This window comes from Anolis sagrei, chromosome 11 (genome assembly GCF_037176765.1).
Source record: "Anolis sagrei isolate rAnoSag1 chromosome 11, rAnoSag1.mat, whole genome shotgun sequence".
Lineage (NCBI taxonomy): Eukaryota > Metazoa > Chordata > Lepidosauria > Squamata > Dactyloidae > Anolis > Anolis sagrei.
Genome location: NC_090031.1, coordinates 27479106 through 27549862, shown reverse-complemented (window position 1 = coordinate 27549862; position 70757 = coordinate 27479106). Strand labels below are relative to the sequence as shown.

Genomic DNA, 70757 nt, shown 5'->3' with positions numbered 1-70757 from the left:
TATTAGTATTATATATTACTACAGTGTTCCTTCGCTACTTTGTGGTTCGCTTTTTGCAGACTCACTGTTTCATGGGTTTTTGCCTGGTAACGATGGAGTGTAGAAGGGGGTTTCATCCTCCCCTCTGCCTCACCCTTGGAATGTGATATATATATATATATATATATATATATATATATATATATATATATATATAAATTTATACACACACGCGCGCCGTTCCTGCCACGCGTTGCCTATGGCCCAATCTGTGAAAATGTGTTTTGTGTGTGTATATATTTGTGTATATGTGTATTTATGTGGTTATGTGCATGTGTTGTAATGTGTTTTTGAATTTTTGGCTTTTAAGTCTCTTCCTCTGTGTTTTTCACTGTTTTTATGAGTGATGGTCACTCATTGGCCTAATAGGTGTATTGTGTCCAAATTTGGTGTCAATTCACCCAGTGGTTTTTGAGTTATGTTAATCCCACAAATGAACATTACATATATATATATAGAGAGAGAGAGAGAGAGAGAGAGAGAATCCCTACTTCGCGGATTTTCACTTTTCACGGGTGGCCCTGGAACATAATACCTGTGATAAGTGAGGGAACACTGTATATTGTACTACAGTACTATACTGAAATATTATTAGTAACATTACATGTAATATATCATATATAATTATTATATGAATATATTGTATTATTAGTATTATATTGTATTACAATATCATGATCAATATTATATGTACATACAATATATTATACAACCTCTGAGGATGCCTGCCATAGATGTGGGTGAAACGTCAGGAGAGAATGCTTCTGGAACATGGCCAGACAGCAACTCATAGCAACTCAGTGATTCTGGCCATAAAAACCTTCGACAATACATAGAACGCATACAGTTGAAACATTTTCTTTTGTGTAATTTCTTAGACAGTCATAAGACTGGTTTGCTTCCTCTTGACTAAACCTCATGCAGCCTTGGTGGAGTGTTTGGACTTGTTGCTGTTGGTACAGTATCATTAATATTATGTTGACATTGTTGGGGTTCATACCTCAAATATACATGGGCCAGGCCTCCCAGCACTGAAGTAATAGGATTTGGGGTTGAGACACTCAAACTGCTCTTCTTCAGAGCCAAAACAGATAACAAATCATGCAGCACAACCTTCAGAAACAAGGATAGCAAAAACTCTGTATCGCATATCAGGGGAAAAAAAGATTCTCCTTCATCTGAAAAAAAGTAAATGAACTGGAATGGAACATTGTGTCCCAGACTGCCATGCCTACACAGTAACACATTGCAACTAATTATCTCACCGATGGTGGAAATGAGCATAGCAAACAAAACACTCTTAGAAAGTTCTGCAGTGGATGGCATTGCCTACTTAATAGAGTATTTGACACAAAAGGAGTGGCAATTCCATAACCTATTGGAAATAACTGCACAATAACCTTATTGAAAAGATAACAATGATGTCACGTCAGTTTGGCAAATGTGAATCTCCATAAACATGTGGAGACCACCTTTTGAAAACCAGTAGTCAAGAAAATCATGACCGGATCTGTAGCTTTCTAGCGAAATAAATTACCTCACAAAAAAAGTTGGAAGGCTTTGATTCAAAAGCATGCATTAGGGAACGCAACAAAATTCCAACTGCCAGTTTATTTTGAAGTCAACTCCTTGAACAAGTGAGATTCATAAGCATTCATGTAATGGCACACAGGTAACTCAGCTGTTAAACTGAAGAACCCTGTCTTTAAACTGCGAAGGATAAAGACATGCCACTAGAAATAAATATTTGGTTAGCAGAGGATGGCTGTTTCATTGAAGTTGAAGTTGCCAAAAAGATATACATTCCCTTGAAACCTTTTAGTCAAAATATGCACTCAAGAGACAAAAACAAAGTAGTATTCTTTAAAAAGAACATTTCAAACTTCTTATATATGTGTGTGTGTGTGTGTATTCAGCATCCAGGCAGATTTCTTATAATCCAGTTATAGATAGGATTTGTAGTTTCCCTGTGTTGTGAACACAGGACTTCACTCTTAATATCAACAGTCCATAGTCCAAACTGTATAAGTGTACTCACTGAAGTCTGAAAGTCATACTTCTCCACTGAAGTCCAAACAGCAACATACATGCACCCACCTTCACTGAGGTCTGATGCAAACGGTATACAAAAATTGAGTCCTGAGTCGGCACATGTTCAGTATTTATTTATTTGTCGTGTCAGAGCAACATGCTCAGTACAATCACGTCTATAACTCCTGCCACACTTAATCAAAATATACATACAATATAGATTAACAATTATACACATTTACAAACAGTTAGTGCAAGCTTGGAAGGTTGCTATTTCCAACAGGCCTCACTTAAGAACAGGTTTGCTCTCTCTGTGTCATTACGTTTGCAATTTTGGTCAAGATGCTCAGATGCTAAACACTGGGATGGCATTGAAGGGGGGCACCTGGGGGCACAGTACCACCTGACCAATCCTTTCCCGAGAGCAAGCCCATTATGATTCTTGATGGATGGCTCTGTCGGATGACTCTTCTTACTTGCCCTCAGGCCAAGGCTGGTTATGAGAGCAAATATTTAAAGATGGACAGTTCAGCCAGACACACAGGTTCCCCCTTGAGTGATCCAGAGGCCATGTAATCGCTCTTAACCACTGAAACAGAGGGCCTTCCCCAAAAGGGGTTTCTGATCCTGAGGTGTCCCTCTACACCGAAGCAGCAAATAAACAGGAAACGTCTCCGAGATATTACTCCGCCTGTTTTCAGACCCTAAAAATACTCTCTGATAAGAGCCATTGTTCCTCTCGGGATGGCTTCCTGTGGCCCAAATTATGTTTTTCCTTCAGAGCCTTTCCAGGACATTGTCTCCCTTGTCCTTACCTGATTATCCTGGCGATGAGCAGCGCCGGAGGCAAAGGTCACAATGGGATAATGGGAGAGCCTTCGCTGGAAGTGGATTTCCAGGGCAAAGTCCAGCTTTTCTGCATGGAGAAGGAGGGAAGGGATCCGTGTGAATGCAGCAGCAGGGAATCTGTTCCCTCCCCACATTACAGATAGCGACTCAGCCCCAAATGAAAAGGTGCTGGGTTTCGTTTAACTTCTATAGACATAAAAGTCTATGAGGGGTTTTTTTTGGGGGGGGGGGTCCTCTTCCAACTCTATGAGCCTAATCTATATAAATAAAATTTTAATGTTCATTTGTAGGATTAACATAACTGAAAAACCCTTGGACAAATTGACACCAAATTTGGACATGTTTGGGAAACAAGTGACCATCACTCATAAAAACACTGAAAAACACAGCAGAAGACCCTTAAAAAGGCTATAAACAAAAATTACATTACAATGCATACGAAAAACCACATATATATACACAAACACACATACAGTGTTCCCTCGCTACTTCGCGATTCGCTTTTAGCGGACTCGCTGTTTCATGGGTTTTTGAAAATATTAATAAAAATATTAAATATTAAATATTTTCGTCCAGTGGAAGCCAGTCCTGTCCTCCCTTTTGGCCCATGGCCATGTGCTCTGTATCTTGGAAACTGGTTGATAGTTGTATCATATGGCATGAGCTAGAGATCATGACAAAGACAGCCAGTTCTCTCACATCAGAAGCGACTTGCAGTTTCTCAAATCACTCCTGACACACACACACAAAACCCTTGTTTTCTGGGGGAAGGGGGATCTAGTCTTTCATGTCTCCTTTCCTCCTGGTGGCGCAGTGGGTTAAACCACTGAGCTGCTGAACTTGCTGACCGAAAGTAATAATATAATATTAATATTTGTAATAATAATATAATAATATATATTATAATACTAACTATCCCCTGCCACGCATTGCTGTGGCCCACATGGGGGTTCTGTGTGGGAGGTTTGGCCCAATTCTATCATTGTTGGGGTTCAGAATGCTCTGTGATTGTAGGTGAACTATAAATCCCAGCAACTACAACTCCCAAATGCAAAGATTCTATTTCCCCCAAACTCCACCAGTGTCCACATTTGGGCATATTGAGTATTCGTGTAAAGTTTGGTCCAGATCCATCATTGTTTGACTCCACAGTGATCTCTGGATGTAGGAGAACTACAACTCCAAAACCAAAGGACACTGCCCACCAAACCTTTCCAGTATTTTCTGTTGCTCATGGGAGAACTATGTGCCAAGTTTGGTTCAATTCCATTGTTGGTGGGGTTCAGAATGCTCTTTGATTGTAGGTGTACTATACATCCCAGCAACTACAACTCCCAAATGACAAATTTGTTTTTTGTTTTTTGAGTGAAGGACATACATTGGGTCGTTAGGTGTCTTGTGTCCAAATTTGGTGTTAATTTGTCCAGTGGTTTTTGAGTTCTGTTAATCCCACAAACAAACATTACATTTTATTTATACAAATATAAAATAATAAATAATACAATAATAATAATATTATAATAAAATAGTATAACAATACATTAATAATAAAATAATATAATAAAATAATAATATAATATTAATATGTTGACCGAAAGTTTGCAGGTTCGAATCCAGGGAGAGGCATGAGCTCCAGGTAAAAACATGCAAACGTGAGTAGATCAATAGGTACCACTTCGGTGGGACGGTAACAGCGCTCCATGAAGTCATGCTAGCCACATGACCTTGGAGGTGTCTATGGACAACGCCAGCTCTTCAGCTTAGAAACTGAGATGAGCACCAACTGCAGAGTCGGATACGATTGGACTTAATGTCAGGGGGAAACCTCTCCCTTAACCTTTTTCATTAGACTTAGCAAAAGGGCAGGAGGCCATCATTTTTAGAAAAGCCACCTTCCCTACTTCTTCTCCTTCATCCATTGACCGAGGGCCGTGGGGTTGAGGATCACTGGATGAATTGCACTCATGTGATGCAAAGTTCACCGATTGCAAGCTGGTTTTGTCAGCAAAAGGAGCAGCTGCCAGCTGGGACAAGGATTGGGAGAAGTTTCGTTTTGAGAAATCCTTTTTATCAGCTTCTCTGGAAAGGAATCCTGACTTGCCACCCCCTTCCTCCCGCAAAATGAGTTCTTAAACAGCACAACGTCATGGCAAACAAAACATAAACCAGTTATATTTGGGGGAATGTTTATCTCAGGGGAAAATATTTGGGCAGCTGCAACATGCCCTCCTCTCCCACCGTTCTCCGTGGCTCGATTCCTTAGCTTGACTGTATTGCAGCAATGTCATCTTGGCTGCAACAGGAATTAATGACACTGAACTTTATTTTTCATAAGCATAGCATATCTGAACTCCCTCAACGATAGAATTGAACCCAACTTGACATACAGAACTCCCATGGCCAACACAAAATACTGGAAGTTTTTGGTGGGCATTGACCTTGAGTGTTGGAGTTGTAGTTCACTTACATCCAGAGAGCACTGTGGACTCAAACGATGATAAATCTGGACCAAACTTGGCATGAATACTCAACTTGCTCAAATGTGAACACTGGTGGAGTTGAGTGAAAATAGGCCTTTACATTTTGGAGTTGGTACTTGCTGGGATTTATAGTTCACCTACAATCAAAGAACATTCTGAATCCCACCAACGATAGAATTGGGCCAAACTTCCCATACAGAATCCTCATGACCAACAGAAAATACTGTGTTTTCTGATGGTCTTTGGCAACCCTCCTGATACCCCCTTATGACCCCCATTCAGGGGTCCCGACCTCCAGGTTGAGAAATGCTGCTCTAGGTGACTATAAATAGATTTTTGGAACTCGATTCCATCAGGAGCTCACCTACTTCATTATTACTACTACTATTATTCTGCTTTTCTCTCTCTCTCAAAAAAAGACTCAAAGTGGCTAATGGTAAAACCGGTACAATTAAATTTTAAACCTGAAAAACACACAAAATGAACATAGAATTAACTATTAAAGATCTTAAAAATAAACATTATTAATGGGTTGCTGTGAGTTTTCCGGGCTGTCTGACCATGTTCCAGAAGTATTCTCTCCTGACGTTTCGCCCACATCTATGGCAGGCATCCTCAGAGGCTGAGGGGTTTGTTGGAAACTAGGCAAGTGAGGTTTATATATCTATGGAATGTCTAGGGTGAAGGAAAGAACTCTTGTCTGCTTGAGGCAGGTGTGAATGTTGCAAATGGTTACCCTGATTAGCATTTAATGGCCCTGTAACTTCAATGTCTGGCATGGAGGAATCCTTTGTTGGGAGGTGCTAGCTGGCCCTGATTGATTCTTATTTGGAATTCTCCTGCTTTTTGGGTGTTGCTCTTTAGTCACTTGCCTAGTTTCCAACAGATCCCTCAACCAATGTATTGCTGAAGTCTTTCATGGCTGGAATCTCTGGGTTGCTGTCTGGCCAAGTTCCAGAAGCATTCTCTCCTGACATTTTGCCTCCATCTATGGCAGATATCCTCAGAGGTTGTGAGGTCTGTTGGAAACTAGGAAAATGGGGTTTATATATCTGTGGAAAGTCCAGGGTGGGAGAAAGAACTCTTGTCTGTTGGAGGTAGTTGTGAATGTTGATATTGGCCATCATGATTAACATTTAATAGCCTAACAGTTTTCAAGGTGTGGCGTCTTATTGCCCAGGGGAATCCTTTGTTGGAAGGTGATTAGCTGACATTGTTTTTGATTCTTGAGTGTTGTTTTTTATTTACTGTTTACTGTTCTGATTTTAGAGTTTTTTAATACTGGCAGCCAGATCCCTCAACCTCTGAGGATGACTGCCATAGAGGTGGGGATGAAATGTCAGGAGAGAATGCTTCTGGAACATGGCCATACAGCCTGGAAAGGTCACAGCAACCCAGTGATTCCGGCCATGAAAGCCTTCGACAAAACATGATTCTTGTTACCTTGCCTTTTCTCTTAAAAAATGGACTCAGAGTGACATCTTACAGCAAAACCAACACATTTCAACACCCCCCTCCCCAAAAAAAAACATAGTAAAGGTTGTCCCCCGACATTAAGTCCAGGCGTGTTCAATTCTGGGGTTGGAGCTCATCTCCATTTCTAAGCGAAAGAGCCGGCGTTGTCTGTAGACACCTCCAAGGTCATGTGGCCGGCATGACTGTATGGAGCATAATTATTTTATTATTATTATTTTCATGTCAAAAAAACATACAGACATGAAAATAAAATAAAATATTAATAGTATTAAAAAAATAAACTGCTTCCAATAAACACTTAAAACCAATTAATTCAGGTTCTTCTGCTCAGCGTTTCAAGCGGAGTAGCACCTCAACGTCTCCTAAGGTTTGCTCATTAGGAAAGGGGGCACATAACTCGGCAGAGAAAGGCAGCCTCTGAGACCTAACAGACAAAAGGCCCAAAGAACGGGATACAAGATCCCAAGGTAAAGAGAGCCTCTCTCTCTATTCCCAGCTATTTTCTCAGGAAAATGAGAGAGGCCAAGGACAAAGCCTTGTGCCAGAAGTGCTCAATGTGTGTCCAGTTCGCCAGCCTCCCTTGGGTCTCGGAGAAGAAACAACGGAGGTAAGAGCAATGTGCAAACAACACATAAATTAAAGAGTTCCTGGAACTGTCTGGAGGCACGACTAATATGCCAAAACGAAGGGGAAGCCAGAGAGAGAAGGTGTTATTGTGGCTCCTTCCCGAAAGGTTGCCAGTGCTGCCTGGAGCTAGGCGGCTCCAGAGGGACAGTGGGAGCAAGAGTCCCAGGATGCCGGAGCTGAGGGCCACTTCTCTCCCCACGGGAGACACCGTCCGCCTGGTGGGCCAAGACCGCAGAGGGTCCAAAGCCGTAAGCCTGTGTGAATAGTTCAGTTGAGGGGTCAACGGCCATTGTGGGGATGAAAACAAACTGGGAGTTGGACACAGGCACCTACGGGTGTAGGCAAGGAGGCTCCAAGGGGAGAATCCTGCTTTGGTGCTAGATCTTTTTGCGTCTATGGCTGTACATAGGCACAAAGGCTGGGAGGCTCCATGGGGATGTTGACAATAAGTGTGGGAGGCTCCATGGGGACATTAGCCATAAGTGTGGGAGGCTCCATGGGGACATTGGCGATAAGTGTGGGAGGCTGGGAAGGCCCCATGGGGACGTTGGCCATAAGTGTGGGAGGCTCCATGGGGACATTAGCCATAACTGTGAGAGGCTGGGAGGCCCATGGGAACGTTGGCCATAAGTGTGAGAGGCTGGGAGGCTCCATGGGGACATTAGCCATAAGTGTGGGAGGCTGGGAGGCTCCATGGGGACATTGGTGATAAGTGTGAGAGGCTAGGAGACCCCATGGGGACGTTGGCCATAAGTGTGGGAGGCTGGGAAGCTCCACGGGGACGTTGGCTGTAAGTGTGGGAGGCTGGTAGGCTCCATGGGGACGTTGGCCGTTAGTGTTAGAGGCTCCACGGGGACGTTGGCCATAAGTGTGGGAGGCTCCATGGGGACGTTGGCCATAAATGTGGGAGGCCCCATGGGGACATTGGCCATAAGTGTGGGAGGCTGGGAGGCTCCATGGGGACGTTGGTCATAAGTGTCTATGGGTGGTCATAGGCACATAGGCATTGCAGGAAATGCGGTCGCAGCCATTGACTCTCTTGTGCCATCATTGCCCTGGCAGATTTGTGGGAAGTTAGCATTGTCAGTGGTTCCCCGCCTGTGGCTCCCCAGATGTTTTGGCCTTCAACTCCTGGAAATCCCAACAGCTGGCAAACTGGCTGGGATTTCTGGGAGTTGTAAACCAAAACACCTGGAAACTCACAGGTTGAGAACCACTGCGGCATACATGGTAGAGGTAGTCAGGCAACTCCAGAGGAAAAACCCAAGATGCCAAGCCAATTACCCTATTTATATAATGCTCACTTTTTTTTTTTTTTTGCTAAATTACATTCCCAAAAATAGGGTGCGCATTAGTGCATTAGCAATATGGTAATCTTCGTGCTGAGCCAAAACAAAAGGGAAAGCTACTTCAGGAGCACATGGAGCTCCTATTCCCCCCCCCCACCCCCATTTAGATTCGATGGCACATTAGACTTGAGTAAATACGAGTAATTAATTAAAAGACTAAGTGAGCGAGAAACATTAGCCTTCATGGCTCCCGAGTGTTTGCATTTCCAAACAGGAAAATGCAAACGAAACAAGGAGTGGGGGCAAAAGGCCTCCTGAATGCTATGGGAGAGGCAGAGTGTCTCCTTGTCTTTAGGATTCCCTGATAGAAAGTATGAAGCAGTTGCGTTGGACTGTGATATTGGCCTTCTTAATGGGCAAGGGGCCTACAAGCTGAAGTAGCAGCTAATGTGTTTTACTAGAGAATTCTTTTGTGATCTTTGCTTTGGAGAATGAGACACACATCAGTTGAGCCTAGTTTTAAAAAGTACTCCAAGCATTGTGTGAGGTCTAACATTGTGCTGTACGTTTAATACATGTGGTTTCCATGTTATGATCAAGACACGCGTGTTGTTATGTTGAATTCCTAAGTCGGAACAAGTACATTTTTAAGTGTAACTCCAGATATATATACACATATACACACATATGTATGGAGTTACACTTAAGGTAAAGGTTTCCTCTGACATTAAGTCTTGTCATGTCCGACTCTAGGGTGATGCTCATCTCCGTTTCTAAGCCGAAGAGCCAGCATTGTCCGCAGACACCTCCAAGGTCATGTGGCCAGCAAGACAGCATGGAGTCCCGTTACCTTCCCATTGGAGTGGTACCTATTGATCTACTCACATTTGTATGCTTTCGAACTGCTAGGTTGGCAGAAGCTGGGGCTAACAGTGGGAGCTCACACTGCTCCCTGGATTCAAACCACCAACCATTAGGTCAGCAAAGTTCAGCAGCACAGCGGCTTAACCTGCTGCGCCACTGGGGGGCTCCATGGATATTTGGATAGCATAGGGAAGGGTTAACACCTTTGTAGTGCTCGTTTTGCTGTCTGCACCCTTGTTCAGAAGATTTCACCTCACTTTCTGTTCCTGTGCTCATTGGATTTTGAAAATTTTGGCTTGTGGAAACAAGGACTGGTGATAAAGCTTCAGTAGAGACACCTTTTTCCCATGTTAACTCCAAGACTGAATTTCCTTCCTGAGGGGTAGATCCCTCTCACTTCCTGTTGTCCCACCCGTTCTTAACTATGAGTTGTTTGCAAGCCAGATGTTTGTACCTCGGGAATGGTCTATACTTCCATTTTCCTTCAGAGGCACTCTCAGTTGCAACAGGGCACCTTTCTGTCAAGTGGCAGGTGCTTCCTTGGGCCCACCATAATAACTCTTCCAAGACCGAATTTCCTTTCTGAGGGGTTGATTCCTCTTGCATCCTGTTGTCCCACCTGTTCTTAACTATGAGTTGCTGGTAAGTCAGATGTTTGTAACTTAATGGTCTGCACTTCTCTTTTCCTTCAAACATACTCAGTTACAACAGGACACATTTCTGTCAAGTGGCAGGTACTTCCTTGGACCTGCCATTTGCCCATTTAAGTGCAATGTAGAGATTCCATGGCCTTTGCTAATGACACGCAACATGTTGTATGTGATTAATCCTCTGGATATGCGTGCAACAGGTCAGCTTTCCCATGTTACTTTCCATCACATCTCCGAAACACAGAAGGCATGTACTCCAAGACATGCACAGACAATGCTAACTTCCCACAGAGACTGTTTGTGTTGCCTGTCAAACAATCGCCTCCCTAGGTTGGCTCATTGAAGGAGCCGGGAAGGAAGCATGTCTGCTGTGATGACAGGCGCTGTTGAGAGAGTGGCATCCGAGAGAACAGAAGCTGTGAAATAAAAAACCTTTAAGCATGATAACATCCGAGAAAAAAAAGAGAAAAAAGGATAACCCACCTGCAAAGAGGGCGAGGCCTTTGAACCGAAGGCAAAGAAACCTCCAAGTAGGCCTGCCTGGGAAGGCCCAATGGCAGGGAAGGGAAGACAAGACAGCCCTCCTGGAGCCTCTCAGAGCAGAGGCTTCCTCGCCTCAAAGGCCCTGGGTCTCTTTGATGCCCTTTTATCCACAGAGACAGCCCTGTCTTCTGGGACCCCCTCAGAGAAAGACCCCTTCCTTCTGCCTTCACATCCCCTAGAGAAAACCCTTTACTCTGCCTTTTCACTCAAGGACAGACCCCTTTCTTCTGCTCTTGTTTTCCTTCCGAGAGCCCTTCCTTCTGCCTTCACTTCTCCTTTCTCCCCTTAGATAGAATGCCCATTCTTCTGGGGCTTCTTTTCCTCAGAGACCCCTTTATTCTGCCTTTCTTTCCCTCAGAGAGAGCCTTTTTACTCTGTCTTTTCCCTGAGAATGTTTTACTCGATCTTTTCCCTCAGAGAGAACCTTTTACTCTGTCTTTTCCCTGAGTGTTTTACTCTTGTCTTTTCCCCGAGAGGCTTTTACTCTTATCTTTTCCCTGAGAGAGAGGCTTTTACTCTGTCTTTTCCCCAAGAGAGCCTTTTACTCTATATTTTCCCTAAGAGAGAGCCTTTAACTCTCTCTTACCTCAGCAAAAAACTTTTACTCTGTCTTTTCTGAGAGAGAGCCTTTTACTCTGTCTTTTCCCCCGAGAGGCGTTTACTCTATCTTTTCCCTCAGATAGTCTTTTACTGTCTTTTCCCTCAGAGAGCCTTTTACTCTGTCTTTTCCCTCAGCGAGAACCTTTTACTCTATCTTTTCCCTCAGAGAGAGTATTTTACTCTGTCTTTTCCCTCAGTAAGAAACTTTTCCTGTCTTTTCCTTCTTCTTCTGGTTTCTTCTGGATTGAGAGAACCAGCCGTCTGCGAAGACGTTGCCCAGGGGACGCCGGATATCTTGCAATCCTGCGAGGAGGCTTCTCTCATGTCCCCCCTGTCTTTTCCTGAGAGAGAGCCTTTCACTCTCTTTTCCCTCAGAGAGAACCTTTTACTCTTGTCTTTTCCCTGAGAGTCTTTTACTCTGTATTTTTCCTCAGAGAGAACCTTTTACGCTGTCTTTTCCCTCAGAATGAACCTTTTACTCTGTCTTCCCCCACAGGGAGAACCTTTTACTTAGTCTTTACTGTCAGAGAGGCTTTTATTCTGTCTTTTCCCTCAGAGAGAGAGAGAGAGAGAGAGAGAAACAGAGAGACCCCTTCTGTCTTCAATTCTCCTCAGAGAGAGCTCTTTCTTCTTCCTTTCTCCCTCAGAGAGGGGAAGCCCTTTCTTCTGGGACCCCCTTTCCCCTTCCTTCTGCCTTCACTTCCCTTTGGAGAAAGCCCATTCTTCTCCCTTTTCCCTTCAGGGAGAGCCTGAGAGGAAGTGACCTTCCTTGGGCCTTCACTTCTCCCCAGAGGGAGACCCCTCTATTCTGCCTTTTTCCCCTCAGAGAGAGAGAGAGAGAGAGAGAGAGAGACCCCTTCTTTCGGCCTTCCCCTCTCCTCAGAGAGAGAAAGATACCTCTCTCTTCTCCCTTTTCCCCTCAGAGAGAGAACTTTTCTCTGAGAGAGAGAGAGAGAGAGAGACCCTTCCCTTCCCTCCTCCCCTTGCTCGCCCTCCTTTTCCCCTCAGGAGCCCCCCTCGCCCTGAACCCTTTTCCCGCCCAAATTGGGCCCTTCGGTGGGCGTGGCCTGGGCGGGTGGCATTCGGCCCCCTCCCCTGCCCTCCCTCAACCACGCATGCGCACCCCGGCCCCTGCCTGCCTGGCCCCGCCCGCCCTCTCTCTCTCTCGCCCCGACCGAAAAGAGGACTGAAAGAAGGAAAGAGAAGGAAAGAAGGAAGGGCGGCTGGGGAGAAAGGAGGAAGAGGAGGAAGAGAAAGAGGAGGAGGAGGAGGAGAAGGTAGGCCAGGGCGTGCCTCTCAGCATGGGCGGGGGTGTGTGTGTGTCTGGGGGGGGGGGCTCTTTGGGGCCTGGCCACTCCACCTGGGCACCACCAGGCCACTCCACCTTCACCCCCACTTCCTGCCACAGAGCGCACCCTGCCAGTCATAATAGGCATTCCTATAGGCAACTCCATAGTATGGGATATTCAGCCTGTTGTGAATCAGAACCCTTCCATAATAATGATAATAATAATATAATATAATAGTAATAATATAATAATATGATAGTAGTAATAATATAATAAATAAAATAAAATATAATGTATTAATATATGAAGAAATAATATAACATTAATACAATAACATAATATAATAGTAATAATAATATAGTTTTAACAATAATAAAAGAATAATAAATAAAATAACACAATATATAATAAAATAACGATATAATAATATAAGATGATGTATTGATATATTAATAAATAATATAATATTAATACAATAATATAATAGTAATAATAATATAATAAAATAATGATAATAATAAAAATAATGTATTAATATATTAATATAGTATTAATATAATAACATAATATGATAGTAATCATATAATATTAATATGATAGTAATAATAATATAATAGTAATAATATAATAATAAATAAAACAATACAATAACAATAATATAATAAAATAATATAACAATATGCTTATTTTTTTATTTATCGTGTCATCAGCAACTATTGTATTACAATTCTAACAGAGCAAAACAAATACACAGATTAAAAAGAAAAAGGAAGAAAAAAAAACACAGATTTTGCAAATTTGGTATTTGGTTAAATGTCCTTTGACCAGTATCTGGCCACTTGGAGTGCCTCTGGGGTTGCCGCAAGGAGGTCCTCCATCGTGCATGTAGCAGGGCTCAGGGTGCATTGCAGCAGGTGGTCAGTGGTTTGTTCTTCTCCGCACTCGCATGCCGAGGATTCCACCCTGTAGCCCCATTTCTTAAGATTGGCTCTGCATCTCGTGGTGCCAGAGCGCAGTCTGTTCAGCGCCTTCCAAGTCGCCCAGTCTTCTGAGTGCCCAGGGGGGAGTCTCTCATCTAGTATCACCCATGGATTGAGGTGCTGGGTTTGGGCCTGCCACTTTTGGACTCTCACTTGCTGGGGTGTTCCAGCAAGTGTCTCTGTAGATCTAAGAAAACTATGTCTTGATTTAAGTCGTTGACGTGCTGGCTGATACCCAAACAAGGGATGAGCTGGAGATGTCTCTGCCTTGGTCCTTTCACTATTGGCTGCTACTTCCCGGCGGATGTCAGGTGGTGCAATACCGGCTAAGCAGTGTAATTTCTCCAGTGATGTGGGGCGCAGACACCCTGTGATAATGCGGCATGTCTCATTAAGAGCCACATCTACTGTTTTAGTGTGGTGAGATGTGATCCAGAAGCAACCAAACAATATGTTAATAATAAAATAATAAAATATAATAATATATTGATAATATAATATTATGTTGACCGAAAGGTCACAGGTTCAAATTCGGGGAACAACTTGAGCTTCCGCTGTCAGCCCCAGTTTCTGCCAACCTAACAGTTAGAAAACATGCAAATGTGAGTAGATCAGTTGGTACCGCTCTGTCGGAAAGGTAATGGTGCTCCATGCAGTCATGCCGGCCTCATGACCTTGGAGGTGTCTACGGACAACGCTGGCTCTTCAGCTTAGAAATGGAGATGAGCACCAACCCCCAGAGTTGGACATGGCTGGACTTAATGTCAAGGGAAAACTTTTACCTACCTTTACCTAATAATAATAAATCTTTATTTATATCCCAATTTTCTCTCATGAATGAACCCAAACCAACTTCCAGCATGTTCAAATGCAATCAAATGCAATATAAAATCAACAACTATCTAAGACACCAATATAAAATATAATGAACAATCAGTAAAACATAAGTAATACAAATAATAATAATAATAATAATAATAATAATAATCTAAAGGGCACCATGGATTTTCCCTCTATGGGTTCAACTAGTAATAATGATAATAAAAATAACCTAAAGAGTGGTTTGAATCCAGGGAGCGAGCTGAGTTCCTGCTGTTAGTCACAGCTTCTGCCAACTTAGCAGTTAGAAAACATGCAAATATGAGTAGATCAATAAGTACCACTTCTGTGGGAAGTTAACAGCATTCCATGCAGTCATGCTGGCACATGATCTAGGAAGTGTCTATGGACAACGCTGGCTCTTCAGCTTAGAAATGGAGATGAGCACCAACCCCCAGAGTTGGATACGACTAAATGTCACGGGGAAACCTTTACCTTTACCTAAAGAGCACCAGCCAGTATCTAAAACATATTGTAACTGGCCCTCTGTCTCCACTGATTCTTCCTCCATGGATTCTACCAATAAGAACAACAACAAGCACTGGCCATTGTGTAAAAATATTTTAATTGTCCCTCTGTCTCCACGGATTTTCCATCCATGGATTCAACTACTACTACTACTACTACTACTACTAATAATAATAATAATACTATAGCTGGCCCTCTGTCTCCATGGATTCTCCCTTTATGGATTCAGCTAGTACTAAAACTACTACTACTACTAATAATAATATAACTGGACCTCTATCTCCATGGATTTAAATAATAATAATAATAATAATAATAATAATAATAATAATAAATATTATAGCAGGCCTCTTTCTCCATGGTTTCTCCCCCTATGGATTCAACTAGTAATAGTAGTAGTAGTAGTAGTAGTAATAATAATAATACAAATATTATAGCAGCCCTCTGTCTCCACAGATTCTCCATCTGTAGAATCATGTAGTAATATTACTACTACTACTACTACTACTAATAATAATAATAATAATAATAATAATAACAAGCCAGTAAAGGTGGTCCCAGTGGTGATAGGCACACTGGGTGCAGTGCCTAAAGACCTTGGCCTGCACTTAAAAATAGTCGGAGCTGGCAAAACCACCACCTGTCACCTGCAAATGTCACCCTACTGGGATCTTCACGCATTATTCGCCGATACATCACACAGTCTTAGACACTTGGGAAGTGTCCGACGTGTGATCCAATACAACAGCCAGCAGAGTGATCTTGTTTGGCGTGTTCTCGTCTTCTTGCACATCAAATAATAATAATAATAATAATAATAATAATAATAAATCACAGAGTCCTAGATGCTTGGGAAGTGTTCGACATGTGATTTTGTGATACGAAATCCAGTATATAGATCTCGTTTGCTGTGACATACTGTGCTTCTGTGTCAATAATAATAATAATAATATAGCAGGTCCTTTATCTCCACGGATTTTTCTACGGATTCAACTAGTAGTAATAGTAGGAATAATAATAATAATAATAATAATAATAATAATAATAATAATACAACAGCCAGCATAGGGATCTTGTTGGCTGTGAACTAATCTTGTTGTGTTTCAAATAATAATAATAATAATAATAATAATAATAATAATACAAATATTATAGCAGGCCCTCTGTTTCCACATTCTCCATCCGTGGAGTCAACTAGTAGTAGTAGTAGTAGTAATAATAATAATAATAATAATAATAATAGCTGGTCTGTCTCACAGATTCTCCCTCTATGGATTCAACTTGTATTAGTAATAATAATAAGCACTGGCCACTATGTAAAAAATACTATAGTTGGGTTGTTGTGTGTTTTCCAGGCTGGCATAGATGCAGGCGAAATGTCAGGAGAGAATGCTTCTGGAACATGGCCATGCAGCCCGGAAAACACATAACAACCCAGTGATTCTGGCCATCAAATCCTTCGACAATAAACACTCCAGCAAAGGATAACGGCCACTACGTAAAAATATTATAGCTGGCCCTCCGTATCCATGGACTCTCCATCCATGGATGCAACGGCCCATTGAAGGTCACTATAATAAGGTGGATGGAAATGGTGTAGAAGAAGCAGAGAAAGAGGAATTTCCGAGGCGGGCCTATCCCTCCCTGGCATGGCCCCTCCCTCCCTCTGCCCCCCCCCCCCCCCCGCTCCCTCCCAATATGGAAAGTTGGATGGAACTCCTGCTCTGCACACAAAAGGGAGGGAGGGAGGGCAGGCCTTGCATTCCGGTCATTCCAGGCGCTTGACTCAAGGGGACTTGCCAGGGAGGAAGCGGCTGGGCAAAGGGTGGGTGGGTGGGGCAGCCCCTCTTTTGTGGCCCTGGGACCATGATCACCATCATTATTATTATTACCCCGGGCACAAGGGGGTCCCTTTGGGCCGCTCTTCCTGGAAGAGGCCTCCGAAGCCGAACAAACAAAGCCCGGCCCCTCCTGGGATCTGGTTGTCAACAGGGCAAGTAGCGGCAGAAGCATCAATAGGGCCTCCCTAGAGGATACACTTGAACTTCCTGAACATAAGCATTGCTGGGTGGAGGCTTCTCCTTTGGAGGCTTTGAAACAGAGGCTGCATGGCCATCTGTTGGGGTGCTTTGGTTGTGTTTTTCCTACATAATGGCAGATTGAGGTTGGACTAGATTGCCCATGTATTCCTCTCCACTGCAAGCTAGACTTTTTGTGTCTGTGTGCAGCCATAGCTTCCCATCCCTTTGGCTCTGCTTCCCACTCTTGTGTCCAGATCGGCCCTTATACAGTCATTTCCTTTCCTGGGGCGTTTCTCTCTTCCTTGGGATCCTGCCTGGGAATCGTCCAGAGGAAATCCTGCTTCCTTGCTGAGGCGGTTGCTTCTGCCTGTGAGAGGACCCCGTGTATGTGCGTGTTGTCAGAAATATTAAAAATTAACTGGGTATTTTTATTACAAAAGTGTGAGTGAGGAGACTGAAGTCTTCTAGAGTTCATGGGCCAAAGCTAGTGTCGTCCTGAGGCGTGCGAGGTAAACCTCTGTGTGAGCGAAGCCTCGCGTGAGAAAGCTCCAGTGTGAAGGCTGCTGCATGGAAAGCTACTATTATTTGTTTATTTGTGTTGTTGAAACCTAGTTCTTGTAAATAGTGCAACCGTATTATTCTGTGAGAGTGAGTCAAGCACTGAAAGAGTTAGTAGTCCGAAGCCTGTTAGAGTTAATGGGCCAAAGCTAGTGTTGTCCTGAGGCATGCGAGGTAAACCTCTGTGTGAGAGAAGCCTTGTGTGAGAAAGCTCCAGTGTGAAGGCTGCTGCACATAAAGCTACTATTTATTTGTTTATTTGTTTTATGGAAACCTAGTTCTTGTAAATAGTGCAACCATATTATTTTATGAGTGTGAGTCAAGCACTGAAAGAGTGAGTAGGCCAAAGCCTGTTAGGGTTAGTGGGCCAAAGCTACTGTCGTCCTGAGGAGTGTGAGGTAAACCTTTGTGTGAGAGAAGCCTCATGTGAGAAAGCTCCAGTGTGAAGGCTGCTGTGCGTAAAGCTACTATGCATTTGTTTATTTGTGTTATGGAAACCTAGAGGAGGGTCTTCTGTTATTAAGCCCACTTGCTCAACATGTATGTGTGTGTGTGAGCATAGCTGGGGTCCCCGCTTGTTTGGGACGTTTGAGGAAAGCAAATCAGCCCATTCTTTCCCCTGTAACAAATAACCAATGGGGTACAGTGGGTCACTAGGGCAGCCAAGCCCATTTCTGCCTCTCCCTTGGAGATGCCTTTCCAGCAAGGAACACTTCCAGCAGCAGCCACAGGCATGGGACTGTTCACTTTTCCCATGAAAACTATTTTTCTCCTTAAAAGGAAAGTGACAGCATGGCTGTTGGTTGTGGGGGAGGCATGAGGCTCACTGGGCTGGCGCTGCTGCTGAGTCAGGCGGCCTCCTGGCCGGGCATTGCCTTTGGGTGTCTATGGGAAGGGCAGTGGGGTGGGCGTGGGGGAATCTGGGTCAGCCCTGATTCCTTGCATTTGGATGCAGCCATGGTGGGCATTCTTTCCCCCTTTCCTCCATTCAGTAAGCAAAGTTACTTGCGGCTGAGTTGACGTCTCCCTCCAGCCATGTTGGAAATGTTTACAAGTTAGCAAATTCTGCACAACGCCTGCATCTTGACTTCACAAAGATATAATGTCCTTTGACCAGAAACTGGCCATTTGGAGTGCCCCTGGTGTCACTATAAGAAGGTGCATGTGGCAAGGCTCAGGCTGCATTGTAATAAGTGGTCTGTGGTTTGCTCTTCTCCACACTCGCATGTCGTGGACTCCACTTTGTGGTCCCATTTTTTAAGGTTGGCTCTGCATCTTGTGCCAGAGCACAGTCTGTTCAGCGCCTTCCAAGTCTCCCAGTCTTCTGTGTGCCCAGGAGGGAGTCTCTCGTTTAGTGTCAGCCATTGGTTGAGGTTCTGGGATTGAGCCTGCTGCTTTTGGACACTTGCTTGCTGAGCTGTTCCTGCAAGTATCTCTGAAGATCTCAGGAAGCTATTTCTTGATTTAAGGTGTTGGCTTGCTGTCTGATATCCAAACAGAGGATAGGCTGGAGATGTCACTTCCTCGGTCCTTTCATTATTGGCTGCTACTTTCCGACAGATGTCAGGTGGTGCAATACTGGCTAAACAATATAATTTCTCCAGTGGTGTTGTGCGTAGACATTCTGTGATAATGCGGCATGTCTCACCACTGTTTTAATGTGGTGTGGTGTTTTTCACACTGGGCATGTGTATTCAGCAGCAGAGTAGTAAAGCACAAGGGCAGATGTCTTCACTGTTTGTGAACCCCAGGTTGTGCCAGTCAGCTTTTGTATGATATTATTTCTAGCGCCCACTTTTTGCTTGATATTGAAGCAGTGCTTCTTGTAAGTCAGAACACAGTCCAGAGTGACTCCCAGGTATTTACATTGCTCCTTCCCAGGTCATCCTCCGAGCTTGGGATGCTTGTCTGTTCTTAAGGTGAAAAGCACATGGCTGCGTTTTAGATGGATTAGGAATCAACTGGCTTTCCCTGTAATGAGCAGTAAGAGCACCTAGAGCTTCAGAGAGCTTCTGTTCAACCATTTCAAAGCTCCATGCATGGGTGGTGATGGCACGATCGTCAGCATAGTAATAATAATAATTATAATATGAAGTTTCTAAATAATTCCCAATAGGCCTGTTGATGTATTTGAATTGGTTCTGATGCCAATGCCGCTTTCCATTTTTTGTCCACCTAAAGAGCACCTAGAGCTTCGGAGAGCTTCTGTTCAACCATTTCAAAGATGCCAAGTGGCGTATTTTTCAAGCCTTTGAAATACAAAGCAACAGGGAGGCAACATATGGGCCCAGGGGTCAGAGAGGGACACAGGTGCCTCTTCCCTTTCCCTCCCTCCCTCCGTCTCTTTCTCTCTGGGGTTTTCTTGGGGGAGGAGATGCTCCTTCAGGTGGAGAGTGGCACCTGGGTCGTTCCTTCCCTGGCACCTGCAAGGAAGGGAGGTGGCTGCTCAGTCCTCTCGCCATGCAGCCCTTGAGGCTGGAGGGGCTGTGGGCCCAAATCCAGCAGAAAAGGGGCCTCATCCCCATGGGGTACCACCTACCCCACCATGAGGTAAGATCCCCCTCCCATAAACACACATCGGCACCCTGGGAAGAGCTTGGGGTTCTGGATTGCTGTGTGTTCCAGGCTGTCTGGCCATGTTCCAGAAGCATTATCTCCTGACGTTTTGCCCACATCTATGGCAGGCATCCTCAGAGGCTGAGGGGAGTTTGGGGATCCTTTGGGAGTAAGAGTTGGGGCAAGGGTCTAAGGTGCCTTCTTTGGCAAGGAAGCTCCTCAAGTCCTGTCAAGCCCGGTGGAAGTTGTTCTGAGATGCTCTGCATCATTCTGTGAGATGGGGCCGCACTCCTTACCCCATTGCCCCCCATGTCCTTCCTCCCAGGCCACGGTGGGCAGCGAGGGGGTCCGCCTGGAGATGGAGAGCGCCTTAACGGCCCGTGACCGGGTCGGGGTCCAGGACTTTGTCCTCTTGGAGAACTTCACCAGCGAAGCCGCCTTCATTGAGAACCTGCGCAAGCGCTTCAAGGAGAACCTCATCTATGTGAGTGCCGTCCTTTCCTCTTAGGGCTGGGGGGAGCTCCTGTTGACGTTGGACCCCCATCCGACTCCCTTTCTTTCCTCCCCCCCCCCCCCCCCCTTAGACCTACATTGGCTCCGTCCTGGTCTCGGTCAACCCTTACAAGGAGCTGGAGATCTACAGCAAGCAGCACATGGACCGCTACCGAGGGGTCAGCTTCTACGAAGTCTCCCCTCACCTGTGAGTGTTTAAGCAAAGCCGCACCCAGTGCCAAGGCATTGGAAAATGTGTGTCTGTCTGAGGAAGGGAGGAAGAAGAATGGAATTTTCCCTGCTCCGTTTGCCCAGCATTTCCCAGGTTGCTAAGGAACCAATCTTGGAAATATTTTTTTGTTTGCTCAGCTTGGAGAGAATGTCCTTCTCCATTTCGATTGAAAAAACACATGGCAGCTGGAGCTCAGGCACTGGTCACTGCCATGCACATCCTGCCCAAGGTTATAGTCCTCATCAAGGAACTAGATGTTAGGGAAAACTACCCTAAATGATAAGCAGAGCATCCAAAAACAAACAGGATACAAAAAGTTGAGTGCCGGCTCATTCGCGAGCAGAGTGTGATGTGGCTGTAAAGAATTCAGAGCTTAGGAGGCAAAGATGCAGAGTCCAATCTTAAAAAGTCACAAAAGGTTTATTTACAATAATGAGAAATAACTGTATTTTGTAGTAACTAAGAACTGGGTCTGAGCTACTCTAACATCCATCTCTTCTAAGGTTTCAAGAGAGGGAAAAACTCAATCACTGCATTTCTCTTGACACAAGTAGAGAGAGATCTCAAAGCACACAGTACATACTCTCCATGCTGAAGTGTAAGAAGGCAGAAATCAGATTAAAAAGGGCTTGCAGAAGAAAAGTATCAATTTTAAACAACCAATCAGAGTGAGAGAGGAGAGAGTAAATAGATACATTCACAACTGTCATACCTAGTTTACATAATTCCTTGGGAAAGGGGACTATGGTCAGGATCCCTCCAGCCATTTCCCAAGCCAGGTAACTATTAGAACCATTGTGTATCAGCTCAGGATATTTGTCCATTTAATCTGAGACTGAGAGTCTGGTGCTTTCACGAAAGATGGAGCTGGGGGAAGGGAATCCCCTCAGCCAATACTAAACTAACTAACTGCTCCTCATTGAGGACTAGACACTTGGGCAGTGTGGGATTGAATGCCAACATCTAGATTAGTGTTGATAGGCAGGCCTTGACTTCCCAAACATGATACGACTATGGGGACAGAAGTGTTGTTTCAAGGGGGGGAAACATGGCCCTGGGAGGCCTCTTCCACCTGCCCCAATCCCCCCCCCCCAAATCTTGATTCCGAGTGACCCCTCCTCCCCCTCCACTCCAGCTACGCCATTGCAGACAACGCCTACCGCTCTCTGCGCACAGAGAGAAGGGACCAGTGCGTCTTGATCTCCGGGGAGAGTGGGGCAGGCAAGACAGAGGCCACAAAGAAGGTGCTGCAGTACTACGCCGTCACTTGTCCGGCCAGCGAGCAGGTCGAGACCGTCAAGGACCGCCTCCTGCAGTCCAACCCAGTCCTGGAGGTGAGGGCATCCAGAGGGAGCGTGTGAGAGGCTAAGCAGGCCTTGCCCTCGTTGCCCCACGGATGCTCACATTGCCTCCCTCTGCCCTTTCTCCAGGCCTTTGGGAATGCCAAGACCCTGCGAAATGACAACTCCAGTCGCTTTGGGAAGTATATGGACGTCCAGTTTGATTATAAGGTGGGTCTGCGGGCAAGCCGGTGGGGGGGGGGGCGGTGATCTTTTCAAGTGGAGAAGAAGAAGACTGAGGTCTCTAGGAGGGTGGGGGAGCATTTTTGCTGCCATGTCCCTCTTCCTCCTCCTCCTCTTTATTTTCTTCCCCTCCTCCTTCCCCTCCTCTTCTTTCCCCTTCCCTTCTTCTTTTTCCCTCTTCTTTTCCTCCTCTTCTCCCCCTCCTTCTTTTCTTCTACTTTCTCTTCCCCTTCTCTTCCCCTCCTCCCCTCCTTGCCCCTATACTCCCTTTTTTTCTTCTTCTCTTCCTCCCCCTTTTTCCTCTTCTTCTGCTCCTTTTCCTCTCCTCCTCCATTTACTCCTCCTCTTTTTCCTCCCCTTCTACCCATCCTTCCCTTCCTCCTCCTCTTTTCCTCTTCTTCCCTCCTTCTCTTCTTTCTCCCCTTCTTCCTCTCCTTATCATCCTCCTCCACTTCTTCCCCCTTCTCTTCCTCCTTCCTCTCCTTCTCTTCTTCCCCCTCCTCCTCCTCCTCCTCGCTTTTTCATCCTTTTCTTCCCCTCCTTCTCCTCTTTTTCTTCTTCTTCCCCTCTTCTTCCTCCTCCTCCTCTTCTTCCTAGATGCACTAGATGACATGAGTCCCCATTTGTTCAATCCTGCTTCCTTGTGCCCTCCCCAGGGGGCTCCCATCGGGGGCCACATCCTGAACTACCTGCTGGAGAAGTCACGGGTGGTGCACCAAAACCACGGTGAGAGGAACTTCCACATCTTCTACCAGTTGCTGGAGGGCGGCCAGGACGACTTGCTCCGGAGGCTGGGTCTGGAGAGGAGCCCCCAGCAGTACCACTTCCTGGTCAAGGTAAAGTGGGTGCTCCCCCTCCCCCACACTCCCAACCAGGGTCATCTCAGGTAAAGAGGAAGGAGGGGCTTGAGCAGGCCCCGCCCCCATCCCTACTTGTCCTTCCCTCCTTCCTGTCACTTGCAGGGCCAGTGCGCCAAGGTGAGCTCCATCAACGACAAGAGTGACTGGAAGGTGGTGCGCAAGGCCCTCACGGTCATTAACTTCACCGATAATGAAGTAGAGGTAAGGAAGGAGACCTCGGGGACCCCTGGGCTGCTGCTGCTGTTGCAGCCTCTGGACTGACCACTCTGGACTGACTGCTCTGCCCTTCCCTTTCTTTCTTCCTTTCCCCCCGGAGTAGGACCTGTTGAGTATTGTGGCCAGCGTCCTGCACCTGGGCAACGTCCAGTTTGCGGCCGATGAACAGGGCAGTGCACAAGTGACCACAGAAAGCCAGATCAAGTACTTGGCGCGGGTGAGTGAGCATCCAGAGAGGGCAAGGAAGGGTTAAAAGATAGTAGATAAATATATTACATGTAATATTACTAATAATACTGCAGTATAGTACAATATAGTAATATATAATACCAATAGTGTGCTATGCTAATAATATAATATATTGTATGTACATATAATATTGATCATAATATTGTAAAATAATATACTAATAATACAATATAATAATATAATTATATATTACATGTAATATGACTAATAATATTGCTGTATAGTGGTATAGTACAATATAGTAATATATAATGCTAATATTGTACTAAATGAATAATATAATATATTGTACGTACATAATACTGTAATATAATTTACTACTAATAATACAATATTATATATTACATGTAATATTACTAATAATATGGCAGTATGGTGGTATAGTACAATATAGTAATATATGTTAATATCAGGCTATGCTAATAATATAATATCTTGTATGTACATATAACTTGTAAGCTGCTCTGAGTCTCCTTCGGGGTGAGAGTGGGTGGGGTGTAAATATAGTAAATAAATAAATAAATAAAATTAGAATGATCTGACGTTAGGACTACGGGTACGCCATGCTTTAGGGTGACGGCCTTCTCTCCTGCAGCTCCTGGGGGTGGAGAGCGCTCTTCTTCGGGAAGCCCTGACTCACAAGAAGATCATTGCGAAGGGAGAAGAGGTGAGGGCCAAGGTGGCACAGGGGAGGGGCTCCATGCTGGGCAGATGGGCAACTGACTAACCGACGAACCTCTTACGGCCTTTTAGCTGGTCAGCCCCTTGAATCTGGAGCAGGCGGCCTACGCGCGTGATGCCTTGGCTAAGGCCATTTATGGTCGGACCTTCTCTTGGCTGGTGAACAAGATCAACCGGTCCTTGGAGTACAAGGTCAGTGGTCAGCTGGGCCTTGGAAGGAAGGAGGGAGGCAAGCAGGAATGGCCTGAGGGTCAAGGTTCGTTCCACGTTGGGCTCAGTCTGCTTTCCTTTTGGTAGGAAACGGAGCTCTTGGGGTGGAGGAGAAGCTGCTCTGTTCTGGGTCTGCTGGACATCTACGGCTTCGAGGTCTTCCAGCACAACAGGTGCGTTGCTCATGTTGCAAGCCACACATTGCCTTCCCCAAGGGTCAAAAGGTGACCCCACTCAAAACAAAATATCCCTCATTACGTGGGGCTGAACTTCCTACTGTTTCTTCCACAGCTTTGAGCAGTTCTGCATCAACTACTGCAATGAGAAGCTGCAGCAGCTCTTCATCGAACTGACCCTGAAGTCGGAGCAGGAGGAATATGAGGCAGAGGGCATCGCGGTGAGAACCATTGACCTCTTGAGCAGTGTTTCTCAACCTTCCGAATGCCATGACCCCTTAATGCAGTTCCTCATGTTGTGGTGACCTCCAACTATAACATTATTTTCGTTGCTACTTCCATAACTGTAATGTTGCTACTATTATGAATCGTCATGTAAATATCTGATATGCAGGATGTATTTTCAACCATTGGACCAAATTTGGCACAAATACTCAATACACCCACATTTGAATACAGCTAGGGTTGGGGGGATTGATTTTGTCATTTGGGAGTTGTAGTTGCTGGGATTTATCGTTCACCTACAATCAAAGAACATTCTGAACTCCACCAATGATTGAATTGAACCAAACTTGGCACAAAGAACTCCCATGACCAACAGAAAATACTGGAAGGGTTTGGTGGGCATTGACCTTGAGTTTAGGAGTTGTAGTTCACCTACATCCAGAGAGCACTGTGGATTCAAACAATACTAGATCTGGACTAAACTTGGCACAAATACTCAATATGCCCAAATGTGAACACTGGTGGAGTTTGGGGAAAATAAACATTGACATTTGGGAGTTGTAGTTGCTGGAATTTATAGTTAAGATACAAAGAGCATTCTAAACCCCACCAACGATAGAATTGGGCCTAACTTGGTACACAAAACCTCCATGTCTTGAAGGGACCTGCCAGTGCGAGCCTCCCTCCAGCCTTCCATGCTCTCCCTTGCCCGCACATGCGCATTACGCTTCCATGTGCCAAGCACGCCTGCTGTCCCCTCCCTGCTTGGTATCTCAGAAACAGCCCTCCCCTTGGCTGAGAGGCTGGTCAATCACTGCAGAGGAGGGCTTTTTGTGGGAGGATTCACCGTCTGTTTCCAAAAAGGAATAGAAGGACAGGTGGAGGGATCTTCAGCCTTCTCTGCCAAAGGGGTTCCCAAGACCATCAGAAATATATGTTTTCTGATGGTCTTTGGTGACGCCTCTGAAACCCCCTCGTGACCCCCAGGTTGAGAAATGCTGTTCTATATGGAAGGGGAAACGGGGCTTGGGAAGAACAACCATTCCAGAGTCCCTGGCTCCTCTTTCCCTCCAACTCTGATCCTTGTCCTCTTCCTCTCAGTGGGAGACGGTTCCGTATTTCAACAACAAGATCATCTGCGATTTGGTGGAAGAGAAGTTCAAGGGCATCATTGCCATTTTGGTAAGGAAGGAAAGAAGGGAGGAGAACAGCCTGTGAGGTAGATCCCTAAAGAAGCTTCCACGGTGACCACTAAGGCCCTTCCTATGCACCATGGTCTTCCTCTCTTCTGCAGGATGAGGAGTGCTTGCGGCCTGGAGATGCCACAGACGCCACGTTCCTGGAGAAGTTGGAGGAGACCATCAGGAGCCACCCGCACTTCCTGACGTGAGCCTGGGAGCATCCTCTCTGCATCCGGAGGGGAGGAAAGGGCAGGGTCTTTGCTGGACTGGTCAGTTAAGTCTCCTGTTGGGCTTGGCCTGGCAGCGTCCATCTCTGACCTCCTCTGTGGCGACTTCTCTATAGGCACAAGCTGGCTGACGCTAAGACGCGAAAGAACTTGGGCCGGGAGGAGTTCCGCCTACTGCACTATGCGGGAGAGGTCAACTACAGCGTGGCAGGTAGGCCTTGCACCTCAAAAGGGGCCTCCTCCTCGGCCATGTTGTCCCCTCGACTGTTGTAGTTCAGCCTGTGATTGTGTCTAATGTTTATGGTGGGAATGGGGATGAAGCGTTTCCTGGGTCTGGATCTGTTGGCAGTGGGGATGAGTGTTTGCCTGGGCCTGAGTTAAGCCCAGATGAGAGGCCCGAGGTGTCTCAGGAAGATTCACAAGGTCACATTCCTGGGAGAGGCCCTCAACAGTCTTTCGCTGAGAAACCATCTTCTGAGAATGATATGTCAGGTGCAGAATTTAATGATAGTGGAGATAGAAAGCAAGACTTTTGTAAACAGGCAAAGTTCTCAGGTGCAACAAAGTTCAATTCATCTGCAGGAAAAGAGAGATAAGAAACCCTTATCTGGTTGTAAGGGCAAGAGAAATGCTTTCCTTTCAGTTCTGGGGACAGGAAAAGCTTTATATTGATACAAGGGAAAGCGTTAGCTCAGTCTCGTCAGTGCTGGAATTTCATGACAGTCTTGTTTCCAAGTATTCCTAGCTTCATGTACCAAGTTTTGCCAGGCTCCTGGTCTGTGTATTGGATTTTCATTCTGTCTTGTTCTATGGATTTTGTACCCTTGGATCTTGTGTTTTACCTTTGTGTCTTGAAGCTCATGGACTATCTTGGGACTATACTGTTTTTACCATTTTTACTGCCTTGCCTACATATATTCTTCAATTAACAGCTTGCTGATTTTACCAAGCTGTTGTGGTGTTCCTGTTCTGGAGTGCAACAACGACCCTCCTCTGGCCACCTTTTGACCCCCTTATTTTGCTTTCTGCCTAGGTTTCCTGGACAAGAATAACGACCTCCTCTTCCGGAACCTGAAAGAGGTGAGCAGTCCCCGTCCCCTAGTCAAATAAATAGAAATCGGAGGAGAGAATAGAGGGCAATTCAAGCAAAGCCTTTTCCCTGCCAACTAATCTGCCTATCTGGGTTGCTGTGAGTTTTCCGTGCTGTCTGGCCGTGTTCCAGAAGCATTCTCTCCTGATGTTTTGCTCACATCTATTTCAGACGTCCTCAGAGGTTGTGAGGTATATTGGAAACTAAGAAAGGGAGGTCCCGGGTGGGAGAAAGAACTCTTGTCTGTTGGAGGCAAGTGTAAATGTTGCAGTTAATCACCTTGATTAGTGTTGGGATTCAACTCCACACTGCCCAAGTCTGAAGTCTTCAATGAGGAACAGTTTAGTCCTCAGTGAGGAATAGGTATGGGCAAATTCAGGCCTGGGGCCCGGATGCAATCCCTTGGGCTTTTTTCTCAGGCTTTCCTCTCACTGATCACCCTTTCCTTTCGTTTCCTTTCCACCCTTTTGTCCTTCCTCCTTTCCTCTCTCCTTCCCTCTCTTTCTCCTTCATTCCTTCCCTTTTGTCTTTTCTCCGCCATCCATTCCCTTCCTTCCATCCATCCATCCTTCTCATCCTCCCTTCTTTTTCCGTCCTCCTTCCCTTCCTTCCTTTCCCTCTTTCTCCCTCCCTTGTTCCTTCCCTTCCACCCTTCCTTCCCTTGTCTTTCCTTCCTTCTTTCTTTCATCCCTCTCATCCCTCTTTCTCCCTCCCTCCATTCCCATCCGCCCGTTCCTCCTTCTGTCTTCCCTTCCACCCTTTCGTCCTTCCCTCCCTTTTGTCTTTCCTTCCTCCTTACCCTCTTCTTCCATCCTTCCCGTCCACCTTTTTGTCCTTTCTTCCTTGCCTTTTGTCTTTCTTTCCTTCTCTTTCCTTTGAACTTCCCTTGCTTCATCTGTCCCTCCCTCCCTCCCATTCCACCTTTTCCTCCTTCCTTCCCTCCTTCCCTCCCCTTTTCCTTCCATTCTTCCCTTCCTCCCTTCCTTCTCGCTTTCCTTCCTCCTTCCCTTCCTTCCTTCCATCAATGAGCAGCCAGTCCTTCTAGCATGTAACCCCTAAGTTAGAAAGTTTGCCCATGCCTGGTATAGACTGAAGGTTTCCCTTCCCCTTGTCTCCTGTATGACAGTTGGGGATGGATCTTTTCCATATCTTTTCTCTCTTTCTGGTGTGATCCTGATTGGCTGTTTAAGATGAGTATTTTTCTAGTGCAAACCTTTTTGAATCTGCCTTCTTATTTGCTGTGTGCTTTGAGATCTCTCTCTGCCTGTGTGTCAGGAGAGATGTCGTGATGGAGTTTTTCCCTCTCTTGAATTCTTAGATGGGTGCTAGAGTAGCTCAGACCCAGTTCTTGGGTATTAAGAAATGCAGTTATTTCTTATTATTCTAAATAAACCTTTTGTAATTTTTAAGATTGGACTCTTTGCCCCCTAAGCTCTGAATTCTTTACAGCCGCATAACATGGCACTTTACACTCTGCTTGCTAAAGAGCAGATGCTCAACTGTTGTATCTTGTTTGTTTTTGGATGTTAGCATTGCAAAGCTTTGCAGCTTCAAAGCCTGGCTGGTTTCTGCCTGGAGGAATCCTTTGTTGGGAGGTGTTAGCTGGCCCTGATTGTTTCCTGCCTGGAGGTTTTTTTTAATACTGGGAGCCAGATTTTGTTCCTTTTCATGGTTTCCTCCTTTTTATTGAAATTGTCCACGTGCTTGTGGATTTCAGTGGCTTCCTGTGGTTGTGAAAGTGGTCCAGCATTTCTGTGTTCTCCAATACTATGCTGTGCCCAGGTTGGTTCATCAGGTGCTCTGCTATGGCTGACTTCTCTGGTTGACTTAGTCTGCAGTGCTTTTCATGTTCCTCGATTCGTGTGCGTTTGGAGGTCCCTTTGTAGACTTCTCTGCAGCTGCATGGTATATGTTAGATTCGTATCTGTCTCCTTGATGAGGACTATAAACTTGTGCAGGATGTTTGAGATTCCACATAACTCTTGTGTTCCCCCCTCCAAAAAAACAAAAGGCCATGTGCAACTCGGAGAACCCCATCCTCACCCAATGCTTTGACCGGACGGAGCTGACGGACAAGAAGCGGCCGGAGACGGTGAGTCTGCCGGTCAAGAAAGGGGCAGGGCTTGGTCACTTTGATGGCAGCTCCCTTGGCCTCAACGCTGGTCAATCTTCTTCCTTCTTGGCAGGCGGTGACTCAGTTCAAGACAAGCCTCTCCAAGCTGATGGAGATCCTGATGTCCAAGGAGCCTTCCTACATCCGCTGTATCAAGCCCAATGACGCCAAGCAGCCGGGTGGGTCTCCCTGGAAAGGAAGGGGTCTGGCCCCCAAAGGAGTGTGTGAGCATGTGTGTGTGTGGGGGGGGGGGTGTCTGTGAGGCCCATGGCTAATTCTCTCTTTCTGTGCCACTTCCAGGCCGCTTTGATGAAGTCCTGATCCGGCATCAAGTGAAGTACTTGGGGCTGATGGAGAACCTGAGGGTCCGCAGGGCCGGCTTTGCCTATCGGCGGAAATACGAAGTTTTCCTCCAAAGGTTATTTTAAAAAATTATTCTTTAATTTTAAAAAAATTAACACAACATAATTGGCAAATATTATAATATTTATATTTGCCATATTGATATTATAATACTTGTCATATTGATAATATATTTATAGATGTCATATTGATATTTAATATTTATGATAGCTATATTTATAATATATACTTGTCATATTGATAATATATTTATAGATGTCACATTGGTCATATATTTCTAATAGCTATATTTATAATATTAAATTTATACTTGTTTTACTTATAATATTATAACAAGTATACATATAATATGAATATAGCTGTTAGAAATATAAATATAACAAGTATCCAGTTATATTTCTAATAGCTATATTTATAATATATGTATACTCATACTTGTTATATTTCTAATAGCTATATTTATAATATTATATGTATACTTGTCATATTTCTATTATAATATTTATAATAGCTATTTTATATTATACACACACAAACACACACATATACTTGTCGTACTTATATTCCTAATAGCTATATTTATATTATATGTATACTTATAATACTTATATTATTTATAATAGCTATATTTATAATATATGCATATGTATACTTATAATATTTATAGTAGCTTTATTTATAATATTATATGCATACTTGGCATATTTATATTATAATATTTATAAAAGCTATATTTATAATAGCTATATTTATAATACAGTATTTATAATAGCTATTATATCCTACCTGACCAATTCTTTTTTTAAAATATATTTTTTATTGTGCATTTTAGTTATATTTACAGCGAAAGTGAAGAAAACATGTTTTTTAGTCAAAGACAGATGGGTGAAATGGTGAAGTGAGAAAAATAAGAAAGGAAAGGAGAAGAAGGGGGAAAAAATAGACTTCCTACTGTCCTCCGAGTAATCAGTTTCTTAACAATTTATCAGTTTTTATATAATATGTATTTACACATCGTTGAGTTTTATTCAAAGTTCTGGCAGCCCATATACATGAGCCAAATCCTCATTTCTCTCTTTGGAATCAGTAGTAAAACTCCCCTGAAGTGTATTGTTCGACTCCCACACACTATTCGCCTTGTTACCCATGATAGAAGTCTTCCTCCTTTCTCTGGGTCCACTCTTAAGGATGTTCCCCTCTGGACGGGTGGCAGGGAACTTGCATCTATCTTTGCCAATGGGCAGCTTTCCTTCCTTCCTCCCTCTGCCCAGATATAAGTCTCTGTGTCCGGAAACGTGGCCTTTGTGGGATGGGAGGCCGCAGGACGGCGTGGCCCTGCTCTTGAACCACCTCGGCTGCAAGCAGGAGGAATATAAGATGGGAAGGTAAGTGCATTTCGGGGCGGGATTGGACTAGGAGGTAGAACCTGCCCCATTTGCTTGTGTGTGGGGGATCCTGCCCCATCTCACAAACGCCTCTGATTCTCAGGACAAAGATATTCATCCGTTTCCCCAAGACGCTCTTTGCCACTGAAGATGCCCTGGAGGTCCGGAAGCAGAGCCTGGGTGAGTATATTGTATTATTATGATAATATTATTATTTTATTATATTGTTATTAAATACTCTATATTATTGTATTAATATATTATTATTAATATTGTATTAGTATAATATTATTATGTTATTATTAAACTTGATTTATACACCACCTTTCTCTCTGTGGAGACTCAAGGCAGTTAACAATGGCCCTCCTTCCAGTGACACTGCAGGTTATAGTGAGTGCCACATCCCAGTGTTCCTTTCTCTCTCCATTGGGTGTGGAATTTGCATGACCCCACCCACTCCCTTAACCCTTTCCTACTCTTTTCAACTCTCTCTGCATGACAAACAGAGCAGAACTGAGCAGCAACCGAACATACTGGAGGGGTTTGAGGGCCTGACTCCACATAATGGAAGTTGTAGTTCACCCTGTACCATCCTATGATGCCCACCGATAATGGACCTGGACCACATTTGGCACACAGAACTCCCAAGACCAACATACTGGAGGGATTTGTGGGGAATTAACCTTGACATTTGGGAGTTGTAGGTACTGGGATTTATAATCGCCTGCAATCAAAGTACACTCTGATCCCCACCAATGATGGACCTGGACCTAACTTGGCACACAGAACGCCCATGACCAACAGAACATACTGGAGGGATTTGTGGGGAATTAGCCTTGACATTTGGGAGTTGTAGGTACTGGGATTTATAGATCGCCTGCAATCAAAGTACACTCTGATCCCCACCAATGATGGACCTGGACCTAACTTGGCACACAGAACCTCCATGACCCAACGGAACCTGCTGGAGAGGCAGTGGGCATGCAAATTCCACACCAATGGAGAGAGAAAGGAACACTGGGGTGAGGTGCTCACTATAACTTGCAATGTCATTGGAGTGAGGGTCATTGGTGTCTCCTGTGTAGTGTGAGCTGTTTGTGGTGGTGGGAGTCTGTCTGTGTTAGTGGACATCTCCGCCACATCCACATGTACACATTTTTCACTGTTATGATATTCTTATATTTATATAATATTGCACTATTATTATTCCTGCAGCCACAGAGATCCAGGCTTCCTGGAGAGGGTTCCATCAGAGAAAGAAGTTCCAAGAAATGAAGCACTCAGGTGAGAGAAGGAAGGAAGATGAAGGGCCTGTTGGGGTCTCATGGCAGGTAGAAGGGAGGTGGCATTGGGAGAAGGATGCCCTGAGTATCTTCTGAGTATCTTCCCTCTTTCCTCCTCAGCCACTAACATCCAGTCCTGGTGGCGGGGGACGCTGGGCCGCCGGAAGGCCGCCAAAAGGAAGTGGGCCGTGGAAACCATCCGGCGGTAAGGAAGCGAACTCTCTCTCGGACTTCAGTGCTGTCCCTGTTTTGGAGGGAGGCTTCCTTACTTCCTCTCCTCCTCTTGCAGGTTCATCCAGGGCTTCATATTCCGGAACCAGCCTCGAGGGCCGGAGAATGAGTACTTCCTGGACTATATCCGCTACTCCTTCCTGATGACCCTGAAGCGCCGCCTCCCCAAGAACGTCCTGGACAAGTCCTGGCCAGTGCCTCCTCCTTCCCTGAAAGAGGTAGGCTTTGTGTGTATGTCTGGGTGTGTGTCGTCTGTCCATCCACGTTGATCTCCTCTCCGCCTGGGCTTTGAATGGTCAGCTCTTCCTCTTCATCCCTCTGCAGGCCTCTCAGCTTCTGCGCGACCTCTGCATGCAGAACATGGTCTGGAGCTACTGCAAGCGCATCAGCCCCGAGTGGAAGCAGCAGGTGAGGACCAATGGCCTGCGGATGTTGAACGGTGTTCATCTTTGGGACAATGGGGTCAGGCTAGGTGACCTTTGGGGGTCTCGTTCCACTGCTAAAAGTCTATTATTATTGGCCTGTATTGAGCACATCCTTATCACAACAAGGAAACAGAAGCTGAATGGTGTCCATCTTTGGGTCAGTGGGGTAAGACATAGGCAAATTTTAGCCCTCCTGGTGTTTTGGACTTTAACTTCCACAATTCCTAACAGCTGGTAGGAGTTGAAGTCCAAAACACCGGGATGGCCAAAGTTTGCTCAAGGCTGGGCTAGATGACCCTCTTGGGGGGGGGGGGGTGTCTCTTTCCACTGCAAATAGTTTACAACAACAACAACAACAATTATTATTATATTGTGGGAGTTAACAACAACAACAACAATTATTATTATATTGTGGGAGTTGAAGTCCAAAACACCGGGAAGGTTTGCACAAGTCTGGGCTAGATGACCCTCGGGGGGGGGGGGGGGGGGTCTCTTTCCACTGCGAAAAGTTTATTATTATTATTATTATTATTATTATTATTATTATTATTTTCTTGTAATATATATTATCATTTTTACTATTATATTATTAAATTTTATTTATTAAATTATGTTTTATGATTTTATTACTATTATTGTTATTCTGTTATTCTTATAACAGATTACTTTTTTTGCTATTATATGTTATTATAGTATTAAATTATAAAATTATTTCATTACTATTCTATTATTTTATTATAATGTATTATTATATTACTATTATATTCTAATATTATATATTATCATTTTTCTGGTATATATTATTATGTATTAGATTATTAATAATATTGCTATATGTTTGTATGATTTAATAAAAATAGTAATAACGTGGGTGGCTCGATGACCTTTTGGAGGTCTCTTTCCACTGCTAAAAGTCTGTTACTATTATTACTATTATTTTCTTATAATATTATATATTATCATTGTTACTGATACGTTATCACATATTATTATTTATTAAATTAGAACACTTTATTTTATTGCTATTTCATTATTTGTTTTTATTTTCTATTATAATGTAATATTTTATTACTATGGGTATTATATGATTTATTATTTTATTCTTATAATATTATTATATTGTATGATTTAATAATAATAACAACAATAATATGAAAAAAGGAAGGGCACTCAAAATCACGATAATTGGAAGTGGACCCCTTCCGCCCACCAAGGCTCATCTAGACTGACCCTATTGTCCTATCAAGAAATAAAGACCTAGAAAATATAGGGAATATCAACCTGTTGGAAGGGCCTCCACAGAAGGAATCTTTTCAAGTCCATAACGCAATACTAGTTGGAAGGGTCCCCCAAAGTTCATCTAGGCTGACTTCCCATTTTCCTTCGACACCTTTCAGCTGGAACAGAAGGCGGTGGCCAGCGAGATCTTCAAAGGCAAGAAGGACAACTACCCACAGAGTGTCCCCCGCCTCTTTCTTTACACCCGCCTGGGTAAGCACCCCTTGGGATTGGCGGCTGTCAGCCTGGCACTCCAGACTCCTGACCTCTGCTGACCTCACTTTTCTTGGTTTGGATTAAATTGCAGGGAGTGAAGAGATCAATGCCAAGATCCTACAGGTGATGGAAAATGAGACGCTGAAGGTGAGCTGATGCCCACCCTTTGAGCCCTATGACCACCCCATCGAGGCCTTTGATAAGCCCAAGAGGCTTATGCCCCCTCATAGAGGCACATGATCAGCCATAGAGGCCTTTGACCCCACCATAGAAGCCTGTGACTCCTCATAGAGGCCTATGATCAGCCATGGCAACATATAGAATCATAGAACCAAAGAGTTGGAAGAGACCTCATGGGCCATCCAGTCCAATCCCCTGCCAAGAAGCAGGAATATTGCATTCAAATCACCCGACAAATGGCCATCCAGCCCATTTAAAAGCTTCCAAAGAAGGAGCCTCCACCACACTCCAGGGCAGAGAGTTTCACTGCTGAACAGCTCTCACAGTCAGGAAGTTCTTCCTCACTGGAATCAGATGGAATCTCCTTTCTTGTAGTTTGAAGCCATTGCTCCACGTCCTAGTCTCCAGGGAAGCCGAAAACAAGCTTGCTCCCTCCTCCCTGTGGCTTCCACTCACATATTTATACATGGCTATCATATCTCCTCTCAGCCTTCTCTTCTTCAGGCTAAACATGCCCAGCTCGTTAAGCTGCTCCTCATAGGGCTTGTTCTCCAGACCCTTGATCATTTTAGTCACCCTCCTCTGGACACATTCCAGCTTGTCAATATCTCTCTTGAATTGTGGTGCCCAGAATTGGACACAATATTCCAGGTGTGGTCTAACCAAAGCGGAATAGAGGGGTAGCATTACTTCCCTAGATCTAGACACTATGCTCCTATTGATGCAGGCCAAAATCCCATTGGCTTTTTTTGCCGCTACATCACATTGTTGGTTCATGTTTAACTTGTTGTCCACGAGGACTCCAAGATCTTTTTCATATGACCATCCATAGAGGCCCATGACCCCACCAAAAGAAGCATATGGTCAGCGGTAGAGCCCCATGGCTTCCCCATAGAGGCTTATGCCCCCCCCCCCCCGTCATAGAGGCCTATGATCATCCAGAGGCCTATGCCCATCCTTAGAGGCCTATGACTCCCCCATAGAGGCTTATGACTCCCCCATAGAGACCTATGACCCCCCATAGAGGCATATGATCAGCCATAGAGGCTTATGACTTCCCCATAGAGGCCTGTGCCCCTCCTCATAGAAGCATGGCTGATCATAGAGGCCTATGATCAGCCATAGAGGCCTATGACTCCCCCATAGAAACATATGACTCCTCCATAGAGGCATATGATCAGCCATAGAGGCCTATGACTTCCCCATAGAGGCCTATGACTCCCACATAGATGCCTGTGCCCCCATAGAGGCCTATGATTTATGTATTATCATTTCCCGTACTTCTATCCCATCACTTCTCAACCTCCGAAGGGGGACTCAGGATGACTTAGAGGCCTATGACGTCCCCATAGAGGCCTGTGCTCCCCATAGAAGCGTATGATCCCCCGAGACCTACGATCAGCCATAGAGGCCTATGACTCCTCCATAGAAGCCTGTGGATGCCTCCCCCATAGGGGCCTATGACTCCTAAAGAGGTATATGATCAGCCATAGAGGCCCATAAATGCCATAGAAGCCTATGACCTCCCCATAGAGGCCCATGAGTGATCCTGCTTTGCCTTGCAGTATGCTGTTCCTGTGGTCAAGTATGACCGGAAGGGCTACAAGGCCAGGCCCCGGCAGATGCTGCTCACCCAAAATGCCGTGGTTTTGGTGGAAGAGGCCAAGGTCAAGCAGCGGATCGACTACGCCAACCTGACGGGTACGAAAGCCATGGCAAAGCATTTGCTAGGAGCCTGTTGCTTCAGGGTGCCATCCATTGCTCTGGTCAAAAGGGCACAACAACAAAAAGGGAAGGGCACAACAACAAAGGCGGGTCTATAAAAATTAATATTGAGGACATAGGATCTCAGAGCCATTCTCCGCAGTGGCACAGTGCCCTCTACAGGGAGGAAGCGAGAATGGGGCTAGACCTCTTCCTCCTGTTTTGCAGGCCTCTCCGTGAGCAGCTTGAGCGACAACCTGTTTGTGCTCCACGTCCTACGGCAGGACAACAAGCAGAAGGTACCTTTTTTCCCAGCCAGAAGCCCCCTTCTCTTTACAAGAGGGGGGCAGACCCACTTTGGAGAGGGGAGGAGGTCATTTTGGGCCCTGTTTGCCACCTTCTGACCCAAAGCTCTACTTTCCCCCCAATTTCATCCCAGGGGGATGTCGTGTTGCAGAGCGACTTCGTGATTGAAACACTGACTAAAATTGCCATCTGTGCCGACAAAGTCAACAGCGTGAACATCAACCAGGGCAGGTGAGTGGATGACCAACTCACAGCATCCCCCTCAAACTCCACCAATACTTAAAAGTTGGTCACGAGGGTTCTGCATGCCAAATGTGATCCAGATGGCATTGGTGGGATTCAGAGTGCTCCCTAAATACAGGGTGGACTACAACTCCCACCATTCTGGGTCATCCCCCCAACTCCTCCATTATGTTATGTTGGTCACATTGGGTCTGTGTGCCATGTTAGGTCCAGACCCATCATCGGTTGGGGTCACAGGGCTCTACATGCAGGGTGAACTACAACTCTCATCATGTTCAGTCAGTCCTCTCAAAGCCCATCAGTATTCAAAGTTGGGCATATTGGATACACGTGCCAGGTTAGGTCAAGAGCAATTGTCTGTTGGGTAAACAGTGCTCTGTGGATATTGGTGAACTATAACTCCCAACCTCTGAGGTCAGTCCCCTCCAAACATAGGAACTAACTAACTATCTATCTATCTAAATAAAAATAGTAAGTGTGTGTGTGTATGTGTTTTTTCCTTTATTCCTTTATCCAATTTGTCGTCAATCCACCATATTCAATTTCTGGCTGTATAGCTTAAATTCGGATTTTTTATATACACACACACTGTATATATAACACACGTTAATTCTAAACCTTCACCTGGCAGACGCTGGATGGCCATCTGTCAGTAGGGCTTGGTGGTGCCTTTCCTGCCCAATTCTTTTAATATTCTATGACATGCTAATGTCTATGAGGCTGGTTGGCCATCTACTGGGAGGGATTAGATGGTTCTTCCTGTCCGGCAGAAGGGAGATTGGCTGGATGGCCCTTGGGGTCTCCTCCAACTAGGATTCTATTATCATCATCATCTTCATCAACATCAGAGGTTGGATGGCCATCAGCCAGGAGTGATTAGATGGTCTTCCTGCCTAGCAGAGGGGACATAAGACTGAATGGCCCATGGGGGCCTATTCCAATTCTAGGATTCTATTATTATCATCACCATAATCATCAGGGGTTGGATGGCCATCTGCCAGGAGGGATTAGATGGTGTCTTTCTGCCTAGCAGAGGGGAGATGGACTGGATGGCCCTTGGGGTCTCCTCCAACTCTAGATTCTATTATTATTATTATCATCATCATTATCATCATCAACATCATCATCATCATCATCATCAAGAGGTTGGATGGCCATCTGTCAGGAGGGATTAGATGGTGCCTTCCTGCCTGACAGAAGAGGGTTGGACTGGATGGCTACTCTTCCAACCACTTTCCTTCCTTCCGCAGCATCAAGTTTGCTGTGGGTCAAGGCAAAGAGGGCATCATCGACTTCACTTCCGGGTCGGAGCTGCTGATTGCCAAAGCCAAGAATGGCCACCTGGCAGTGGTCAGTATGGAGGGAATTCTGGGAAGAGGGGAGGGAGGGAGAGAAGGAGACTGTCCATGCCGTTCTATGACCTCTTGTTTTCCCCCAATCCCAGGTGGCCCCCCGGCTGAATTCCCGATGACCCCCCACTTCGGCTGCCCCCCCCCCCCCGAAATCATGGCTGGGCCTCCTTCCTTCCTTTTTTCCTTCCATGCAGCTGCTTTGCGGACCTTCTTTTCTCGCTGCCAAAGACCCCTCCCCTTAATAATGTCCCCCCATTTTGCACCCAAAGCCCCTTCCTCGGGAGCCTCTTCCAGGCCCCAAGGAATGGCCACCAAACAGCAGCAGCAACATGCCAAAATTTTATACTAAACTATTCTAATGGGGTTTTTTTCTCCCCCTCTCCTAGATTTTTTGGGATGCTTTGTATGAAACGATATATATAAATATATATATATAAATATATATTAAAAAGCCATAATGTAAATGAGTTGAGATTCTGTGTAAATATGTGCTAACTCACTCACTAGATGGGATGGATGTCTGTCCTTTGGGAACTTTATTTTCTTCTCATGGGAAGAGTTGCAGGAGACACCATCCGGCCTTGCCTTCAAGCCCATTACTTTGGATTCCCTTTGACGGCAGCAGGCAGCTCATTGGGGGACCCTCCCTCCTCCTTCCTGCCCTTTCCTCCCTCATTCCTTTCTTTCCATCCATCCATTCATCCGTGCTCCCTCCTTCCTTCCATCGATCCTTCCTTCCCTCCCATTTTTCTGCCTCCTTTTCTTTCCATCCATCCTCCTTTTTATTTCCTTTCTTCCATCCATTCCTTTTTTCCTCCCTCCCTCCTTTTCTTTCCTTCCATCTCCCCTCATTTTTTCTTCCCTTCCTTTCCATCCTTCCTCACTTTTTCTTTTCCTTCCTTCCTTCCATCCATCTTTTTTCTCCTTCCCTTTTCCTCCCTCCTTCCCATCCATCCTTCCACTCCTCGCTCTCCCCTTTTCTTTCCATCTATCCATTCTCCTCCTTTCTTTCCATCCATCTATTCTTCCTCCCCTCTCACTCTCCCCTTTTCTTTCCATCCACCCATCCTCTATTTTCTTCCATCTTTTCTTCTTCCCCTTTGTCTTTTTCTCTTTCCTTCCATGCATCCTTCCCTAGCTCTTCTATGTATTTTTCTTCACATCTCCTCTCTTCTTTCCGCCCATCCATTCTCCCTTCCCTTCCTTCTCCTCTTCCTTCTTTTCATTCCGTCTCTTCTTCCTCCCCTTGCTCTCCTTTTCTCTATCCATCTATCCAGCCATCCATTCTCCCTCCTTTCCTTCCATGTATTCTTTCTCCCTTTTTCTTTCCATCCATCCATCCCTTTCTTTCCTTCCACGCTTCCTTCCATCTCTTCTTCCCCCTCTCGCTTTCTTTCAATCCATCCATCCTTTCTTTCCTTCCACTCTTCCTTCCTTCCTATCTCTTCTTCCTCCCCTCTCTCTCCCTTCTTTCCATCCATCCATCCTCCCTTTTTCTTCCACTCTTCCTTCCTTCTTTTCCACCTCTTCTTCCTCCCCTCTCGCTCTCCCCTTTTCTTTCCATCCATCCATTCTCCCTTTCTTTCCTTACTCTCTTCCTTCCTTCCATTTCTTCTCTTCCTCTCCCTCTCCCTTTTTCTCTTTCCATCCATCAATTCTCCCTCCTCCTCCTATCTATTCTTCCTTCCCCTCCTATCTCTCTTCCATTCTCCCCTCCTCTTCCTTCCATGCCCCCTGCTGCCCCTTCCCTTCCAGCTTCATCACCAAAGTGTCGAAAACAGAAACAGAAGCATTAAAGCAGAGCTGTTTGGAGCAGCTCCATACTGGGATCGGCTGAACTATTCCGCATGTGCCTGCCTGGCTCCAAACCCATTCCCACGCTCCCATCTAAGTCCAGAGCCCCCTCTGTGGGCTGTGGGACAGGCCAGCCTGGGGGGCAGGGACCCCAATCCTATGTCTTTCTTCCTCCTGGTGCTTCAGTGGGAGAAGCCCCTTTGGGCCTGAAAGCCGCAGAGAAGCCCCCCCGATGCCCCTTTGCGGTGAAGAAGGCTGCCTCTCTCTGACTTCTATAGAAGACCCAAGGCTCTATGCACTACGCTCAATATAGAAATCAAGATCTCTACATGCCAAATAAATACATTTGTTCTAAGCCTGTCTGAACGTTCTGAGTATTCTTGGCCTACAAGTGGGGTGGGGGTAGAGCAGGCACGGGCAAACTTCGGCCCTCCAGGTGTTTTGGACTTCCAACTCCCACAATTCCTAACAGCGTACTGGCTGTTTTCGACAGCAGGTTTTCGACAGCAGGGACAAATATCTGTGGGGATCATCAGCATACCGATGTCACCGCACCCCATGTCTCCGGATCAGGCATGGGCAAACCAAAGTCTATGTGCCAATGTTCCTACATATTATTGGAATATATTTATTAAAATATATAATTATTGAAAAAAATGGAATGATTATGATTATATTATGACAACCAGTGTCCCAATATTTAATATTATTGGCATTACAATTACATTATCACCCCATTTCCATATAAGGGTGATTCCATCTAACATTATTGCACCTCAGATGGATTATTATTGGCATTATTATTAGTGTTACAGCTGCAGTATCACCCCATTCCCATATAAGGGAGACTATTATTCTTGCATATAAGACATACTCAATCTATTATTACAATTACAGTATCACTCCATTTCCACAGAAGGAATATTCCATCTAGCATTATTGCACGTAAGATATATTATTATTGGTATTATTATTAGTGTTACAGTTGCAGTATCACCCAATTTCCATAGAAGGGAGACTATTATTATTGCATATTATTATTATTATTATTATTGGTATTCCAATTACAGCATCACCCCATTCCCATAGAAGGGTGATTCCATCTAGCATTACTGCATGTAAGATGTATAATTATTGGTATTATTAGTATTATAGTTACATTATCACCCAATTTCTAAATAAGGGAGACTATTATTATTACATATAAGATATGCCCAATGTATTAATATTGTTGGTATTACAATTACAGTATCACCCCATTTCCATATAAGGATGATTCCATCTGATTATTGTTATTGGTATTATTAGTTATACAGTATCACCCAATATCCATATAATGGAAGACTCCCATCTGATTATTATTATTCCATATAAGATATACTCAGCATGTGTTATTATTGGCATTATATCACCCAATTTCCATTATAAGGGAAGCTCTATTATTATATATACAATATACTCATCTGGGGTTTGGAGTGAGCTCCTGCTGTTAGCCCCAGCTTCTGCCAACCCAGCAGTTCAAAAACATGCAAATGTGAGTAGATCAATAGGTACTGATTCAGTGAGAAAGTAATGATGCTCAATGCAGTCATGCCAACCACATGACCTAGGAGGTGTCTACAGGCAACGCCGGCTTTTTGGCTTAGAAATTGAGATGGGCACCACCCCTAGAGACAACTAGATTTAATGTCAGGGAAACCTTTACCTTTATATACACAATCTGTATTATTATTACTGGTATTAGTGTCATAGTTATAGTATCACTCAATTTCCATATAAAAGACTCCCATCTTATTATTACTGCATATAAGGTATACTCAACATGTATTATTATTGGCATTACATCACCCAATTTACATAGAAGGGAAACTATTATTATAGATATATAATGTACTTAACTCATATTATTATTATTGGTATTATTAGTTATAATTACAGTATCACCCCATTTCCTGATAATGAAGACTCAATCTTCTTATCATCATTGCATATAAGGTATATTCAACATGTGTTATTATTGGTATATCACCCAATTTCCATATAAGGGAAACTGTTATTATATATACAATATACTCAATCCGTACTATTATTATTATTGGTATTATAGGTACAGTATCACCCAATTTCCCTATAAGGAAAACTCATATGAGGAAAACCTCGGGGAGATAGGTAAGGGATATTAAATAAAATTGTATTATTATTATTACTCCATCCGATTATGGTCCAACCTTCATTATTGTGCCAGTGAACCAATCTTCCTTATAGTATTACTATTGAATTGGCCCTTGTGGTCTTTGCCTATGTCCAATGGGCCAACATTTAAATTATCATTATTGAAATGGCTCTCATGGTATCCACCTACATTCCAATGAGCCAATGGCCCAACCTTCATTATTATTAATATTATTCATTATAAAATTGTAAGATAGGTCAGCGGTTTGAATCCGGGGAGAGTGGGTTGAGCTCCCTCTGTCAGCCGCAGTTCCCCATGCAGGGGCATGAGTGAAGCCTCCCACAAAGGTAGTAAAAAATCAAGACATCTGGGCGTCCCCTGGGCAACGTCCTTGAGGTCAGCCAATTCTCTCACACCTAAAGTGACTTGCAGTTTCTCAAGTTGCTCCTGACACACACAAAAATTAATGAATTAATGATGTGGTCCTTGTGGCCTTTGCCTATGGGTGGGCCATTGAGGCTTAGGTGCAAATGTCCCAAATATCATTGGAATGACCCGTCTGTTTTCCCTTTGTGTCCATGTATTCCCATAGAGGCCTATTTACTGAAGAGTAAACTTTCCTAAGGCCGGGCTATAGCACAGCTAGTTATTCACCAGCTGCAATAGATCACTGCTGACCAGAAGATGACAGGTTCGAAGCCCAAGTTGGATAGAGCACCTGACTGTTAAGCCTAGCTTACTGTCCACCTAAGCAGCTTGAAAACAGCTGAGCTGTGAGTAGAGAAATTAGGGACCGCTTAAAGTGGGGAGGTATTTTATGACACCATAAAAATGCCAGCAGTCAAATAGCAAGAAGGAAATACGAGTGGATGAAGGGACAGTTCTCCTGTGGCCAGAATCGAGCATAACATCCAGGCACCAAAATGGAAATGCCAAAAATACCTTTCTGTCTAGAAAATGGCACTGAATGTTTATCATGTATTTGTGCATTGTGATCCGCCCCGAGTCCCTTTCGGGGTGAGAAGGGCCGAATATAAATAGTGTAAATAAATAAATGTTAAGGCTTTCATGGCTGGAATAAATAAGATGCTGTGCATTTTCCAGGCTGGAACATGGCCGTACAGCCCAGCAAACTCACCGCAAACAAGTTCCTAAGTATGCTTGGAGTGATGTTCTGGGATTATTTGGCTGGAAGAGGAAGGAAGAAAGGAAAGAAAGAAGGGGCTCCAATCCCATCCGACAGCCAAGACGCCAAACCCAAGGGAGACGGGCAGAGAGCAGAATCTTTACACAGAACTTTTATTGATCCAAGACGTGCTTGCTGCTCAGTCCAAAAGGGAGCGCCCCAAAAACAAAGGAGACACCATTCAGACGGGGAAGTGTTTGGGGCAGAACGCAACGAGGCGCAAAGGAAGCAGTGAAATCTCATTCCGGGTTGACCCCGAAGGCCTGGTCAGGGTTTTTGAAAGAGAGAAAGCCAAAGGGGACAATGCCACACGACGCCATGTTGTTCGCGCTATGAACCAGAGGCAACTCATCTCCCTATTGTAGGACTCTGGGAAATGTAGGGCAGAGGCCTTTGGGATTTTCAGCCGGAGGCCCCGGCTTCCTTAAACTACGTTTCTCAGAATCCTGGGGGTGATTGGAAAACGCTTGTCTACATTAGACTTCTCACACTAGAGCTTAAAGAGGAGCTGATCATTCTGCAGAATCCTGGGCTCAGCATTTTAAAGGCCCACCCCTAAACTACAAACCCCCTCTCATTCTGCAAACCCTCTGTTTACCTTCCTTTGAGCTCTACACCCCTATTTAAAGTGACAGGAGGCCTTCCTCAAACCCATGGGGCTCACCGCATAAAGCCCCGCGGCCTCGGGTTCCACCAGCAGTTACGGGGTCTCTCTCGGGTTTAATTTAGGGTCGTTTTTATTTAAGTTTTAATGTTAAATTCCATGCTGTGTTTCAGTAAGAACGAGACAGGTCCTGTCCCTGCGGCAGCGGCGGCTCCAGTCAGATAATCCAGTAGTACAAATTAGCTTCAAGTGACACAAAACGGAATGAAAGAGAGAGAGAGCTAGCAAAGGAGGAAAGAAGAAGGGAAGGAGGGAAAGGAGGAGACTATGGGGCAGACATGCAGGCCTCTCTCTCCATTGATGCCAACCTGCTCAAAGGAGGGTCCGTTAAGGGAAGGCAAGAATGAAGAGCCACGGATTTGTGGAACCGTTGACCAGCGGCAACAACATCATCATCATCTCTGCGCAGCTGTGAACTCATTGACCGCGCGTTTGCTCTCCAGCTCGCTTTTGACAGCAAGCGTGAAGCTCTTTGTTTACGTATTTTTTTCTCTTAATGGCAAGCTTTCAAGCGTTCTTGTTTCGTACGGCAAAAAAACCACTACAAGGAAACTGTCCCAAAGGAAAACTGTCAACTCCCAAAGCTAAACAACCACCCCAATTTTTTTAAAACATCGATCAAACAATAATAATAATAATAATAAAAAATATGCCGCCACAGATCTCTTTTTTTTAATGGCTTCCAGACAGAAGACCAAGACGGAAAGGGAGGGAGAGAGCGAGAAAGAGATGCAAAGGGGGGGAAAAAACCCTTAAAAAAGCTTCCGGTATATAGTAGTGTCTTAAAGGAAACTCAAAGCTGGCACCAGTAAAACCCACAGACATTCACTCTTGCCTTTTTCCCCCCAAAGAACGTTTAGAACTGTGTAAAAAAACCAACAGGACAGGAACCTAAATTCTTGGGAGGGGGACCATCGTGAACGTCAGGGAAGATGGCGCTCCCAGGGACACTGAGGGGCTTATTATTATTATGGGATGGGGGCAAGGGAGGTGGGAGGGGGGACAGAGAGAGAGGGGGGTCTCTTATTGGCCTTGATGGTGTCTCACTGGTTCTCGTCTTCCACGTCTTGCAGCGCTTCTTTACTCTGTTCTTCACCTGCAGAAGGAAGGAAGGGATAGAGAAGAGTGAGAGGAGGAAGGATGCCACAAGGAAAAGGCAGCCTTGTTTTCCATTGCTCCGGAGACTAGGATTCAATGGAGATATGGGTTCAAATGCCATAGGGACACTCCTCACTATAAAAAGAGGGGTTCTAACACTGGAACTCCCTGCCTCAAGAGTCAGAGGCTTTGGAACAGAGGCTGGATGGGCATTTGTCAGGAGGGCTTTAATAATATCTTTATGGCAGAAGGAGGTTGGACTGGATGGTCCTTGGGATATGTTTTAGGATTCCACGGTTCTACTGTTATTATTACTGTATATACATAAGTACAAGCTGAGTTTTTCAGCCCCCTTTTTAGGTTGAAAAAGCCCCCCTTGGCTTATACTCGAGTAAAAATTATTTATTATTTTACTGTTATTATTATGGCATTTATTATTTTACTCTATTATTATTGTATTCTATTATTATTACATTTATTTTTCTCTATTATTATGGCATTTAATAATTTACTCTATTTATGATTGTTATTATGACATTTATTATTTTACTCTTATTATGACATTTATTATTTTTCTCTGTTATGGCATTTATTATTTTACTCTACTATTACTTTTATTACATTTACATTATTTTACTACTATTATCTTATTACATTTATTATTTTACTCTACTATTATTACATTTATTATTTTGCTCTATTATTATTACATTATTTTACTCTTGTTATATTTATTATTTTACTGTATTATTACTGTTATTATTCCATTTCCATCAATTTATTCTATTATTGTTATTACATTATTTTATTCTATTATTATTGAAAGGATATGTAAGTACATTTACACTGAAGAAGGTTAGAATCGTTTAATCAGAGCTGGACAGTCGTTTTATGTAAATATTCAAAAACATTTAATCTACTAAGGCCTCAATTAATGTCATTTTATTGGTATCTATTTTTATTTTGAAATTTACCCGTAGCTCCTGCATTTCCCACCTTCGGCTTATATTCAAGTCAGTACAGTTTTTTGTGGTAAAATTACTTGAATAGATACGGTATTACGCAAGGGCTGGATGACCATCTGTCTGGAGGGCTTTTTTTATGGCAGAAGAAAGTTGGACTGAATGGTCCTTAGGATAATTTTCAACTCTAGGATTCTATGGTTCTACTGTTATGATTAAGCAAGGGCTGTCGGGAGGGACCGGATTGTGCTTTTCCTGCCTGGTGGAAAAGGGTCCCTTCCAACATATGGGTTTTCAGCAGAGACTGAATGGGAGGGGATGATGCTGCCCTCAATGGTAGAAGAGAATTAGACTGGAGAGTCCTCCTTGGGTTCTCTTTCAACCCTAGGCTTCTATGGCATCTATTCTCCCCCAAAATGCCTGGCTCAGGAAGGAGGTCAAAGCCTCCCCAGAAGAGGTCCCTCTTGTTTCCACCCAACAGGAACAACTCCCCAACGAAGGCTGGGCAAGAGAGCCAAAGTTCCAGATTAGTCTCAGAAACCCCTTTCTCCTTCATTCAGCCCATATTACTTGGTCAAAGATCAAGGCAAGCGGCAGCCAGAAGCCGGGCCACAGACAAGACAGCCTCCCTGCTTCAACCTTTCACATGCTTCTGGTTAATCCAGAGCCATTTAGTCAGATGGAGACATGCGTCAAAACCTCAGAGTTTGCTTCACTGCACTCCCCCCGGCCAAGGGGCAGCACAAGCCCAAGGCATATAATAATAATAATAATTTAAAGATCGAACTGCAAAGGCACAAGCCAGTCAAGATGGTCCCAGTGGTGATCGGCACACTGCGTGCAGTGGCTAAAGACATTGGCCTGCACTTAAAAACAATTGGCACTGATAAAATCACCACCTGTCAGCTGCAAAAGTCCTCCCTGCTTGGACCTGCATGCATTATTCACAAATACATCAGTCCTAGACACTTGGATGCTCTAAGTTCCCTTCAGGGTGAGAAGGGCAGCATATAAATATTGTAAATAAATAAACAAATAAATAAGGGTCTGATGTGTGATCCAATACAAAAGACAGCATACAAGTCTTGTCTTCTGTGTATTTATCTTGTTGTGTAGCTAATAATAATAATAATCAGCTCAGAGGACAGCCTGGGTGAGAGCAGGGCCCACAGTCCCAGGGCAGACTGTAGGGAGGGTCCAGATCAGAGGTGACATCGGCAACAAGCAGAAATTATGGGGAATATGGGCTTAACGGGGACCCCAGGGCTGCTTGGCCTCTCTTTCAAGATGAGGGCGATCTTTGCCCTGCCATAGTCACAGACGCAAACCAGACGCTAGCAAGGTTAGTGAGTGACAAGGAGCAACACAAGACATCCCCTGCATCGCTGCAGAGACTTACAAAGTAGAGGTTTTAGAAAACGGAGAGGTGGAGTTCCTCTTTAAGAATCTACATAATAGAAAAAAGGGATCAGAAAGAAAGGAAGGAAGGAAGGAAACTGCCACCTGCCTTCAAGTCAGCTCTGACCCAGTGCAACCCCTCCAAGCTTTTTCCTTGGACAGATTCCCCCTCCTTTGCCACTGCAGCCTTTCTCTGCAGCTGAGTGGGCAGGATTCCAACCCTTAACTGTGGTTCCTGCACACTCTGTGGACCAATGAAGGCCTCTTCATTTGCAGAGTTGACTGGCAGCCTCTCCCTGCAAATAGGGACCCACAGAGCACTATCCTGAAGACGGAAGCAGTGGGCAGGTGGCGGCCATGACTGAATGGCCCCTATAGCTCCTCCCAGGAAGTCCCGCCCTCTAGGTACAGCTCCACAGACCCTACCCCATTCCCACTCCTCTACAAAAGCAATTGTGCAGAAACCAGAAGAGGGACAGAAGGACCATTCAGCCTCATAGAGCTCCTTTTGGCCCATTTGCCCCCCTCCCAAAAGAGCCCAAGGGACAAGGAAGAACAGGACACCCTCCCCAGAAAAGAGGTCGCTCCTTCACTCACCATCTCCCTGCATGTCTGAAGTCCATAGTGTCAGGTTGTCACGTAACAACTGCATGATCAGCGTGGAATCCTTGTAGCTCTCTTCGCTCAGCGTGTCCAGCTCCGCAATGGCGTCATCGAACGCGGCTTTGGCCAACCTGAAACGATGGGGGCAACAACAAGGGAGGGTCACCATCAATCAGGGCGTCACCCTCAGCATGGCCTCCCTCTCCTTTTCCCCTCCTGAGGAACCCCTAAAAGGAAAACCCCACCCCACCTCCTTTCCTCTGCCTTAGGCCCACCTGCAGGCACGGTCAGGAGAGTTAAGGATTTCGTAGTAGAAAACGGAGAAGTTGAGGGCGAGGCCGAGGCGGATGGGGTGCGTCGGGGGGAGCTCCGTCATGGCGATGTCGCTGGCCGCTTTGTAGGCCACCAGGCTGTTCTCGGCCGCTTCCTTCCGGTCGTTCCCGGTGGCAAATTCAGCCAGATACCGGTGGTAGTCCCCTTTCCTGCAGTAGAAGGAGAAAGCAAAGACGCTTTAAGAAAAGACATCTGAAATAATAGTCCCGCCAATTATGTCTGTTCCAATCCAAGACGGTTTCTTATTCCCAGGAGTGATATATCGCCAACTGTACTGTGCGGGATGATATCCACTGTTAACGCATCCGCACTTTCCCCAAGATGTTGTATTGCAACTGGATCGGGGGCTACAAATGGTCAACAGCCTTGACTTTAAGCATTACTCTGGGATGCTTTGGAGCCAATAGCTCTACTTGGGCCAATGGCATGAAGGGCTAGGCAAGGAACCTGGACTCTCATTGACGTGCCTCTGATTGGAGTCGGCTACATGGAGCCGACAGACCGTTTGTTCTATATCTAAAATATTGACCCAAAAACCCCATTAGGAGTGGATTGTGCTTGGAGAGGACCAAAGCCGGACTTCCAAAACAGACCCTCAGACAGCGTTTCACAACCTAAGAGTTAGGACCCCTGAGGAGTTGCCAAAGACCATAAGTAAACACAGTATTTTCTGTTAGGTCATGGGGGTTCTGTGTTGGAAGTTTGGCCCAATTCTATCATTGGTGGGGTTCACAATGCTCTTTGATTGTAGGTTAACTATTTATTATTTATTTGCTTTATTTCTATACCGCATTTTTCAGCCCTTAACAGGCGACTCAATGCGGTTTAACAGGCGACTCAACAACTCCAAAACTCAAGTTCAATGCCCAGCAAACCCTTCCAGCAAATCATGGGAATTCTGTATGCCAAGTTTGTTTCAATTCCATCGTTGATGAAGTTCAGAATGTTCTTTGGTGAACTATAAATCCCAGCAACTACAACTCCCAAATGACAAACTCAATCTGCCCCCAACCCCACCAGTATTCAAATTTGGGCGTATCCGGTATTTGTGCCAAATTTGGTCCAGTGAATGAAAATACATCCTGCATATCAGATATTTACAGGATGGTTCATTAACTTTTAGCAAAATGAGTTATGAAGTAGCAATGAAAATAATTTTGTAGTTGGGGGTCACTACAACATGAGGAACAGTATTAAGGGGTTGCAGCATTCGGAAGCTTGAGAAACACTGTCTTATATTGAGTCATTCTACCTCCATTCCAGGGCCCCATCCCCAACTGCCATCCCACTAAAATGTAGGAACCATCACCTACATTTTATAATAGAAAACCTTGGATTCGCCCGTGTTGGCGGCTGGAATGAGGTGTTTATCCAGTACGTCCAGGATGTCGCAGCAGATGAGCTTCAGTTCAGTCTCAACCTTGGGAAGCAAACGAGGGAGGGAAAAGGAGGAGGGAGAAGAATGGCAGGTGAAGGAGGGCTTTCCCCGAGGAGTCCCTACAATCCCTTCGTCTTCAGACCCTTTTGATGGGACTGAAAGGCGCCTCCCTCTGTCCCAAACCAGTGTCCGCAACCTTCTTCCGTCACTTTGGGGAAGGAATGTCACCCTTGTAATCCCAGAGTTTGGGGCCCTCCTCGCCCCTTCCTTTCCACACGTTCTTTATTTATTTTTACTTGTTTAGTATATAATAGTTATATACAGTAGAGTCTCGCTTATCCAATATAAACAGGCCGGTAGAACGTTGGATAAGCAAAAATGTTGGATAATAAGGAGGGATTAAGCCTATTAAACGTCAAATTATGTTATGATTTTACAAATTAAGCACCAAAACATCATGTTTTACAACAAATCGACAAAAAGCCAGTTCAATGCACAGTTAACATTATGTAGCAATTACTATATTTATGAATTTAGCACCAAAAAAGAACAAGGGTTCTTTCTTTCTCCCACTCTGGACATTATTCCGGAAGAAAGGCAGACTGCGTTGGATAATACAGAACATTGGATGAGTGAAGGTTGGATAAACGAGACTCTACTGTACCGCCTTTCTCACCCCTGGAGGGTCTTAAGGAGGTTTATAACCTATTAATGGCAAGAATTCAATGCCAACATACATACATACAATAAAATAAAACCACAACAACAACACTGAAATATAACTATAAATTAAAATAATTAAAAATAGGCATATATAACATGCAAACACTAAGACAAACATGCTAATTCTTGTTGTGGAAACAAGTACTAAGGATAAAGCATCATTGGAGACACCTTTCCCTCCATGATAATAATCCCGGATGAGCCCCCATAAAGGCGATACACATTTTCACCAGTTACTGAGCACTTGGAATCTTCTTCAATTAAAGAGGAATCCAAATTTCTCTCCTTTCCTGTTGTCTCACCCATGTTCTTAACTATGAGTCATTTGCAAGTCACATGTTTGTAATTGTAAATAGAGGAATAACCCCAACCGCCCTCCCAATGCAAGGCCTTCTCCCACCCCCTGGAGACCCTCACTCACCATTTGCCGATACTCCCGGATCATTTTGAGCTTGTCCTCCCCGCCTTTGTTCTCCTCCTTCTGCTCGATGCTACTGATGATCCTCCAGGAGGCCCTCCGGGCCCCGATCACGTTCTTGTAGGCCACTGAGAGGAGGTTCCGCTCCTCCACCGTCAGCTCCACGTCCATCCCTGCCACTTTCTTCATGGACTCCACCATTTCTAAGAAGAGGGAGGGAGCCAGGACAGATAGGCCTCAGGTCTCTGCAGGCCTCTGGGGCAGCCATCCCTTGAGCCCTGCCTTCCCAGGGCAATGGCGGAAAGGAAGGGAACTATGCACAGGCCATGGGGAGCTCCTTCTGGGTCACACAGAGGCCCTTGGGAGCCCAGGCTGGAGGCCTCCCTATTCCGGCAGAAGAGCCTCCCCAGTCAGCTTTCACAATGACTTTTCATTGCATTCTATGTGACATTATTATTATTATTATTATTATTATTGTCATCATCATTATCATCATCATTATGAAGCATGATATGCCCTGCCTCAAGCCAAAAGAAGAGGTGACTAATAAATAGAGGTCACGGGTATTTTAGTAAGTGTATTTATTGCATTGATCGTTTGTAGTAAATTTTATTGATTAGCCCTCAGGTCATATCACAAAGGCATTGATAGTTGCATTTTAACTATGTTTAAACAGGTAATTGTATAGAGAGGTGTGTGTGACTGAGTTGTGCCCTGCTGCCTCAAGTCGAGGTGAGTAATAATATTAGTAATAATTTATTATGCTTTTCAGCCTTGAGCTAAAAGAGAGGCACGCAGTTAACGATCATCATTATCATCATCAGATTCATACAGTTGGAAGGAACTTAAAGGTCACCCAGTCCAACCCCTTTCTGCCAGGAAGAATTACTATATTATTATTCTCAGACTCAGTTGGGACTTTTAAAGGCCACCCAGTCCAACCACTTTTCTGCCAAATAGGAATATATTATTATCAGTATTACTACTACTACTACTACTACTATTAGACAGAATCACAAGTTGGAAGGGACTTCTAAAGGCCACCCACTCCAACCCCCTTCTGCCAACCAGGTAGAATTCCTGTATTTTTATTACCGAATACGATTTTCCTGCTTCTTTGCAGAGGGTTGGGCTGGATGGCCCACAGGGTCTCTTCCACTCTATAATTCTATTATTATTATTATTATCATCATCATCATCATCAGACTCAGAGTTGGGACTTCTAAAGGCCATCCAGTCCAAGCCTCCTTCTACCAGGAAGGAATATAGAATTACTATATCATCATCATCATCATCAGGCAGACTCAGTTAGGACTTCTAAAGGCCACCTAGCTCAACTCCCTTCTGCCAAACAGAACTATAGAACTACCATATTATTATTATTATTATTATTATTATTATTATGCAATTATTACTATCAGACTCAGAGTTTGAATTTCTAAAGGCCACCCAGTCCATCCCTCCTTCTACTAGGAAGGAAGGTAGAAATACTATATTATTATTATTATTATTATTATTATTATTATTATTATTATTTACTGACACCAAAATACAGCATTCACAGCGAACGAGATCTATATGCTGGATTTCGTATCACAAAATCAGAAGTCAAACACTTCCCAAGTGTCTAGGACTGTGTGATGTATTGAATGATTAATGCAGATCCAAGTAAGGAGGCCTTATTATTATTATTATTATTATTATTATTATTATTATTATTAGGCAGACTCAAGAGTTGAAGTCTTAAGGCCACCCAGTCCAACCCCTCTTCTGCCAAACAGGAAAATAGAATTACTATATTATTATTTGTATTATTCAATTGTTATTAGCAGACTCTGAGTTAGGACTTCTAAAGGCCACCCAGTCCAACCCTCTTCTGCCAAACAGAAGGACAGATTTGCTATTATATTATTAGTATTATTATTTGAAAAACAACAAGATAAGTCCACAGCAGACACTCTGCTGGCTGTTGAATTGGATCACACGTCGGATACTTCCCAAGTGTCTAGGACTGTGTGATGTATCAGTGAATAATGCGTGCAGATCCCAGTAAGGTGGCCTTCTGCAGCTGGCAGATGGTAATTTTGTCAGCACCGATTGTGTTTAAGTGCAGGCCAAGGTCTTTAGGCACTGCACCCAGTGTGCCGATCACCACTGGGACCAGCTTTACTGGCTTGAATTATTATTATTATGCAGTTATTATTATCAGACTCAAAATTGGGATGTCTAAAGGCCACCCAATTCCACCCCCTTCTACCAAACAGGTAGAATTACTATTTTCATCATCAGACTCATATAGTTGGAAGGGACTTCTAAAGGCCAACCGGTCCAACCCCTCTTCTGCCAAGCAGGTAGAATCACCATATTATTATCATCAGATTTAAATGGAAGGGACTTCTAAAAGCCACCCAATCCAACCCCTCTTCTGGCATTGTTATTATTACCATCATCATCAAACTCAAGAGTTGGGACTTTTACAGGCCACCCAGTCCAACCTCTCTTCTGGCATTATTATTACCATTACTATCATCATCATCACCATCAGACTCAGAGTTGGAACTTCTACTTCTACAGGCCACCCAGTCCAACTCCCCTTTCTGCCAGGAAGGAAGAGAGAATTACTATATTATTAATATCTATTATTACCTCCTACTGGAGTAATAAATGAATACTATTCTTATTATGATGAAACCTATTTTGCTGCACCTCAAGGCGGGCAATAAGATATTATATCAGGCATGGGCACATTTGGGCCCTCCAGGTGTTTCCCGAGGGGGGAAAGGAAGGGGCCTGAGGCTGTTAGGAATTGTGGGAGTTGGTCCAAAACACCTGGAGGGCTCAAGTTTGCCCAGGCCTGCATTACATGATTATTAATTATGGCACCTCTTTGGCCCCTTCTGCATGAGATATATTTGGGGGGGGGGGGGTGATGAGGGAGAGTTGTGGGCGGGGCCAGGACCTTGGGAAAACCTTTGGGAAATGGCCGAGGGGGGAAAGAGAGGTGGGCGGGGCCAAAGCAGACCCTCCCTCCCTTGCAGGCCAAGATGGAGATATTGGGGGTGGAGGGGTGGGGTTTCTAATATGATCTGATCCCCTGTCTCCTTAGCTTTGGACCCCCCCAAAAAAGGGAACACAAAGGAGGGGAGACCAGGGAAGGGCGTGGCTTGGGAGGGAGGTGGTCCCTAAGCCACGCCCACCCTTCCCTCCCTCCCTTTGGAGCTTTTGTCCCTGGCTGTTCCTCCCTTTGGTCCCCCAACTGCGCCCCCCTCCGCGCTCTTCCTCTCTCCCTCTCTTTAGACTGTCCGCCATTTTGTCCCTCCCGGCTCCTCATTTCCTTCCTTCTCCTCTCTCGGCTTCCCTCCCTCCTTCCTTTCCTTCCTTCCTTCCGCCATTTTGTCTCCCTCCTCCTTCGCGCTGTTCCCGCTCCCGCCGCTCAACCTCCACCTTTACCTCGCCTCAGGGCCTAGGCCTCATTTTGAGCCTGCCTCAATTTCTTCCCTCCCCCCACCCGCCCTTCCGGGCCCCGTCCTCACCGTCATAACGTTCGGCCTGCTCGGCCAGCTTGGCCTGGTAGACGAGGTCCTCCCGGTCGTCCATGTCCGCGGGGCGAGGAGGGCGGCGGGGGCTGCGCGGGGGCGGATGGAGACCGATGGTCCGGCGGCGGGGGCTCAGCCACGATCCGCGCTCGCTGCTCCGCTCTGGGCAAAGATGGCGGCCGCGGCGCCTCCTCCTCCTCCTCCCGCTCACATCCGGGCACCGCCAAACAAGCCGGGAGGGGGAGCGCGCATGCGCAAAGTGAGGCCGCGCCCAGGCAGGCCCCATGGCAACCGCGGCTCCCTCCCTTGGCAACTGCTGGCCCCTCCATTGGCCCGCCCGAAGAGAGTGGCACTCACATCCCACCACATTGCATTCGGGTTGGGTTTAGTTTTGAAGCATTGAGAGCCAAGTCCGCTCTCCCTGTGGCCCTTCAGGCTTTGGGACTCAGTTTCCCAGAATTACTGGCCATTACACAAGCTAGCTGAGGCTTCTGGGAAATTGAGTCCCAATCTCCCAGAGGGCTAAAAGGCCTCTTCCTCTCTTGTGGCCCTCTAGACTTTGGGACTCCACTTCCCAGAATTCCTGGCTATTGGATAAGCTGGCTAAAGCTTCTGGAAAATTGAGTCCCAAACTCCCAAAGGGCTTGGGAAGTCTGACTTGGCCACGGTAGTCCACGCTCTGGTTATATCCCGTTTAGACTACTGCAACGCTCTCTACGTGGGGTTGCCTTTGAAGACAGCTCGGAAGCTCCAACTAGTCCAACGCTCGGCAGCCATGATTTTAACAGGAGCGGAGCGCAGGGAGCATACAACCCCCCTGTTGCGCCAACTCCACTAGCTACCGATCTGCTACCGGGCTCAATTCAAAGTGCTGGCGTTGGCCTTTAAAGCCCTAAACGGTTCCGGCCCAAGCTACCTATCCGACCGCATCTCTGCCTATGAACCCACCAGGACTTTGAGATCTTCCGGGGAGGCCCTGCTCTCGATCCCGCCTGCTTCTCAAGCACGGCTGGCGGGGGCGAGAGATAGGGCCTTCTCAGTGGTGGCTCCTCGGCGTTGGAACGCCCTTCCTACAGACATTAGACTAGCACCATCTCTAATGGTATTCCGCAAAAAAGTGAAGACCTGGCTGTTTGAGCAGGCGTTCGAATAATTAGTGCAATGATTGGTTAATGAACACTGGAATGGAACAATGGATGACGAATCTGGAACATGTTTTTGATGATGAGACGACAGTGAATGGGTATTGTAGTAACTTTATTAATTGTGTAATGTGTTAGGTTAACTGTTTTTATACTGTAGCACTGAATTTTTGCTGTTCGTATTTGTTGTGAACTGCTGTGAGTCGCCTTCGGGCTGAGAACAGCGGTATATAAGGAAGGTAAATAAATAAATGGCCTCGTCACTCTTGTGGCTCTCTAGGCTTTGGGACTCCACTTCCCAGAATTCCTGGCCATTGGATAAGCTGGCTGAGGCTTCTGGGAAATTGAGTCCCAAACTCCCAAAGGGTTAAAAGGCCTCTTTACTCTTGTGGCCCTCTAGGCTTTGGGACTCCATTTCCCAGAATTCCTCGCCATTGGACTAGATGGCTGAAGCTTTGAAATTGAATCCTAAACCCTCAGACAGCTAAAGGGATGCCTCTTCAACTTTGTGGCCATTCAGGCATTTGGGTCTCAATTTCCCAGAATTCCTAGTGATTGGATAAGCTGGCTGAGACTTCTGGGAAATTGAGTCCCAAACCTCAAAGGGCTAAAAGGCCTTTTCGACCTTGTGGCCCTCTTTTGAATCCCTTTATTTATTAATTATTTATTTACTGCATTTATATGCTGCCCTTCTCACCCCAAAGGGGACTCAGAACGGCTTACAAGATATATATATACATACAATATATTATATTATTAGCATAGTACAATATCAGTATTATGTATTACTATATTTTACTATACCATTATATTGTAATATTATTAGTAATATTACATGTAATACAAAATATATAATTATATTAGTAGTAATATTATATTTTATTATATTTATTTGGGGAGAAAGGTGGTGTAGAAATAAAATTATATTAATTAATTAATAATATATAATAATTATATATTTTGGCCTAATAATATATTAGTATTATATTGTATTATATATATTTGAGGAGAAAGGTGGTGTAGAAATAAAATTATATTAATTAATAATAATAATAATAATTGTAAACCTCTTTGAGTCCCTATGGAGCGAAAGGCAGGGTAGAAACACAATTATTATTATTAATAGTCATAATGTTATTACAAGCCTCCTTGAGTTACTATGGGAGGAAACGCAAGGTAGAAATAAAATTTTTGTCATTGTCGTCGTCATTGTAAATCTCCTCGATGCTCTATGGGGAGAAAGGATTGGCTTTAGCACAGGTTAATCACTAGCTGCAGTAAATCTTGCCAACCAAAAGGTTGACAGTTCGAAGCTGGGTGAGGGTGAGCTCCTGACCTTCAGCCCAGCTCCCCGTCCACCTAGCCTTCCCACAGAAATTAGATTCCTGTTCACATTTTGGAGGAAAGTGAAGACCTGGTTGTTTGAGCAGGCATTTGAATAGGCAGTGTAACTAATATAGAAATATGGAACATTTGGATGATGAGATTGGATCTTGATTTTAACTATGAGATGAGATGTTATGATGGTTATTGATTGTTATAATGTTATTCTTTTAACTGTTTTTATCATGTTTAAGTATTGTATTTGCTTTGTTAACCGCTCTGAGTCGCCCTGAGGGTTGAGAAGAGCGGTATACAAATATAGTAAATAAATAAATAAATAAACATGAGTAGAGGGATTGGAACTGCATTAAGCGGTGATGTAAAATACATTGACATTGGCGTTTCAGAGGAAAATTTACAAAGAAAGCAAGGACATAGAGCAACAGCACCACCCTGTGGCCAGAACTGAACACAGCCTTCAAAGATACCGAATGATGAGAAAAAAGCCTATATATACCCCTATCTGTTGTCTGTCTTGTCATTGCCTAATCGGCATTGAATGGACTGAGTCCATTGTCGAGTCTCCTTCGGGGTGAGAAAGGCATTATATAAGTACTGTAAATAAAGGTAGAGTGGAAATACACTTGTTATGCTGACAATGATGAGTCTCCCTGAGTCGTTATGGGCAGAAAAGGAGGGTGGAAATAAATAATGTTACTGTAAGGAAAGACGGAAAACATTTGGATTCCAAAAGGGTTGGCCTTGGGTCAGGATGAGATGGTGGACGGGAGAGAAAAAGTATCTCCATGAAACCCGTATTGCCCACTCCTGAGATATAATCCTAGAGCTGGAAGAGACCCTCAAGAGCCATCCAGTCCAACCCTCTGCCATGCAAGAAGGCACAGTAAAAGCACTCCTAATAGATAGCCTCTGTGGAAAAGCCTCCAGAGAATCTTTTCAGTCGAATCTCTTTATTTGCCATTTGAACCCATTGCTCCCTTGTGCCCTGGTCTCTAGAGCAGCACAAAGTCAGTTTTCCCCCTCTTCCTCCTCAATGGGACAACCTTTGAAATCTTGAAACATGGCTCTCATGTTCTCTCTTTACCTTCTCTTCTCCCAGCTAAACATCTCCCAGGAGAAAAGGAGGAAGGGAAAAAAAGGAAGAGAAGGATGGAAGGAAGGGAAGGAGGGAGGGAAGGGAGGAGGAAAGAGAGAAGGAAGGAAAGACAAAAGAAAAGGAATGAAGGAGAAATAGAGAGGGAAGAAGGAAGGAAAGAGGGAAGGATGAAAGGTTGGAAGGGGAGAGAGCAAGAGAGGGAGGGAAGGAAGGAGAGAAGGAAGGAAGGAAAAGATGGAAGGGTGGAAGGGAATGGAGGGAGAGAGAAAAGAAAGGAAAGAAAAGAGAAGGAAGGGAGGGAAGGAGGGAGGGAGAAAGGGTGGGAAGGGAGAAAGACGACAAGACACAAGGGGAGAAAGGAAGGAAGAGAAGGATGGAAAGAAGGAAGTGTGGAGGGAGGGAAGAAAGGAAAGACGAAAGAGAAGGGAGGAAGGAGCGAAGAACGGAAGGATGAAAGAATGGGAACGTGGGAGGAAGAAGGAAGTAAAGACAAAAGGAAGAAAGGGAGGGGGAGAGAAGGAGGGAAAGAAAGAAGTATGTAAGGAAATGGAGGAAAGAAAGAAGAAAGGAAAGACAAAAGAGAAGGGAGGAAGGAACGAGGGAAGGAAGGATGAAAGAATGGGAGGAAAGGAGGGAGAAAGAGGGCAGGAAGGAAGAAGGAAGGAAAGACAAAAGGGGAGGAAGAGAAGGATGGAAAGAAAGAAGTGTGGAAGGGAATGGAGGGAGGAGGGAGGAAAAAGAAAGGAAAGACAAAAGAGAAGGGAGGAAGAGAGAGAGAGAGGGAAGGAGGGAGGAAAGGGAAGGAAGGATGAAAGGGTTGAAGGGAGGGAAGGAGGAAGGAAAGAGAGAAGGAAGGAAGAAAGGAAGGAAGGAAGAAAGGAAGGAAGGATAGGATGGTGAAAGAAGGCCTGAGAAAAGAGCCTTCTCAAGTCCCTATGGGGAAAAAAGTGGTGTGGAAATAAAATTATGATTATTATTGTCATTAATTATAATAATGCTAATAATTTTATTGTAAGCCTTCTTGAGTCCCTATGGGGAAAAACCAGGGTTGAAATAAATTATTATAATAGTTTCAATTCCTTAGCTTCCCTAACAAAACATCCCCTTGTGGTGCTCAAACCCATTCTTTGCCATTCCAGGAAGGGAAGGAGGGAACTGGGGATGAATTTAATTCTATTTTAAGTTGTATTGATTTTGGGTTGTTGTGTGTTTTCTGGGCTGTCTGGCCATGTTCCAGAAGCATTCTCTCCTGATTTTTTGTCTGCATCTATGGCAAGCATCCTCAGAGGTTGTGAAGTCTGTTGGATTGCCTACCATAGATGTAGGCGAAACGTCAGGAGAGAATGCTTCTGGAACATGGGCAAACAGCCTGGAAAACTCTCAACAGCCCAGTGATTCTGGCCCTGAAAGCTTTCGACAATGTATTGATATTATCCTGAGAGAAAAAGCGGGATACAAATAATAATAGTAATAATAATGTTTATTTTTTAATATTGTTAATATTTAATGCTGTTTTCATGTGTGTATACTTTTAGGTTTTGGAACTGGCTTTATTTGGAGCTGCTTTGGTCTCTTTTTGGGGGAGATCAAAGCAGGATACAAACAATAACAACGGAAGGTATCAAAATGTTCAATCCTTGCTGATCCTCGAATGCCTCAAAACCAGCCCGGAAGCGTTTGGAGTCTTTCCATTATTAGTTTATTAAAAAATAAGATCTTTCCGAATCCATTTCTTGAAGGCGTTACAGATGGAAAGAGGTCTGTCCCAAATAGCAGGGAGGGGGAAGCGGGACCACATTTCCACGGAAGGGGGGGATTCGGATACATTGTGAACCCAAACTGACATCAAGAGTCCCATAGAGACGTGCTACAAGGACCAAGACAAGGCCCAGAGAGGATTATATTTTGTCAGAGGTGGATATACGAAAGCCGTACTCCCATTGCTGAGGGGAGTACCGAAGGAGAGGGTTAGAAGCTCTGGAGTGTAATGGGTTCCAAGCCGGGCCCATAACCCCCTTCCTGCTAAAAGGGACAGAAAGGCAACGGAGATCGGTCTACGGAGGGAGGCCCAGAGTCCCACTCATATGTTATAGGTATTAAGAGCTATATCTCTGAAGGTAATGCGGCTACTTGCTATCGTTCTTGTTCCGGAGGCGAAGGTCGGTGGGTCGGTCAGGGCCCCCCTCTTTTCTGCATTTGGCCTCGGCACATTCAAAGGGTCGTGGTTCCGCCCAAGGGAAGCCCGCCGTTGACTCGCTCTACAAGGAGTCGTGGCTTGGAAGGGACAAGGCAGAGCCAGACTCAAAAGCGGGGGACTGGGCAGCGGCCGGCGGGGCTCCCCTCCCCTCCGTCGTACCCTCCTTGAATTGCGGGGTCCCAGGCCCACCAAGATTGGGGTTATTGCGGGAACGAGGCCTGCATCTTCTGACAGTCTCTCTCTCCTTGATGGCGTCCGTCGCAGGGTGTGTTGCCCGTCCGAAACGGAGGAGGAGGAGGAGGCTCAATGGAGCCCGGCTTGGACCAAGCTCAACTGAAGTCCTCCTCGGGGTTCTGCTGGTCGAGGAGCCGGACGTGTGTGAAGGGGAAGTGGCCCCGCCGGGCCCCGCACTCGCCTTCCCACTGGCCGCTCATGTTGATCTTGGTCACCTTGACCAGCTCCCCCACCTGTGGGGTGAGAAAGGGACACCCACCATTAGAGCGGCCCCACTATCACAGGATCTGAGAGTGGTCCTCCAGTCTGACCCCTACTTCTGCCATTCGGGACATCACCGATCCCTTCCGACAGAGGGCCATCCAGCCCCTGCTTAATACTAATAACAGAATCATACAGCTGGAAGAGACCCCCAAAGATGGGCCTGTAGTCCACCCTCCTTTTGCCATTAAGGACACAACCCAATCCCTCCTCACAGAGGGCCATCCAACCCCTGCTTAATAATAACAGTAATAATAATAATAATAATAATAATAATAATAATAGAATCCTAGAGCTGAAAGAGACCCCCAAAGACAGTCATGCAGTCCACCCTTTTGCCATTAAGGACACCATCCAATCCCTCCTGACAGAGGGCCATCCAGCCCCTGCTTAATAATAGTAATAATAATAATAACAATAACAATAATAATAATAATAGAATCCTAGAGCTGGAAGAGACCCCCAAAGACAGGCCTACAGTCCACCTCCCTTCTGCCATTAAGGACACCATCCGATCCCTCCTGACAGAGGGCCATCCACCTGCTTAATAATAATAATAATAATAATAATAACCCTAATAGAATCCTAGAGTTGGAAAAGAACCCAAAGATTGTCCACCCTCTAGTCCACCCTCTTTCTGACATTAAGGACACCACCTAATCCTTCTTGACAGAAGGCCATCTAGCCCCTAACTAATAATAATATTAATAATAATAATGATAATGATGATAATAATTGAATCCTAGAGCTGGAAGACACACCCAAAGATGGGCCTCTAGTACAACCTCCGCTTTTGCCATTGAGAAGGACACCATCCGATCCCTCCTGACAGGAGGCCATTCAGCCCCTGTGTTGTAATAATAATAATAAGAAGAACAACAATAATAGTAATAATAGAATTCTAGAGTTGCAAGGGCCATTCAGTAAGACTCCCTTCTGTCACTAAGCCCCTTTGGGGAGAGAGAGTGGTATATAAATAAATTATCATTATTATTATTATTATTATTATTATTATTATTGAGGAATAATAATAATAGACAGACTAAAAGGGCCAGTCATTCGTTGTGGTCATTATCATAATATAGACTCAGAGTTGGAAGAGAGCACAAGGGCCATTCCATGAAAATTGAGATAATCATCAACATAAGGAACGATAGACCTGGAAGAGACCAAAGTACCTCCAAAGCCAGGGCTGTCTTGTCATAGGCGTTGGGGACCCGCTTCTGGATCACCCGGGCGAAAATGGGGCCGTTCTGGAGGTTGGGGAGCGGGGTGTTGACGACGCTGGGCTGGGCGTACGGACCGGGCTCCATCCCTCCCAGAGGCGGCAATGGCGGCTGCATCTGTGGGGCCGGGCCGCCCTCCGGGGCCCCACCTACGATGGGGTGAGGGGCCGGGCGGCACTTCTCCACATAGGGCACCGGAATCATGCCTCGCCGGCCCTCGCCGTCCTCCGCATTCCACCACTGCTCCTCGGGCTTCTCCCGGATCCGCAGGATGTCCCCCTTCTTGAAGGGCAGGTCTTCCTCGTCGTTGCCCTGAAAGTCAAAGAGGGCACGAACGAACTCCGCTTCCTCCTCGGCTCTCGGCTGCTGCAGGTCTCCGCTCCCGCGGTGCTTGGCCTTGGAGACCGGCTCGATCAGGGTGGTAGTGTCCAGGTAGTGGATCTTGTAGAACTCCAGCAGAGACGGCAAGGAGTCAAACTCCTGGTCCCCAATCCGGAATCGGGAAGGGTTCAGGCCTAGGAGAGGGAAGAAGCAGGAAAAGAGACAGAAAGGCGGCGTGTTAGTCTAGGAAGCAGGAAGGGGCTTATTATTATTAATAATAATAATACAATAATAAGGAAGACAGAAAAAAACAAAGTATGGATTGTCGATGTTGCAATCCCAGGGCGACAGCAACTGGAAAAGCTGATATGACATGAGGACTGAAAGATCAAACTGCAAACTCTGGCACAAGCCAGTCAAGGGGGTCCCAGTGGTGATTGGCACACCAGGTGTAGTGCCTCAAGACCTGCACTTAAAAACAATAGAGCTGACAAGATCACCATCTGTCAACTGCAAAAGGCCACCCTACTCGGACATGCACACATTATTTGCCGATACATCACACAGTCCTAGACACTTGAGAAGTGTTCGACTTCTTGGATCTTGTTTATCAATCTTGTTGTGTATCTAATAATAATAGGTAAAGGTTTTCTGCTGACATTAAGTACAGTCATGTCCAACTCTGGGGTGCTAACCTCCATTTTTAAGCTGAAGAGCCGGCATTGTCCGCAGACACCTCCAAGGTCATGTGGCTGGCATGACTGCATGGAGCTTTGTTAACACCACCAGCAACAATAATAATATTGTATTACCCGCCTCTCTATGTGGCTTGAGGCGGGGTTCACCATCATTAAAACAAGAGATAGAACACAACTAAACCACATACAACTAGATACACAGAGCTACTGTGGGTGCCTCCAGGACAAACGCGTTTTCATCAACCTACTCTTTGGGAGAAAACAGTTTCCTGTCTGCATTCTGTCAATTCCATAAAACTGAAGCTGCATAAGCCGGGATAATGCAATGACGTATAGATACAGAACATACACACGCAAGCAGAAAGGTTTGAATGGCGCGACAGGGATAGAATCATAGAATCCTAGATTTGGAAAGGACCCCAAGTTTCTAAAGCCCACCCAGGTCAACTTCCTTCTGCCAGGCAAGAAGATAGAATTACTATATTATTTGTATCCATTATTATTATGTAAGTATTATTATCACACTCACAGAGTTGAAAGGGATTTCAAAAGCCCACCCAGTCCAACCCACTTCTGCCAGGAAGGAAGATAGAATTACTACATTATTATTATTATTATTATTATTATTATTAGGTAGACTCAAGAGTTGGAAGGGGCTTCTAAAGAGCATACAGTCGAACCTCCTTCTGTCAAACAGGAAGACAGAATTGCTATATTATTATTATTATTATTATTATTATTATTATTATGCAATTATTATCATACTCAGAGTTGGAAGGGACGTCTAACGGCCACTCAGTCCAACCCCCTTCTATCTACAGGAAGATAGAATTATATTATGGTTATTATTATTCAATAATTATCAGACTCAAAAGTTGAGGCTATCCAGTCCATCCCCCTTTGGCCAGGAAGGAAGACAGAATTACTATATTATTATTATTAACATCATCATCATCATTTATTCTGTTATGACACATATGATCCAACCCCCTTCTGCCGAATAGGAGAAAAGAATTAACTATTCTGTTATGATGCATATGATCCTGGGATAATGGTGACCAGAGCCCTAGAGCTGTAAGTGACCCCCAAGGCCACCTAGTCCCACCTCCTTCTGCCAGAACGGCAGAATTACTATATGACAATGATGATGATTAGAAAGACTCAAGTTAGAATGTACTTCTAAAGGCCACCCAGTCCTCCTCCCTTCTGCCAGGAGAGAAAATAGAATTACTATATTATTATTATGCAATTATTATTATGCTTCCAGAGAGTTAGAAGGGACTTCCAAAGGCCACCCAGTCCAACCCTCTTCTCCCAGGAAGGAAGACAGCATTACATTATTATTACTATTATTATTACTATTAGACTCAAGAGTTGGAAGTGGCTTCTAAAGGCCAACCAGTCCCAGCCCCTTCTGCCAAGTGGGAAGATAGAATTAACTATCCCATTATGATGCAAATATGATCATAGGATTATGATTATCAGACTCCTAGAGCACTCCCCCCCCCCCGCCAGAAAGGAAGATGGAATGACTAAAGTATTATTATTACTATTAGACTCACAGAGTTGGAAGGGACTTCTAAAGGCCACCAAGTCCAACCTTCTGCCAGGAGGGAAGACAGAATTACTATATTATAATTACTATTATTGTTGTTATGCAATTATTATCAGAGTTGGAAGGCACTTCTAAAGGCCACCCAGTCCAACCTTTGTCTGCCAGGAAGTTACATCATTATTATTATTATTATTATTATTATTATTATTATTATTATTACTCATAGAGTTGGAAGGGGCTTCTAAAGGCCACCCAGTCCTCCTCCCTTCTGCCAGGAGAGAAAATAGAATTACTATATTATTATTATGCAATTATTATTATGCTTCCAGAGAGTTAGAAGGGACTTCCAAAGGCCACCCAGTCCAACCCTCTTCTCCCAGGAAGGAAGACAGCATTACATTATTATTACTATTATTATTACTATTAGACTCAAGAGTTGGAAGTGGCTTCTAAAGGCCAACCAGTCCCAGCCCCTTCTGCCAAGTGGGAAGATAGAATTAACTATCCCATTATGATGCAAATATGATCATAGGATTATGATTATCAGACTCCTAGAGCACTCCCCCCCCCCCCGCCAGAAAGGAAGATGGAATGACTAAAGTATTATTATTACTATTAGACTCACAGAGTTGGAAGGGACTTCTAAAGGCCACCAAGTCCAACCTTCTGCCAGGAGGGAAGACAGAATTACTATATTATAATTACTATTATTGTTGTTATGCAATTATTATCAGAGTTGGAAGGCACTTCTAAAGGCCACCCAGTCCAACCTTTGTCTGCCAGGAAGTTACATCATCATCATTATTATTATTATTATTATTATTATTATTATTATTATTACTCATAGAGTTGGAAGGGGCTTCTAAAGGCCACCCAGTCCCACGCCTTTCTGCCAAGCAGAATAGAATTAACGATCCCATTATGATGCAAACATGATCATGGGATTGTGATTATGAAGTGACCCCAAAGGCCACCTAGTCCCACTCTTTCTGCCAGGAAGGAAGATAGAATTAGTATATTACTATATTATTATTATCAATCATCCTCACTATCAAATTTAAGGGTTGGAAGGAGCTTCTAAAGACCACCCAGTCACACCCCCTTCTGCCAAATGGGTAGATATAATTAACTATACCATTATGTGGCCGGCATGACTGCATGGAGCGCCATTACCTTCCCCCTATTGATCTACTCACATTTGCATGTATTTGAACTGCTAGGCTGGCATAAGCTGGGGCTGTCAGTGGAAGCTCACACCATTCCCCAGAATCGAACCTGTAACCTTTTGATCAACAAGCTCAGCAGCTCAGCGCTTTAACCCACTGTGCCACCGGGGGCTCTAATTATTAGCATATTATTATTAGCATAGTACAATATCAGTATTATATAATACTATATTGTACTATACCATTAAATTGTAATATAATTAGCAATAGTACATGTCATATAAATATATATAATCATAATATAATGTTATTATATTGTATGTAGTACAATATATTGTTCTATACCATTATACTGTAATATAATTAGTAATATTACATATAATATAAAAGATATTATTAGTTATTATATTAGGTTCTTGTAGGTTTTTTCGGGCTATAGGGCCATGTTCTAGAGGCATTTCTCCTGACGTTTCGCCTGCATCTATGGCAAGCATCCCCAGAAGTAGTGAGGTCTGTTGGAAATAGGAAAATGGGTTTATATATCTGTGGAATGACTGGGGTGGGGCAAAGAGCTCTTCTCTGCTGGAGCTAGGTGTGAATGTTTCAACTGACCACCTTCATTAGCATTTGAAGGCCTGGCTGAGCCTGGGAAAATCTTTTGTTGAGAGGTGTTAAGATGTGCCTGGTTGTTTCCTCTCTGCTGTTTTGCTGTTGTAATTTTAGAGCTGAAGCTCTCTCTTGCCCCACCCCAGTCATTCCACAGATATATAAACCCATTTTCCTATTTCCAACAGACCTCACTACCTCTGAGGATGCTTGCCATAGATGCAGGCGAAACGTCAGGAGAAATGCCTCTAGAACATGGCCCTATAGCCGGAAAAAACCTACAAGAACCTAGTGATTCCAGCCATGAAAGCCTTCGACAATACAGTTACTATATTTTATTACATTATAATATTATATGTATATACAATATATTATATTACAGGCTTCTAAAGGCCACCCAGTCCCTTCGGCCAAGCAGGATAGAATTAACTATCCCATGCTGATAGAAATATGATTCTGGGATGATGGTGACCAGAGCCCTGGAGCCGGAAGTGACCCCCAAGGCCACCTAGTCCCGCCCCCTTCTGCCAGGAAGCAGACTATATCACTATGTTATTATTATTATGCTCAGATTAAGAGTTGCAGGGACTTCCAGAAGCCACCCACCCCGCCCGCCCGTGCCAGGAAGGAGTACGGGGTGAGGACAAGGCTGCCACCCGCGAGAAGCAGGCCTAGGCAGGAGGCGCCCATTCCCGCAGGGCAGGGGGCGTGGCGAGGGGCGTGGCTCACCCGGAGGCCCGCCCCCTCCGGCTTGGCTGTTGACGATGTAGTGGGAGACGCGGGAGCTCTCGGAGACGGAGAGGACGAAGTCGCCCGGGATGGTGCCGGAGTCGCGGACGAGGAAGGTGCCGTGGCGCTGTCCCTGGAGCAGCGCCACCGCCTCCGCCCGGCTCAGCCGCCCCCAGTACCACCCGCCCTGGTCCTCCGCGTCGAACTGCCCCGCCATGGCCGGACGCGGGCGGGAACACGGCAGGCCCCTCGCCTCCGCGCTTCGCCTCAGCCGCCCAAGATGGCGGCCGCCGCGCCTCGCCGCCCGGAAGTGACGCGCGCGAGGAGGGCGGCGCCTCGTCCGGGGAAAGGGGCGGGGCTGAGCCAACGCCGCGCCTGCGCAGAAGCAGGGGGCGGGGACGCTGAGGCGAGCATTCTGAGTTCGAGGCCGGCCACAGGGGAAAAAAAAAACTACAAACACAAAAAAGAGAAAGCATAATTAATTATAATAATTATACTTATTATTATTATTATATTATATAATAATAATAATTACCAGTAAGGTAATGCTCAAGATCCTGCAAGGAAGACTCCAGCAATACATGGAGCGAGAGTTGCCAGACGTTCAAGCTGGGTTTAGAAAAGGCAGAAGAACGAGAGACCAGATTGCCAATATCCGCTGGAGAAAGGAGAAAGGCAGGGAGTTTCAGAAAAACATCTACTTCTGCTTCATTGACTATTCTAAAGCCTTTGACTGTGTGGATCATAATAAACTGTGGCAAGTGCTTGGTGAGATGGGCATCCCAAGCCACCTTGTCTCTCTCCTGAGGAATCTGTACAAGGACCAAGTAGCAACAGTCAGAACTGACCACGGAACAACAGACTGGTTCAAGATTGGGAAAGGCGTACGGCAAGGCTTGCATCCTCTCACCCAACCTTTTTAATTTGTATGCAGAACACATCATGCGAGGATGTGCGGGGCTTGAGGAATGCAAGGCTGGGGTGAAAATTGCTGGAACAAACATTAACAACCTCAGATATGCAGATGACACCACTCTGATGACCGAAAGCGAGGAGGAGCTGAGGAGCCTTCTAATCAAGGTGAAAGAAGAAAGCGCAAAAGCCGGGTTGCAGCTAAACGTCAAAAAAACCAAGATTATGGCAGCAAGAATGATTGACAACTGGGAAATAGAGGGAGAAACCGTGGAGGCCGTGACAGACTTTGTATTTCTAGGTGCAAAGATTACTGCAGATGCAGACTGTGGCCAGGAAATCAGAAGAGGCTTACTTCTTGGGAGGAGAGCAATGTCCAGTCTCGATAAAATAGTGAAGAGTAGAGATATCAGACTGGCAACAAAGATCCACCTAGTCAAAGCCATGGTATTCCCTGTAGTCACCTACGGATGTGAGAGCTGGACCTTAGGGAAGGCTGAGCGAAGGAAGATCGATGCTTTTGAGCTGTGGTGTTGGAGGAAAGTTCTGAGAGTGCCTTGGACTGCGAGAAGATCCAACCAGTCCATCCTCCAGGAAATAAAGCCCGACTGCTCACTGGAGGGAAAGATACTAGAGACAAAGTTGAAGTACTTTGGCCACATCATGAGGAGACAGGAAAGCCTAGAGAAGACAATTATGCTGGGGAAAGTGGAAGGCAAAAGGAAGAGGGGCCGACCAAGGGCAAGATGGATGGATGGCATCCTTGAAGTGACTGGACTGACCTTGAGGGAGCTGGGGGTGGTAACGGCTGACAGGGAGCTCTGGCGTGGGCTGGTACATGAGGTCACGAAGAGTCGGAGATGACTGAACGAATGAAGAACAACAACAACATTATTATTATAAAAATAACAGGTCATAGCACCGTTAAAGACACATACTTATGATATACAGTACAGTATATTGGAATATTGTCTTCTGTGCTATTCTAATTATTTATTAACTTTATTTATACCCTGCTAACATCTCCCGAAGGATTCGGTGCGGCTTACAAAAGACCAAGGCCCTCAATAAAACACAGCATAACAAATACAACAATAATACTCATAAAGCAAAACAAAAAATTAAAGCAGTAACAATAAACATTAAAAACAATAACACCACGACGCATTTAAAACAAAGGCCGGGCCAAATGTAATGAATAAAATTTAAAAGTGCTGGACATGACAGGTAAAATGTATAGGTTTTTAGAGGTAGGTGCAATGTGCAGACAATCTTAAATCTCTAGTAAAGTGCGTTTGGGACATGTGGATAGGAGCTTCCTATTCTGGAAAGGCACACTGGAACAGCCACATCTTCAAGCTCTTCCTGGAGACTGCCAGCGTTGGGGCTTGTCTGATGTCCTTGGGGAGAGAGTTCCAGAGTCGGGGGGCTACCACAGAGAAGGCCCTGTCCCTCTTCCCCCCCAAACCGCGCTTGCGACGTAGGTGGATCATGAGCAGAGCCTCTCCAGATGATCAGAGAGATCGTGTGGGTTCGTATACGGAGATGCAGTCATGCCCTTAATAATGTAAGGTAATGTAATATATTGTAATACAATAGTATTAATAATAATATGAAATTATAATTATATATTTTATGTCGTTGTTCATTCGCTCAGTCGTTTCTGACTCTTCGTGACCTCATGGACCAGCCCACGCCAGAGCTGTTTAGATCTACAAGCCATTCTAAACACCTTCGCAGAAGCATACGATAAACTCGGCCTGTCATCTAACATTAAGAAAACCAAAGTGCTCTTCAGTAGTCACCAGTCAATCCCTCTCCAATGCCAGAGATACAGCTTAATGTTGTAACATTAGAAAACACTGACCATATCCACTCCCTTGGCAGCCACCTTTCCACAAAAGTCAACATCAACACTGAAATACAACACTGCCTGAGCTCTGCGAGTGCAGCATTTTTCTGAATAAAGCAGAGAGTGTTTGAGGACCAGGACATCCGTAGGGATACCAAGCTGCTTGTTTATAAAGCTATTGTCCTCCCAAACCTGCTATATGCCTGCGAAATGTGGACTGTCTACAGACATCACATGCAACTCCTGGAACGATTCCATCAGCGCTGCCTGCAAATCTTGGGTAGACAAGTGGAAAATGTCAGCGTGCTGGAAGAAGCAAAGACCACTAGCATTGAAGCGATGGTCCACCAACTCCGCTGGACTGGCCACTTGTGCCGGATGTCCGACCACAGTCTCCCAAAGCAGTTGCTCTACTCCGAACTCAAGAATGGAAAATGGAATGTTGGTGGACAGGAAAAGAGATTTAAAGATGGGCTCAAAGCCAACATTATAAACTCTGGCATAGACACTGA

The 70757-nt window shown here is 44.9% G+C and overlaps 3 protein-coding genes across 6 annotated transcripts; 1 reads left to right on the top strand and 2 right to left on the bottom strand.

Annotated features, from left to right (window-relative positions):
• Positions 1–12574: 12574 nt before the first annotated feature.
• MYO1C (myosin IC) lies at positions 12575–40789 on the top strand. Of its 3 annotated transcripts, none has more exons than XM_060756927.2 (32): positions 12575–12725; positions 20525–20683; positions 20784–20899; positions 22059–22257; positions 22354–22434; positions 23103–23282; positions 23409–23507; positions 23626–23739; positions 24367–24438; positions 24525–24644; positions 24750–24835; positions 24954–25059; positions 26165–26245; positions 26358–26449; positions 26588–26682; positions 27505–27551; positions 29573–29653; positions 29748–29853; positions 29975–30092; positions 31309–31422; positions 31526–31602; positions 32638–32706; positions 32826–32910; positions 32995–33154; positions 33261–33344; positions 34759–34852; positions 34947–35002; positions 36601–36736; positions 36968–37038; positions 37179–37276; positions 38539–38638; positions 38733–40789. In XM_060756927.2, exons 2-32 carry the CDS (start codon positions 20558–20560, stop codon positions 38757–38759), a joined length of 3090 nt encoding a protein of 1029 aa, XP_060612910.2. In that variant the 5' UTR covers positions 12575–12725; positions 20525–20557; the 3' UTR covers positions 38760–40789. The 3 variants fall into 3 exon arrangements, with proteins under 3 accessions (XP_060612910.2, XP_067328164.1, XP_067328163.1); XM_067472063.1 differs by lacking the exon at positions 12575–12725 and adding an exon at positions 16925–17057; XM_067472062.1 differs by lacking the exon at positions 12575–12725 and adding an exon at positions 20121–20193.
• A 3100-nt stretch (positions 40790–43889) lies between these two features.
• YWHAE (tyrosine 3-monooxygenase/tryptophan 5-monooxygenase activation protein epsilon) lies at positions 43890–55120 on the bottom strand. Of its 2 annotated transcripts, XM_067472061.1 has the most exons (7): positions 54904–55120; positions 51374–51573; positions 50165–50271; positions 48794–49000; positions 48513–48649; positions 47917–47964; positions 43890–45553 (listed from the first exon to the last, which is right to left on the bottom strand). In XM_067472061.1, exons 1-6 carry the CDS (start codon positions 54965–54967, stop codon positions 47957–47959), a joined length of 723 nt encoding a protein of 240 aa, XP_067328162.1. In that variant the 5' UTR covers positions 54968–55120; the 3' UTR covers positions 43890–45553; positions 47917–47956. The 2 variants fall into 2 exon arrangements, with proteins under 2 accessions (XP_067328162.1, XP_067328161.1); XM_067472060.1 differs by lacking the exon at positions 47917–47964 and having other exon boundaries at positions 54904–55119.
• Positions 55121–59950: 4830 nt separating this feature from the next.
• Positions 59951–67809, bottom strand: CRK (CRK proto-oncogene, adaptor protein). Its single transcript, XM_060756932.2, has 3 exons — positions 67482–67809; positions 62359–62921; positions 59951–61152 (listed from the first exon to the last, which is right to left on the bottom strand). Exons 1-3 carry the CDS (start codon positions 67696–67698, stop codon positions 61015–61017), a joined length of 918 nt encoding a protein of 305 aa, XP_060612915.2. The 5' UTR covers positions 67699–67809; the 3' UTR covers positions 59951–61014.
• Positions 67810–70757: the final 2948 nt, after the last annotated feature.

Bases quoted from the DNA above. Each gene is read 5' to 3' on its own strand.
- MYO1C (XM_067472062.1), top strand. From the start codon at position 20,167: ATGGGGTACCACCTACCCCACCATGAG. The intron at 32,911-32,994 runs GTAAGGAAGCGA...CTCCTCTTGCAG, and splicing joins GCCGTGGAAACCATCCGGCG to GTTCATCCAGGGCTTCATAT. The intron at 34,853-34,946 runs GTAAGCACCCCT...ATTAAATTGCAG, and splicing joins CTTTCTTTACACCCGCCTGG to GGAGTGAAGAGATCAATGCC.
- YWHAE (XM_067472060.1), bottom strand. From the start codon at position 54,967: ATGGACGACCGGGAGGACCTCGTCTACCAGGCCAAGCTGGCCGAGCAG. The intron at 51,574-54,903 runs GTGAGGACGGGG...CCCTCTTCTTAG, and splicing joins GCAGGCCGAACGTTATGACG to AAATGGTGGAGTCCATGAAG. The intron at 50,272-51,373 runs GTGAGTGAGGGT...TTGCTTCCCAAG, and splicing joins TCCGGGAGTATCGGCAAATG to GTTGAGACTGAACTGAAGCT.
- CRK (XM_060756932.2), bottom strand. From the start codon at position 67,698: ATGGCGGGGCAGTTCGACGCGGAGGACCAGGGCGGGTGGTACTGGGGG. The intron at 62,922-67,481 runs GTGAGCCACGCC...TCCCTCTCCTAG, and splicing joins CGGAGGGGGCGGGCCTCCGG to GCCTGAACCCTTCCCGATTC. The intron at 61,153-62,358 runs GTACTTTGGTCT...CTCACCCCACAG, and splicing joins AGACAGCCCTGGCTTTGGAG to GTGGGGGAGCTGGTCAAGGT.